Raw genomic sequence first — 72089 nt, forward strand, 5'->3', positions numbered from 1 at the left:
CCATGGTATTTTGAGCTGTGTCCATGGTATTTGGACACACCTTCAAACGGAAAGTTGAATTTAAGGTAAATGGCGTGAATTATTATATGGTTGAATTTGATGGGCAAATGATGTTCTTTAGACAGGTAATGAGATGTCGAAATAGATTTATTATAAGTTAGTTTTTGGTTTTAGAAATGAGAATAAGTTATATTTAACGTCAAATTTTAACTTCATTTATTTAAATTTAATATCAAATACTTTTTGAAAAATAAAATCGCACATATATATAACTACAAAATATATACTTTATTAAATTTAAATAACGTGTCCCGTGTCCTAAAGTTCATGGGATGCCGTGTCACGTGTCCGTGTCGTGTCCGTGTCCGTTTTGGTGCTACCTAGCTCACACTTCCATCTTATTTATGGTGGTGAAAAAAAGTTCAAATCAAAACAATAATCATAAAATATTTTGAGTTTTAAAGTAAAAAATCTAAACATAAAAATGACACTTATTCAGTAAATTGTACCCCCTCATATTCACTATATTCTTTCCCTTTCCTTTTTGCACAAGGATTAAGAAATCGATTTTGGATCACATAAAACACACTACCCCACATGTAATTTAATTTGAACCACACAAATCAATCCAAAAAAGAAAATAGGGGAAAAATCCGAATAATCCGAATAAGGAAACAAGGAAGAATATGATGAATAGAAGGGAGTATTTATTTAAAGTTGAAGGGGGCAACATTTCCCACTAAACTCATCCCTAGTTGTTGCTTACTTGTGTGATACTTCGTATTTGTGATGGAACGAGGATGACAAAAGAAAACGACCTTGATGAAAAAAATATCGTGTTGCGATTTTGTTTACATAACTTATAATTCGCTCAATTACTATTTTTTCAAATTGTATTAGGTTTTCCAAACTTCAAAAACTAGCTCAACCATTGTTTTTTTTTTTTTTTTTTTTTTTTTTTTTTTTTTTTTTTATATGAATATGAAAATAACGTTAGAGATTTTGAAGAACAAAGATAAAGTAACACTTCAAGAAAACTACAATTAAATAATTATATTCTAAGCTAACGAAATCAAAAGAAATCATCCTTGTTCAACATCACATGCGATAGTATGCTTAAAGAAAGAAAAAAAGAAATTTTGAAAGAAAAGAAAGAGAAAAAGAAAAAGAAGGAAAGTTGAAAATGAAAACCAGTACGCGTTGTTTAGAACATGCCTTCACGACAAGGAGGGATGGCCAAATATATCGACATAATGAATAGTAGATGGTGTCAATTCTACGCAAACTTTTCTCCCCCTTTAAACACATTCTCATTTAAGATAATCAGGGGCGGATCCAGGATTTTTGGACAAGGGGGCACAAAATTATTATTTAATAAATTGTCTTCCATTTTACTTCGTATAAGACACTTTATACATATTATAATTTATTTTTTGGACGCCTCCCTATAAGCTCAAGTCTTCTACCAACTGTGCTACCATAGTTATCTGATAATTATCTGCACATACAAATATATATTCTCGAACTTTCATGGTGGGCACGTGCCCACCCGGGCCCCTAGATCCGCCCCTGAAGATAATATGATAAATATTTTGTTATTTTCGATATTTTAGTTCTGTCTTATTCATATAAATGGAATACTATTTGACCCATTTTAACTTATGACAATATATCCGTTTTAAGAGTATTAGGCGAGATACTAGCCTTATATTAGGCTGATTCTTAGCAAATTATGGTTAGGTTGTTTCGGTAACAAATACCATTTGTGATATTATTCTCCTATATTTGTGCTAAGATATGTACTATATATTGCATTCTATTATTCAATGAATGACAGACACAAAATTCCAAACACAACTTCCTCTGTTATCATGGTATCAGAGCCACATTTTTTCTTAAAAAAAATAAAATAATAATACAAATCTCCGCTAAGCTAATAGCAGCCGTCTTCTTGCCATGGCCAATGGTGAACATGTATCACAGACAGCCTCTACAACACAAAAAAATGATCCTCTATCTCCATATTTTCTCGGATCTGGAGATATTCTGGGAATTAAAATTTCTCAAGTTACCCTCAACAGTCATAACTATGACTGTAACACCCCGCGCTTTCCCTATATTTTTAAATAAACTTTTAAGTAATTTTTATTAAATAATTATTATTTAAAGCTTATTTTCATAAAATATCGTCTTAGCCGTGTAACGGTAATGATAGTGTAGATTTTAATAATATTATTCTCCGTCTCGAGTTATAGTAGACTTGGGACGAAAATTCTAGTGGATACCGACTCATTTTGAGTTATTGGGCTTATCTTGACTCATGGGCCTTTTCCCCCTCTTTTCTCTACACAAAACCCTCAACTAAACCCTCACAACTTCATCTCCCTCATTCTAATTTCTGAAATTCCTCAACAAACACTCCACCATTGTTAAACCCTTTGCTCTCAACCCTAAAATCACCATAACTCACTCAACTCTTCACCAATCTCGTTCCTTTTCGCGCCATTCTCTTCCTTTTCTCATTTCCCTTCTTTCTAAGTAAGAAAGTCACCATCTTTTCCTCTATTTCCAAATTCTCATCTTACAAGGATGTGGATTCTTGACTTAATACCTTTATTTTTGTGTTTAGGGAGAACTTGGACAACCCGGAGGAGGATAGCTACATCATTGACGAGTCTTTAGAAGATTGAAGTGCAAAAAGGTAACGGTGATGGGTTACTCGACTTTTATGTTAAAATTGTGTGGTTTTATGTAGTTATAATCTCATATGAATGTTAAAAGTTGTATCTTTCATGATTGGTGCTAATTTGGATGTTGAATATCATGCTTGTTTGCAATTCTCACATGTTTGGATGAAAATCTCATGCTACATCTCTTGAATCCGAAATTACCCTTTCACATGCTCAAATATGTTGTTTTTCCGAGTTAGAATCATGCTAGGATACGTAAACAATTGATGGGAAATAATTTTTGTTGGTTTCAAATGGTTTGGAAGTGTTTTGCATTGAACCCGTGTGTTTGTAGTCTCGGTAGGGTGACGGCGGCACGTCATCTTGACCTACTGGGAGATTCTGTAAGTTTTGGACATATTTTAGTAAGCTGTATTCCCAGTAGGGTGGCCGGCGGTCTGGCCATCGACCTAGTGGGAGTATCAAGGTTTTAGGTGATTTTGAGTTTGGGCGTATTCCCGTAGGGTGTGTGGCACGGTCTCTTGACCTATTTGGGAGTGCATGAAGGTTTTATGAGTTTTTGAAATTTGTTGTAGTCCCAGTAGGGTGACGGCGGCCGGTCTCTTGACCCATTTGGGAGTGCTTTGTAAGTTTTATTTAAATTTTGACTTTGGCATGTTGTCCCGGTGGTGGCCGCGGCCCGGTACACCTCATTTGGGAGCCCCCGTATGCCTCTTTTCACTTGTAACCTCTAATAATCAATGGTTTATGCATGTATCTTCTTCCGTATCGGTAATTGGTTAGTATAAGACTTATTGACGTTATAATCATGCAACTATTGTTACTCGTATTTGTGACCGGAGTGTGACGGTTTACATTGTGTGACTACTCGACATTCCTCATTTATTTGCCCTCGGACATTGGGTCACGATTAGGTGCCATTGTTTCCGAGTTGGGCTATCTTCCTTCCGCCTCTTCGGACCTTGGGGTACGGCTAGGTACCATTGTTCCAATTTGGGGTTACTCGACCTTGGGGCACGGCTAGGTGTCATGGATCGAGTCTTGGATACGATTTGGGATTGTATGTCGAATCGGGTGTCGTCCATCCCGAGAGTCCGCGATTTAGACTAGGACCGTATTATGATCGTCGTCCTACCAGGAGGTTGGAGTCTAGGGGTTGTCTTGTTTTGAGTCAAAGCTTTGTAAATGTCTTGCTTGTTACGGTCATTGGCGTGTTCTTATATACGAGAGTGCACGTCTTCTATGATTGTTTGTGAGAGTCTTGGTCCTATCGGATACTAGTGGTGAGATGCAAGCCCCTAGTTGCGATATGATCGCCGGGATTGATGTTCCCATCCGTTCTTATGGTGAGATGCAAGCCATAAGTGTGAATGTGACATTAGTAGCCACGTCCCGTGCTATGGTTGTTAAGAGGTTTTCAAGTAATGGCTATTGGTTTCCATCCATGTATTTTCTATTCAATTAATCCGTTGTTTACCTTCTTCCTATGATTCGATGCCTAATCTCATATCCATGTTTGGGGTTACCTTGAATGCATGTTTAATATAATGTGCCATGCCTATCTCATTAAGGATGCAATGTGCCTATCTCATTATGATTATCGTTTATATTCCCTTGTTCATATTATTCAAGTATGATGCATGATCAATATGTTTAATTAAGTTCTTGCTTATGTGCATTTTGACATATTGTGGCTGGGAGAACCTTGAGTTACTCCCCACCGACCGTATGCGTTCATGTTTACATGAATGACAGGTTCGTGATGCAGATTATGGGGAAGACGTGTGAGCTAGCGAGAACGTTGAACCTTGGACCTTAGTTATAGTTTGCTTAGACTCACCTATCGTTAGACTTGTGTTTATTCGTGGGATATCTTTTCCCCAACGCACTTCGTTTTTAATTGTAAAACTTATTCATCTTACTTTTCATTTTCGTTTGATCACTTATGGTGGATTTCACACTTTAAACTTTAAAGGTTTTAAAAATCTCGTAATTTCCGCTTTAAATTTGATGCCCTATCGAGGGGTGTCACAGTTGGTATCAGAGCATATGTTGCTCCCGACGCACACACGTGCACCCCGAATTTAACATTGAACTTGACCTTGAATAATGAATGAGAGATGGGTAGAACTAAGGACCTAAGTTGGTAGTCTCTTTGTGTATGCTATTTGTTAGGTGCTAACATGATTGATTTTTTGGAGTCTTGAGAAGATGGTACGACCAACCAAGGTGGAGAACACTATCATGGAAGCTCTTACTCTAATTCTTCGGAATCAACGGAATGCTAATGCTCAAGTTAATCATCGCTCTAACCGCCGTGGCAAGAGGCCATTTGTGCCCTCATCTTCGTCATCTCCTAACAAGAAGAGGTTGGTGCCGAGAGTCCAAGGACAAAGAGTACAAGACCATGGAGGACAAGAGCCAATAGTGCAAGAGCCAAAAGGGCAAGTCCCTACATCTACTAATAGGCTTAAGAAGAACAACAAGTGCTTCAAGTGTGGGCAAGCTTATCACCCCGGGATTGGATGCTATGATATGCCCTTGAAATGTTACCATTGCAAGAAGTCCGGACATCTCTTCAAGAATTGCCCCGAGAAGAAGACTCCTCCTCCTCCTCTCCCTCATGCTCCGGAAGCCGAGCCAAGAAGAGTCATTCTTGTCGAGAATCAAGTCGGAACCACCGTTCCTCCCGACACCGTTATGGGTGTGTTTTCTATCCATGATCCACCTTACCTTACTTTTATCCTGTGATGCTCATCCTTCCTTTCTAAACTCTCTTTTGCTTTACCTTTGAAGCTAGTTTGGTACCCACCCGACCTATTCTTCGTTTTTGTTTCTCCTTACATAACATCTTGCATACGGATCTCTTACTCTTGAAGAATGTCTTTACCGTCTTGAAGATGCCTCCCTCTCTTCGAGCACCTGGTCATATTCCCTTATCTTTGTGCTTCTATGCCTTTCGCAACTCTTATTCCATATCTTGGGAGTTGTCTTTGTACCTTTTCTCCTTATAATTCCCCTCTTGTATACCTTCATCTTTGCCTTATGGAATGTTAGCTTTGGCCGGAAAATTTGACTTTTGTAGGGTTTGTTTGTGTTTGACCCTTGACCCTAGTTTTGAGAGGTTGTGACGTTAGAAAGGCTTAGGTAGTGTGATGAGACATGCTTAGTGATTCTTATACCTAGTTCCTTGATTAAGTGAATATATTTGATTGGTGGAATTCCTTGTGTAAGTATGAGTTATATATGTTACTTAAGTCTTAGAACTTGGCTTTGTTGTTTATGTTTGGGATTCGAAAGCTTAGTAGGTTGAGCGTTGTTACCTTAGGCGTAATCGTAGAGTGAGTCTATGATATGAGCTTGGAAGAAAACCCACTTTTAGATGTTAATGATCCCGTATAGATCGGTGATGCGATTTGATTTTAGTTGCCCCTTGAGAATTTTGTTGAGAAGTCTTTGTTAATGCACACTTTAGTTTTTAAAACATTGAGGTTGTATCAAGTACTTGAGATAAATGGGTACTTTTATACTTGAGTGGTAGATTTGCTTTTGGGAAATCCTAATATGTGATAGGATAGGTGAACAATGAATCTAACAAATGTATCAACCCTTAAGCGAGCGTTTATTTTTACCTTGATCAGTCATAGAGGTGTAATCCTTTAAGAGAGACTTGCATATAAGGAATGAGATGAATTGCCTTGACCCTTGTTTTGGAATTTGGTCGTTTTGTTATGATGGTACGATATCCTAATAGGTGTGACCTTGTTAGAGAGAACCTTAAGTCTTAGGAAGCGTATGGGTTAAGCCCCGAAATCCCCTTCGTGTCTTTAATCATCTTCCTTCCCTTCGTTCATACCTTGATTAGATTTAATTCTTAAGTATAAAAGTTACTTGTCGTTTCCTTGCCTTGAATACCTCTCTAATTCTAATATCTCTTGTTGGCGTTAACTAGTTATCTTTATTAGTTGACTCGTTTAATCTCACACCTCGCCATGTTCATGTATCCCCTTGAAATTTCCTATCATTTCCTGACCTGTTTATTACTCTTTGTTTCTTTAGTGAAGTGATGGCATTGTTGGCTACGTTGTAGAGTGAGTGAGATGCTCTTTGAGGATTCTTTATGAACCTTGATTTTGTCAAAATTGGATTAGCGGAACTTGAGTTGAGTTGGGTAGGAAAAATTGTATGACAAACCTATTTACTTTTTGGGTTGGTGGTCTTTATGATTTGGGGAATGTGATCATCTATGCTTGTGAATTCGGGCGTGAATAAGATTTTAGTTTGGAGTGTTAGAAAGTATAAAGACCTTGAGATTTTGACCTTGATTTAGGATTTTACCATAGTGAGAACTCCTAGTAGTCGATAGTTGGTTATGTGTATAACTCTTTTAGTAGTTTTGATCTTGTTCCGTGGAAATCGTTTGTAGATGATTTATATTTGAGAGTTATGGAATCGCAAATGTGGTGAAGTACCTTGTTTCATAGAATAGCTTAGATGTAGAGTGACGTAAGTTATCTTGAGTGATCCTTGGAGGTAATATGGTTGTGAGATTTACTTTATTAAGGAGTTTTTAGAAGCCGTCTAGGATCGTGTTGTCATTCGAGATTTGACTTTCTGGCGTTTCCTTGTTGTTTAAATTCCTTCCTTCCCTAAGCATAAGTATTTCCGTTCATACCTCTCTCCTTCGCTTCATCGCGCTCCTCCTTTAAATGTGATACTCGTAACTTGTGAAACTCTATCTTTGATATCCTTGTAGATTCGATTTCAACTCTTCTCCTAGGAAGTTCATCATAGCTCTTTTGTTGGTTAAGTTTGAACCCTCTTAGCGTATCTTGTTTTCATGATATCTAAGTTACTTTTCAATTCATAAAATTTCTAAACATTTCAAGCTACCACTTTTGATCCATTGTTAAAAGTTTATGTTACTTTTACTAAACCCTACCTATTTTAAGAGTTCAAAAATGAAAATTTGATTTAGCTCTCCTTTTGTTCTATAAGTATAACTCCTTTTATTGATTTTAATTGCTAAACCCGAGTTACTTTTAACTTTGCTCAATTTCTAACTAACCTTGATCTACTTATGATTTCTTTGTCAGAGTTTGATATTATATATTTTCGGAAATTTGACTTCCTTTTGAGTTTAAAAGTGAAACCTTTATCCCTAATTTGACTTTGGCAAAAGAAAATTTGAGTGAATTGCCTTTTTCTTTTGATTTTAACGTTGATCGGATGTTAGAACTCGTTATTTGAAACGTTTAATAACTTGTTCTACGCTTGTCGGCGAATGATTTTTGTTTTAAATTTGTCTTTGACTTGGAAAGTTAGCGTTCTTGTGTGCACGACAAGAGCAATTTCGTTCCATGAATGAGACTTATACTTTTGAAAACTCTTCATTAATGTTTTTGAAAATATTTTGATTTTCAATTTATACAAATGATTTGCTTTTGACCATATCTTCGATTTGGAATGTGATGTTCTTGAATGCGCAACGAGAGCATTTCCATTCCTTTGATGAGAATCTGGTTCTGTCGGAAAATTTTATTTGAAACTTTTGAAAGGATTTTGATTTTTACGATAAGTAACCTTTTAATGTTTTGGTTACCGATTTCACAACTCCGGTTTTATTTTTATATATGACTTTTCACTCCTATTTTCAAGTTTCGAGGACGAAACTTTTTAAAAGGTGGGATGATTGTAACACCCCGCGCTTTCCCTATATTTTTAAATAAACTTTTAAGTAATTTTTATTAAATAATTATTATTTAAAGCTTATTTTCATAAAATATCGTCTTAGCCGTGTAACGGTAATGATAGTGTAGATTTTAATAATATTATTCTCCGTCTCGAGTTATAGTAGACTTGGGACGAAAATTCTAGTGGATACCGACTCATTTTGAGTTATTGGGCTTATCTTGACTCATGGGCCTTTTCCCCCTCTTTTCTCTACACAAAACCCTCAACTAAACCCTCACAACTTCATCTCCCTCATTCTAATTTCTGAAATTCCTCAACAAACACTCCACCATTGTTAAACCCTTTGCTCTCAACCCTAAAATCACCATAACTCACTCAACTCTTCACCAATCTCGTTCCTTTTCGCGCCATTCTCTTCCTTTTCTCATTTCCCTTCTTTCTAAGTAAGAAAGTCACCATCTTTTCCTCTATTTCGAAATTCTCATCTTACAAGGATGTGGATTCTTGACTTAATACCTTTATTTTTGTGTTTAGGGGAGAACTTGGACAACCCGGAGGAGGATAGCTACATCATTGACGAGTCTTTAGAAGATTGAAGTGCAAAAAGGTAACGGTGATGGGTTACTCGACTTTTATGTTAAAATTGTGTGGTTTTATGTAGTTATAATCTCATATGAATGTTAAAAGTTGTATCTTTCATGATTGGTGCTAATTTGGATGTTGAATATCATGCTTGTTTGCAATTCTCACATGTTTGGATGAAAATCTCATTGCTACATCTCTTGAATCCGAAATTACCCTTTCACATGCTCAAATATGTTGTTTTTCAGAGTTAGAATCATGCTAGGATACGTAAACAATTGATGGGAAACAATTTTTGTTGGTTTCAAATGGTTTGGAAGTGTTTTGCATTGAACCCGTGTGTTTGTAGTCCCAGTAGGGTGGGCGGCACGGTCTCTTACCGACCTACGGGAGATTCTGTAAGTTTTGGACATATTTTAGTAAGCCCGTATTCCCAGTAGGGTGATCGCGGCCGGTCTCTTGACCGGGCTGGGAGTACATGAAGGTTTTAGGTGATTTTGAGTTTGGGCGTATTCCCAGTAGGGTGATCGGGCACGGTCTCTTCGACCTACTGGGAGTGCTGTGAAGGTTTTATGAGTTTTTGAAATTTGGTGTAGTCCCAGCCCGGTGTGACGGCGGCCGGTCTCGACCGGCTGGGAGTGCACTTTGTAAGTTTTATTTAAATTTTGACTTTGGCATGTTGTCCTGAGCCCGGTGGCCCGGCGGCCGGACACCACCCTACCGGGAGCCCCGTATGCCTCTTTTCACTTGTAACCTCTAATAATCAATGGTTTATGCATGTATCTTCTTCCGTATCGGTAATTGGTTAGTATAAGACTTATTGACGTTATAATCATGCAACTATTGTTACTCGTATTTGTGACCGGAGTGTGACGGTTTACATTGTGTGACTACTCGACATTCCTCATTTATTTGCCCTCGGACATTGGGTCACGATTAGGTGCCATTGTTTCCGAGTTAGGCTATCTTCCTTCCGCCTCTTCGGACCTTGGGGTACGGCTAGGTACCATTGTTCCGATTTGGGGTTACTCGACCTTGGGGCACAACTAGGTGTCATGGATCGAGTCTTGGATACGATTTGGGATTGTATGTCGAATCGGGTGTCGTCCATCCCGAGAGTCTGGCCAGATTTAGACTAGGACCGTATTATGATCGTCGTCCTACCAGGAGGTTGGAGTCTAGGGGTTGTCTTGTTTTGAGTCAAAGCTTTGTAAATGTCTTGCTTGTTACGGTCATTGGCGTGTTCTTATATACGAGAGTGCACGTCTTCTATGATTGTTTGTGAGAGTCTTGGTCCTATCGGATACTAGTGGTGAGATGCAAGCCCCTAGTTGCGATATGATCGCCGGGATTGATGTTCCCATCCGTTCTTATGGTGAGATGCAAGCCATAAGTGTGAATGTGACATTAGTAGCCACGTCCCGTGCTATGGTTGTTAAGAGGTTTTCAAGTAATGGCTATTGGTTTCCATCCATGTATTTTCTATTCAATTAATCCGTTGTTTACCTTCTTCCTATGATTCGATGCCTAATCTCATATCCATGTTTGGGGTTACCTTGAATGCATGTTTAATATAATGTGCCATGCCTATCTCATTAAGGATGCAATGTGCCTATCTCATTATGATTATCGTTTATATTCCCTTGTTCATATTATTCAAGTATGATGCATGATCAATATGTTTAATTAAGTTCTTGCTTATGTGCATTTTGACATATTGTATTCGGGAGAACCCGAGTTACTCCCCACCGACCGTGGCGTTCATGTTTACATGAATGACGGGTTCGTGATGCAGATTATGGGGAAGACGTGTGAGCTAGCGAGAACGTTGAACCTTGGACCTTAGTTATAGTTTGCTTAGACTCACCTATCGTTAGACTTGTGTTTATTCGTGGGATATCTTTTCCCCAACGCACTTCGTTTTTAATTGTAAAACTTATTCATCTTACTTTTCATTTTCGTTTGATCACTTATGGTGGATTTCACACTTTAAACTTTAAAGGTTTTAAAAATCTCGTAATTTCCGCTTTAAATTTGATGCCCTATTGAGGGGTGTCACAATGACGATTGAAGTCGCTCAATGCGTATGTCGCTTAAATCTCGTCGGAAATTTGGATTTTGCGATGGTTCTATTAAAAAGCCAACCGACGAATTCATGCTTGGACAATGGGAGGTTGTCAATTGCACCATTGTCCAATGGCTAAAGAATACAATTGACTCATCTGTGCTTGAAAGCGTTCCCTATATCGAAGATGCAGCCGCTGTTTGGGGCGATTTGAAGGAACGATTCGCTGTGGTTGACGGTACGACAATTAACTCCTTAAAGACTGAACTTGGTGAATGTAAGCAAAGGAAAGGTATGTCTGTTACTCAATACTATGGAAAATTGAAATTGCTATGGGACGCCCTTAATATACACGAACCCCCCTTTGCGGGTAAATGCGGACACTGTACTTGTGATATTGCTTCTCAAGCCCTTAAACGACTCGATAATGAACGACTACACCAATTCTTTATGGGACTTGACCGTAGCTTGTATGGTACCCTCCGCACCCAACAATTTCAACTTGACCCCTTACCCACTCTCAATCGCGGTTATTATGCTGCGTTACAGACTGAACGTCTACTTAGTGACGACGCCTCATCCTCTGATGTCACTGATGTAGTCGCTTTTGCTGTTAATGGGGCGCCACGCACACCTGCTGATTGGAAGGCGCTGCGTAAGAAAGAAAAATTGGAGAAACGGAAACTGTTCTGTACGTTTTGTACTTTTAATGGGCATGACATAAAATCCTGCTTCTTTAAGAATAATAAGTTTCCGGATTGGTGGGGTAGTCGTCCCCGTACCTTGGCTGAGTTCCGTCGCAGTAAGGGTGGGGCAGGTTCAAGCACGGGTGGGTCTGACGCTCATGGTGATACTTTGGTTCACGCTAATGTTGCTCATACTGCTCCTTTTGTTTTTTCGGATCGGTTATCTGGTACATCTACTTCTTGGATCGTAGATACTGGTGCTTCTAATCATGTTACAGGTGACTTATCTTTATTTACGGATAGCATGGTGATTCCTCCGAGGGCCGTAGGCCTGCCTAATGGGAAACGTATTATGGCATCTGAAATTGGGGCCGTTTATGTTAACAGTAACATTCATTCTTCGACGGGTTTTATTTGTTCCCCATTTGACTTGCAATTTAATTTCCGTATCTCAATTGACAGCCGATAACGACTATATTTTACAATTTACTAAAGATTGTTGTCTTATACAGGACCGTTCCTCGAGGACGATGATTGGAGTAGGTGAGCTTCGAGATGGACTGTTTCTGCTGCCTTCGGAAAATTCGACTCTTTTGGTGAACAAACTTGGACCGGCTTCTGGGAAATATGATTTGTGGCATCGACGACTCGGTCATCCGGGGGCTAATTTGGTTAAATTTATTCCGTATGTTCAACCTATTTCTTTTAATAAAAGCATGGTGTGTGATGTGTGACATCTTGCTAAACAAACTCGTGCTAGTTTTAATTTAAGCGACAATATTGCATCTGAAATTTTTAATTTGATACATTGTGATCTTTGGGAACCATATCATACCTCTTCTACTTGTGGTGCTAAATATTTCTTGACCATTGTGGATGATTGCTCCCGCTCAGTTTGGGTATATTTGCTTCTTGCTAAAACGGAAGTCACAAGTATGTTTACGCAGTTTTTATCAATGGTCCAAACACAGTTTTCTAAACAGGTGAAGGTGGTACGCAGTGACAATGGGAACGAGTTTAATTGTATGGCGGATTATTTTTTACACAATGGTATACAATTTCAAACTTCTTGTGTTGGCACGCCTCAACAAAATGGCCGGGTTGAACGTAAGCATCGTCACATTCTTAATGTGGGATGTGCCTTGCTTTTTCAAGGTAACCTTCCAAAGAAATTTTGGGGCGAGTGCATACTTACTGCTGCTTACTTAATTAATCGTACATCCTCTTCTATTCTTCACCATAAAACACCCTATGAAATTTTATTTGGGGTTCCCCCGTCTTACATGAATTTAAGGGTCTTTGGCTTCCTTTGTTTCGTTCATAATCAAAAAACTCGGGGTGATAAATTTGAGCCGCGAAGTCGTAAATGTATTTTTCTCGGCTATCCACACAATAAAAAAGGGTGGAAGGTTTATGATCTTGAAACGGAAGCCATTACTGTCTCCCATGATGTTGTCTTTTATGAGGAATAATTTCCTTTTATCAATTTGGGAAATTCAACCGACTTAGTGGAGCCTCAAATTCCTGTTAATAATGATGAGATCAGCTCCCACACTCCGTTGCCCGACGCTCCTGTCAATGATCGTGAAGGTGCTGTCGAAAATAGTAATACCGAGCCCATTGTTACCGATGCTGTTGTTGACAAAAACAGTACTACCGAGCCCTCCAATACCGTCGATGAACCTGCTCCTGTCACCGAACTTGGTCGAGGTCATCGACTAAAATTTCCTAATTCCAGACTGCAAGACTATGTTCCCGATTCCACTAATAGTCCATCTCCTTCCGGCTCACCGCGTTCTCCTTCATCGCCCTCAGGTACTCCTTATACCTTAGCTAATTATGTCAATTGTCATAAATTTTCTGGTCGCCATAGGCTATTTCTTGCAGCGATAACTTCCGGGTTTGAACCCCATTCTTTCAAATTTGCCATCCGTGATGATGCATGGTGTTGGGCTATGCAAGAAGAGATAGATGCTCTTGAACAAAATGGAATATGGGAACTCACTGACCTCCCTTCTGATAAAAAAAGCTCTTGGATATCGTTGGGTATATAAGATAAAATATAAATCTGATGGCTCCGTTGAAAGGTATAAAGCTCGACTCGTTGTTTTTGGCAATCATCAAGTCGAAGGCCTTGACTACGGGGAAACATTTGCTCCCGTTGTTAAAATGGTCACCATTCGTACTTTTCTTGCTGTTGCGGCCGTCAAGAAATGGGAATTACACCAAATGGACGTTCATAATGCCTTTTTACACGACGACTTGAATGAAGAAGTGTATACGAAACTTCCGCCAGGCTTTAGTCGAGGTCATGATGGCAAGGTTTGTCGCTTGAAGAAATCTTTATATGGACTTCGTCAAGCTCCTCGCTGCTGGTTCGCAAAATTAGCTGGGGCCTTACGACAATATGGGTTTCGTCAATCTTACTCCGACTACTCCCTCTTTACTTACTCGCTTGACACAGTTCGTTTACATGTCTTAATCTACGTGGATGATCTTGTTATAGCAGGTAATGATTCATCGGCCATATCTACATTTAAAGTCTACATAAATCGTTGTTTTAAAATGAAGGATTTGGGGCCGTTAAAATACTTTCTCGGTCTTGAGGTTGCTCGAAGTGCCGAAGGTATTTTCCTAAATCAATGGAAATATACCCTCGATATTATAACTGAAGTCGGTCTTTTGGGTGCTAAACCCAATTCTACTCCCATGGAAATTAATCACCAACTTGGTGTTACTCAAAGCCCTCTTTTGGGTGAACCAGACCGTTATAGGCGCTTAATTGGACGTCTGGTTTATTTAGCAGTCACACGCCCAGACTTGTCTTTCGCTGTCCATGTTCTCTCCTAGTTTTTACAACAACCCCGTGAAGCTCATATGGAGGCAGCTTTGAGGGTTGTCCGTTATCTCAAGGGCAGTCCCGGCCAAGGCGTGCTACTACGGTCTGATAGTAGCTTTACGGTGTCAGGATGGTGTGATTCCGATTGGGGTACTTGTCCTTTGTCTCGTCGCTCTGTTTCAGGTTGGTTGTCTTTCTTGGAGACTTTCCTGTATCTTGGAAAACGAAAAAACAGCATACCGTTTCACTTTCCTCGGCCGAAGCTGAATACCGCTCCATGGCCGCTATTGTGTGTGAGTTAAAATGGCTCAAAGGTTTGCTTGAAAGTTTATATGTCACCTTACAAGCTCCCATGCGACTGTATTGTGATAATCAATCTGCGTTGCACCTAGCTCCGAATCCCGTTTTTCATGAGCGAACCAAACACATCGAAATCGATTGTCATTTTGTTCGGGATGCTATCACAGAAGGTCTCGTTAAACCGTTTCATGTTACTACTAATGAACAGGTGGCCGACATCTTTACCAAGCCTTTGGGAGTCCGTCAGTTTCACTACCTACTTCGCAAACTGGGCGTTCTTGATCTCCATGCTCCAGTTTGAAAGGGGGGGGGGGGGGGGTATTAGGCAAGATACTAGCCTTATATTAGGCTGATTCTTAGCAAATTATGGTTAGGTTGTTTCGGTAACAAATACCATTTGTGATATTATTCTCCTATATTTGTGCTAAGATATGTACTATATATTGCATTCTATTATTCAATGAATGACACACACAAAATTCCAAACACAACTTCCTCTGTTATCAAAGAGACTTAAAAACAAAACAAAAATTAAAAATTTTTATACCAAAAAATATCCTCTCCCTTCTCTCTTCTTTTCTCCCTTCTTAAGTAATCTTTGATCTACTACTGCCCCTATCCTCTAACCTTCCCTTGACCCCTCCGCCGCCGCTGGGGGTGCGGCCTTCCTTTGGCTAATCTCCGGCGGTTTTCTAGTGCTCGACCATGAGCTGTTCCTTTGCCTCGATCTCTTGTCGTCTCTTCCGGAACCGGTTTCTGTTTCCGTTCTGGGGCTGACTTTATTGTCGTGCCATTTGCTGCCCAGTTTGTCGGTCTGTAGTTCTCCTTGTTATGTCGGTTTGTAGAGGTCGATATTTTCCTATGTCGGTTTTGCCTTTCTTTTATATGTCGGTTTGTGTCTTACGATATCAAGCTCAGGTTTTGATAAATCTTTTCTTTGTGCTTATCTACAATTTATTCTTCTGTCCTTAAGACCATGCTCTTAGGTTCCAGATCTTGTGCATGTATCAAACTTTTAATGGTAAGCCTCTTTTAGAAATGATTTGTGTCCAAATATAGGATTTCAAACTTTTAATGGTAAGCCTTTTTGAGCTATCCTTTGTATTGCTTTTAGCTGTGGACCTTGGTTGTCTTTCAGTCATGTTGTTGTCTAGTGACTTCTACACCGTCATATTTGTTTTAACAATGTTTCATGTTCACTTGAATTTCTATGGTGTTGGGCAATTTAGATTTAACCTATTTCCTCCGTTGGCTAAGGTTGGAGGTTATCAGTTCTGGTGCTTGGATCCCTTTCCATGGTCGAGTTCTCGGCAGCGGTGGTTCGTTTGGGTCGGTTTGAGGTGGATGGGTAGGTTGTAGTAGTCTTCCCTTTCTCCTCCTCCATTCCTTCTCTGTTAAGTTTTCTTTGTTTTCTCCTTTTTCTTCTTCTTTAAGCTTTCTCCTTTCTTTCTCTTTAAGTTTTCAAGTTTTTCACCTTTCCTCGTTTTGGGTATGGCATATCAATTAATTTTAGCTAGTCTTCGGGACATGTTTTGTGGGGATGATTGTTCCGAGATGGAAGAACTTATTGATCAAGCCGTCTTGGAATATGGGGTGCCTTCGTTTAAAAGTGTCGGAATTCTTAAGGATAAGGGGAACACGTTCTTTCAAATGAGTGTTCTGCCTTTAGCATTTTTCCATTATAAAATTGCTCTTAAATTTCTCTTGCTTATGGGTACCCCTGCCAGTTATGATGAACCTTCTGCAACTTCTCTTGCCCTCTCCCTCTTCTAGAATTTGGCAGCTTGTAATTTGAAGACTCCCGATTATGAACAAGTTTGCTGGTATTTTAATTTGATTCTGTATGTTGATCCTTCAAATGTTAAAGCTCTTTATAGAAGGGGGTTAGCTTTTAAACATTTGAATCTCCTTCTGAAAGCGATTGCTGATTTTGAATGTGCTCTCAAACTTAATCCTCATAACAAGGATATTTCTCGAGAGCTACAAGTGGTGGTTGACTGTTTCACTATCAACTCAAATGGGAAACGATACTGTTCTACATTCGACCCTCTTGGCAAAGAACGGAAGGGAAAGAAACCCTTGTTGTCCCAGGAGGAGCCTGATGACTGTGTTCCTTGTAGTTCACCCGATGTGCCTATGGATTATGAGAGTAGTAGTGCGACTGCGCGATGTGAGGCCTTGAATGATTCAGCTGTCTATAATTCATCCTCCTCAGATAGCTCACAACCATCTCAATTTCACTTCACTAACAAGAAGAGACCTCACAATAGATTACATCTATCATCTGAAGATTACGCAAACTTAGCACATGGCAAAAATTTGGGATTTTACCACCCAAGGTCCATGTCTTACTTGAGGGTCCGTATCCTCACCTCTAAAATTATCCAGACGGGAACTCCCCAGGAAGAAATTTCAGGGACAGCAGAAGTTCCCAGCACTTCTCCTTTGCAAGAGAACCTTTTTCAGCCAATTAATGTCAAGCACTCCGAAAGTGTTGAGTTGGTTCAAGAGGAGTTAATCATCCAGGTAGATATGGAGTTCCACGAAGATAAAGTGGATCACGAGGAAGCTGTTTTACAAATTGCTAAAAAGAAGCAGATATCATCGGACTTGGCTCAAGTCAACAAGGTTTCTGCGGTTCAGTTCCAATTTGTTGCGCTCAGGGATAACACGAACAATAAGAATAGGAGTTTTCGATGTAAGGTGGCTTATTCCTACCGTCGAAGACATGTGACCCAAGCTAGTATTCATACGAAGAAAAGATCTTCGGTCTCGGTCGGCTTTTCTCTTTGTCTTTACAGGTACACCAAGAAAATTGCAGCAGCTACGAGGGCTAAAAGGAAGGGGACAGATCTTTTCCACTTCGACGAATTTTATCATCCTTCCTGCAAGAAGCGTCGTCTTACCTTTTCTGTTTTATACTCGCGTAACGTTAGTTCGGTTTGTTGGTTTTCCAGTAGTCTACAGAACTCCGGTATCCCGGGGTTTGTACTGTAACAAACTTTGTTTTATTTTAATATCAGTTTACTATTGTCGAAAAAAAAAAAATTTACTCTATGTAATTATGTATGCAATTAGCCCAATGAGTATATCAAGTTTCATTATTTGGTCTATTGAGAAAAAAAAGCGTGCTTCTCTCTCTAGAGCTCCATAATAAAACCCCCAAATTTAACCTAATTTGTTCCACCACATTCAACCGCCACCTCCAATCACCTGCGCTTCTCTGCTGATCGGCCATACGCCGGAGATGAGGCGGGATCTATGCTCATCTACGGTGGACGATTCACCCGCCCTCTTTGTTTCCCCTCTCTGTCTAAGGCTCACCACTGTTCGGGAAGTGCGATTCCATTCTCGTCTCACCTTATGATCCGTTATTTCGATTGCTTCGGTTGATTGTTCCAGTTCACAGCTTGTGATTGCAAAGCCTCCCGTGTCGGATTCCCACCCCTCCGTTCCCTCGTCCTGTCACCGAAAATCGTGCATGCAGCCTAGGGATGATCCTCCCATTCCCCCACCCCTGGTATGGACTTTTCGTGTCTTGTTGGTTTGTGTCGATGATCTCTGCTTGTCCGTTGGTCTACGGATGTGGAGTCGTCTCTCCTTGAGGTGATGATTTGGGATTGATTTGGTGTTCCCCCCATCCCCCACCAATCAGCCACAATTCATGTCACTTTTGTTTCTCAGTGTCGTCCTCTTGGTTGGTCCTGTTGTATGTATAGCGGTGGTCCTGGGGGGTGTCGGTAGGAGAAATGGGTGTCCTTGGTAGTTTATTAAAAGTTCTGAATAGAGTGTATGCAATGCGTATGTCTGGGATCGGTATGCAGGTTTGATCGGTCCGTTTCGTGTTCACAATTGAATAGATGTTGTCGTTGGGTCACGTCCGAATCAAAACACAATTTATAACTTCACAAACAACTCTACAATTAGTAAAGAGGCAAGTAAAGGACGGATCCCAAGGGACGGGAATTGAGATGAGATTTCTATTGAAACTAGTGGTGTCTTAGGGGTGTCACAATTTGGGTTGATGTAGAAGGTCACTAACTAAATAGCAATGAAAGTAAATAAGCAAGATGAAATAAAAGAGTTGTAAACAATTGATAAAAAGCACTAGGGTATCATGGGGTCATAGATGAATCATGGGAATTGATCATACAAACATTTTCTCAAATTATAAGCAAGCAATTATTGTTGTGATGGATTGAGTTGGGTTATATCTTACAATCCTAGGAAAGTTTGGGTCCCGGAGCCGAATCGATTAGATTGTACAACACCTACAAGTCGACTTAGTCTTTCCTACTCAACAACATGCATGGTCTAATGAGACTCGAGTTGGTTTATGTCTTACAAGTCTCATTGAAAAGATAGGTGATGGGTAAAAAATGCAAGGATTCATAGGCTCACATTTCATCAAACATAACATGTGCATGAGTTGAGATCAAAACAAGCAAGCAAATAAACCATGAAAGCATATTAATTTAAGCATGAATCATTCCCCATGTTGGTTTCCCCTAATTACCCATTAACCCTAGCTAGGTCACTACTCATTATCATGTTGATCATGCTAGCAAGGTTGTCAATCATACCAACAATATGAAACATGATGAACAAATGAAAGTAATTAACAATAATTAAAAAGGGATTAGAGAATTATACCTACTAATGATTCCAATAATAAAGCAAAGAATAAAAGAAGTACTTGATGCTTGATTGAGAGGTTGTCAATCTCCCAATAATAACCCAAATAATCTTCAATTACCCAAAATAAAGGATGAACAAAAGAGAGATTAAGGAAATAAAACTTGTATTAAAACTTGATTAATTGTTGATTACAATACTAAAGAGAGATTTGATTGATATTAACTACTCTAATAATTGATAAGAAGAACATGCTCTTCTAATTAGACTAATGGGGTATTTATAGTGGAAATTAGGTGGATGCATTAGGGTTAACTAAGGGCTAAACTAGTAATTACACTTTTTAGATTGAGCAGGGAGAAGCCGGTATTTTTCGAAGGAAGGGCTTCTTTCTTTGAAGCTTGAAGAAACGGATTCGTGCTGGGCTGGAATCCGGGCGTATTGGTGTCGGGACGGGCGTATTGTAGCAGGGGAAGACGGGCGTCTTTGGGAGAACACAGCCGGATTCTGGTGGCTGCTGCCCGGGCGTCTTTGGCAGAAGACGCACGGATTGTGCTGTGGAGGACGGGCGGATTCAGGGCAATCCGCTCGGATTGTAGCTCAGCATTGTTTCTTCTTCTTTTCTTCCCTTTTCTTCATAAAATCCTTGGGGATTTCCTTGGGGATGCAAGGATCCTTCCTCAACATTGCTCATCTACTATCATATGTACAAAGGCCTTCTAATCTTGTCTCTCCTTGATGCTTGGTCATTGAATTCTATCAATTTAGTCTCGTTTTGCCATGAAAATGCAAGATTTGCACTCCTTTCCTACCAAGGGATCAAAAACTCAAAGAATATGCAAAACAAAGAACTAAAGACAATAAATGACCCAAATATGCACTAAAAAGCATGGGAACAAGGCTAATTCGGGGGCTAAATATGCGCTAATTATGGTCACATCAAATATCCCCAAACCGAACCTTTGCTCGTCCCGAGTAAAGAGGTGACAAAGACTAGGACCATTATTTAAACTAACCTAATAACATAGCCGATATGAGACAATTAGCGGGTCTCACTCCGCCCCTTCAACTCACAACAAGACAACCATGAGGTAGGATGTCTTCTTGCAAGGCAAGGTGGGTCTTGCCAAAATGGCGACACATCCAAACATTAAGCACACAAAATCAAGTAATGGATGCATCTACAAAAGGAATAGCCACTTCCTCATCAAGTGGCGGAGGCAACTAAGAGAGAACAAATTTAAGAGCATATAATCCTTCACAAATACTAGTTCAACAAATTACTAAGGCTAAGAGGATGGCACTAAATCACCTCCAAATGGTGTTAAACTATACTACTTTCGTCCTAAATTTCCAAATGCTTTCGTCAAGAGCGATTGGATGGTGGTGGAATGATGATCCCTATGATGCTAGTAGCATATGACATGACAAGTCTCGAATTCTCTACAAAATTAAAGGTCATGGATCGTCCCAAGCTCGACAAAGTGGCTTTACAAAAGGCTTTTTGGGAATGAAATGCTTAAATCGTTATAAACAAAGGGTGGATATGACTAGTATTCAAAATTGTCCTCATTTAACTTTCACATTTCAAAAATTTAAGATGGGGTTTGTCCCTTCCGGGCTAGTGTCCTTTGCTTTCGCCAATCGCTTATTAGGCAACCGGTTAACCTCTAGACAATAGCTTTTAGGGGTGATAGTCACTCTGTCTCTGCGCGGTTGAAAGCACAACCGTGTGGGGGCCCAATTCAATGGATCCCTCTCCAAAGCACATCGAAGTGGTACGCCTCCATCAAAACAACTAAAATTCTCAACATTTCAACATTTCATAACATTTGAGGTTTCCTTAGCAATAAATTACTTCCACATAACAAAATTTTCGAAATGAGCACTTCAAACTTATTGATAGAAAAGTATTTTTGGGTTGCCTTACCACAAGGTCAATCAAGGTCACCTAGACAAGTTAACCAAGTCCACATCGCATCACGGGGTTGGAATAGGTGACTCACATGCAAACCCTTGACTAGGCTTTGGGTCATGGGTCAAAAGACACTAGTATGACACAATCTAGGGTGTTTTACAACCATTCTAGTAGGCAAAGTCTTAAGTTGAAAAAGTATTTATAATGGCTTAGTTGCTCTTGTCAAAGTTCTCAATTAGGCACTTTTCAAAATATTTTATCTAAATGCAACTATATGCCATGATGCAACTATTATATAAATCCTAATGCAAGTGATTCTATCAACTAATATGACATATAAACTAAATGTAAGTCCTAAGTTCACATTGTTATACCGCATCAATCAAAATAAAGCCACATAGTCATTAACATAAAGAGGAAAAAAGAGATTGGAAAGATCATACCATGCGGTCTTCATGATCCTCATGTCTCGAATGTGGCGTAGCCAATCAATGTGAACAAGGATAGAACAAACAATATACAATATATACAGAACTACACTACCAAAGAAATAAACATGTTTTTGGGTTTTTCAATTTTCAAATTTTTATGGTTTTTCGAAATTTTTCAATTTTTTTGGATTTTTGAATAAAAGTTAAGTTAGAATTCTCTATCCCCACACTAATATGGGCATTGTCCTCAATGGCCAAAATGATGGGAAATTATGCAAACATGATGCATGATTTCTACACTAAATGCAAGCTACACTAATCTACACTACATGATGCATGGTTTTTGTTTATGACGGAGAGGATAATTTAGATTACCTCCCGTTGTGTATGCATTGACTTCCCCAAACCGATCTAGACATTATTGCTAATGTCTAAGGATGGGTGTAGTTCATGCACACACTATGCAATGCATGAAACTAATTTTGTCATTTTGGATTTTGAAAGGTGGGAACAATAAAATGAGAACACCTCAATGGGTCCGAGGTGTTAGTCCTAAATGGTGCTAGGACTACTCCAACAATGATCAAGATTAATAAATAGAACAAAGAGAGAAATAGACAAACCTCAAGAGGGTAGGAGCCTCTAAAGCTTGCTAATCTTCCATCATATCATCATTATAATCACCTTCCTCACTAGAAGTGGTCTTATCACCACTTTCTTCTTCACTTTCTTCTTCACCTTGCTCATCATCCTCTTCTCCTTCTTCACTAGCTTCTTCATCAATGTTATCATTAACCTCTTCATTACCGACAACCTCATTATCACTCGGAACAACCCTAGATGCACTCGGAAAGAAGACTTTCCTATCCGCCCAACTAGGCAAAGGACATGAAGGGTCAAGTAGTCCTTGCCTAGCTAAATGAAGGAGGGTTGGATATTGGGCTAAGTAAGCATTTTTCCGATCCTCGAAAGCTTGCTTGTGCGTCTCTTGCATGAGAAGAGTCAAATAATCATTTCTTGCTTCAACGCCTTCGGGCTTGAACTCTTGGTACTCGAAAGGGTAGGTTGGTGTGACAATGGAAGAGGAGGGCATTTCAATTTCACCCTTTTGTTGTCGGATAATATACTCGGCCTCTTTTGATAGGGGAAGTAGATAGTTGGTCCGGTGGACACTCAATCGACAAATCTTTGAAGGCAAAGTGAAAGATCTAGCCTCACTAGTGAGCCATCCATACTTGGTGTCAAGAGGGTTATGGGTAACCCACTTGTACTTGTATATCATAGTATTAATATCAATGAGATGACCACCCTCTTTCGCCTCATACTTGTTATCTTTGTTGAAGTTTGGATCAAAGTATTTAGCTAGGATAGTGACTAGGCCTCCATTCACAATAACGGTGGTGCCTTTCTTCCCACAATCAATATTTAACCATCTATCCACCAAGAGCCTTAGAGAGTTAAAAGGCTTGGTGAATTCCCTTCCAATGTTCAAAGCCGACTCAAGAAGAACAAAATCGAGTTTGGTGAAATGGTTGGTGTCTTTTCTTGCAATGACGGTGTTCCCTATGACCTTGTGCCACACTCTAATGCCCGGATGGTGGACTAATAGAGCACAACTAGCATGAAAGTCTTCAAATTTCCTTCCAGAAATCGCCTCCCAAATAGGGTCGGGGTCATACTTGCCAACATTCTTAAAATAACTCGGTGAATCACTAAGACCCAAAGCTTTACCCATTTCTTCAAAGGAGATGCGCCTACTAACATTAGCTAGACGAAACTCGATGGTCTCCATGGTCTCAACCTTGTTAACTTTCAAAGAACTCAAAAATTCTAAGGTAAGGGAGGGGTATGTCAATTCTTTTGATTCAAACAATTTCTCCAACCCCATGGCTTTGAAGAAGGCTCTAGTTTGCTCAAGGACACCCAACTTTTCTAAGGTATCTTCACAAATAAACTTGGTGGATAGGAATGATTTCCTAGCAAACTTAGCAAAAGTGTCCCTATGGGATTTGGAAATGAAAATTACCTTCGGATAATTCGAAAGTTGAGCAATTTCCGGAGTAGAGGATGTTGTTGCTTCCATGGGAGGTTGTTGTTGTTGCACTTTCAAGTTTGGGTTAGCTACCACCATAGCCAATGCTTTCTTTGCTTGAAGACTCTTTTGTCTTGATGAGAGTGCCTTTGCCTTTGGTGCCTTTGTTGCTCCCTTAGTCCTTGCCATTGATGAATAAACCAAGAAAAGAGTGAAAAATCTTCAATTTCTAGTGCACCCAAATCGATTTAAAGATGAAAGGCTTTGCCTTTATGAATTCAAAAATCGACTCAAAGGTTGAAGATTTTGTGCTTGGTTTTGATTTGTGTTGAAAGAGGAGTGATTGATTTGTTGTTAAAAGGATGTTTTGATTTGATTTTGGTGAATGTTGTTGAGGAATCTTGTTTTTGTGATGGAGAGGATGAGGGGTTTGGAGTTATGAGTAGTGTTATGAATGAAGGAATGAAGAAATGAATGTGGGAGGGGGTTTATAAAACAAAAAAAAATTGAAATGCAGGGGCAAGATGGGCGGTTTCTGCTCGGGACGCCCGGATTCGGCCTTTTCTGGGTTGGGAAAAACTCGCCTAAAGACGGGCGTCTTTCAGTGAAGACGCTCGGATTTGCAAACACGGGACGGACGTCTTCTACAGAAGACGGGCGGATTCCTTTACAGGGATTTTCTTGTTTTCTTCAGCCAAGAAGACGGGCGTCTTCCTTTCAGGACGGGCGGATTTTTGAAGACGGGCGGATTTGAATGCAGGACGCCCGGATTCGTTGACAGTCAAAAATATTTCAAAAGTTCAGCTCAGAGGGACGGGCGTCTTTTGCCCAATATGCCCGGATCGCCTGAAGACGGGCGGATTCTCCTGAATCCGCTCGGATTCGACCCCTTTGTACCCGGATTCAGTTCCATCCGTGTACTTTGCATATCCCTTGAATAGATGAGATGAATAACATCTCTACAATTAGTAATATCAATGAGATGTTGATATTACTAGATGTTGATATTACTAGTCGGTAAAAATGATCTAGACATTTTTGATCGGTCCGTTTCGTGTTCACAATTGAATAGATGTTGTCGTTGGGTCACGTCCGAATCAAAACATAATTTATAACTTCACAAACAACTCTACAATTAGTAAAGAGGCAAGTAAAGGTCGGATCCCAAGGGACGGGAATTGAGATGAGATTTCTATTGAAACTAGTGGTGTCTTAGGGGTGTCACAATTTGGGTTGATGTAGAAGGTCACTAACTAAATAGCAATGAAAGTAAATAAGCAAGATGAAATAAAAGGGTTGTAAACAATTGATAAAAAGCACTAGGGTATCATGAGGGCATAGGGGAATCATGGGAATTGATCATACAAACATGTTCTCAAATTATAAGCAAGCAATTATTGTTGTGATGGATTGAGTTGGGTTATATCTTACAATCCTAGGAAAGTTTGGGTCCTGGAGCCTAATCGATTAGATTGTACAACACCTACAAGTCGACTTAGTCTTTCCTACTCAACAACATGCATAGTCTAATGAGACTCGAGTTGGTTTATGTCTTAAAAGTCTCATTGAAAAGATAGGTGATGGGTAAAAATGCAAGGATTCATAGGCTCACATTTCATCAAACATAACATGTGCATGAGTTGAGATCAAAACAAGCAAGCAAATAAACCATGAAAGCATATTAATTTAAGCATGAATCATTCCCCATGTTAGTTTCCCCTAATTACCCATTAACCCTAGCTAGGTCACTACTCACTAATTATCATGTTGATCATGCTAGCAAGGTTGTCAATCATACCAACAAAATGAAACATGATGAACAAATAAAAGTAATTAACAATAATTAAAAAGGGATTAAGAGAATTATACCTACTAATGATTCCAATAATAAATCAAAGAATAAAAGAAGTACTTGATGCTTGATTGAGAGGTTGTCAATCTCCCAATAATAACCCAAATAATCATCAATTACCCAAAATAAAGGATGAACAAAAGAGAGATTAAGGAACTAAAACTTGTATTAAAACTTGATTAATTGTTGATTACAATACTAAAGAGAGATTTGATTGATTTTAACTACTCTAATAATTGATAAGAAGAACATGCTCTTCTAATTAAACTAATAGGGTATTTATAGTGGAAATTAGGTGGATGCATTAGGGTTAACTAAGGGCTAAACTAGTAATTACACTTTTTAGATTGAGCAGGGAGAAGCCGGTATTTTTCGAAGGAAGGGCTTCTTTCTTTGAAGCTTGAAGAAACGGATTTGTGCTGGGCTGGAATCCGGGCGTATTTGTGTCGGGACGGGCGGATTGTAGCAGGGGAAGACGGGCGTCTTTGGAAGAACACGACCGGATTCTGGTGGCTGCTGCCCGGGCGTTTTTGGCAGAAGACGCACGGATTGTGCTGTGGAGGACGGGCGGATTCAGGGCAATCTGCTCGGATTGTAGCTCAGCATTGTTTCTTCTTCTTTTCTTCCCTTTTCTTCATAAAATCCTTGGGGATTTCCTTGGGGATGCAAGGATCCTTCCTCAACATTGCTCATCTACTATCATATGTACAAAGGCCTTCTAATCTTGTCTCTCCTTAATGCTTGGTCATTGAATTCAATCAATTTAGTTTCGTTTTGCCATGAAAATGCAAGATTTGCAATCCTTTCCTACCAAGGGATCAAAATCTTAAAGAATATGCAAAACAAAGAACTAAAGACAAAAATGACCCAAATATGCACTAAAAAGCATGGGAACAAGGCTAATTCGGGGGCTAAATATGCGCTAATTATGGTAACATCAAACTTATCGATCACTTGTACTTTGCATATCCCTTGATTAATTGTTGATTACAATACTAAAGAGAGATTTGATTGATATTAACTACTCTAATAAATGATAAGAAGAAATGCTCTTCTAATTAGATTAATGGGGTATTTATAGTGGAAATTAGGTGGATGCATTAGGGTTACCTAAGGGCTAAACTAGTAATTACACTTTTTAGATTGAGCAAGGAGAAGCCGGTATTTTTCGAAGGAAGGGCTTCTTTCTTTGAAGCTTGAAGAAACGGATTCGTGCTGGGCTGGAATCCGGGCGTATTGGTGTTGGGACGGGCGGATTGTAGCAGGGGAAGACGGGCGTCTTTGGGAGAACACGGCCTGATTCTGGTGGCTGATGCCCGGGCGTCTTTGGCAGAAGACGCACGGATTGTACTGTGGAGGACGGGCGGATTCAGGGCAATCCGCTCGGATTGTAGCTCAGCATTGTTTCTTCTTCTTTTCTTCCCTTTTCTTCATAAAATCCTTGGGGATTTCCTTGGGGATGCAAGGATCCTTCCTCAACATTGCTCATCTACTATCATATGTACAAAGGCCTTCTAATCTTGTCTCTCCTTGATGCTTGGTCATTGAATTCAATCAATTTAGTCTCGTTTTGCCATGAAAATGCAAGATTTGCATTCCTTTCCTACCAAGGGATCAAAAACTCAAAGAATATGCAAAACAAAGAACTAAAGATAATAAATGACCCAAATATGCACTAAAAAGCATGAGAATAAGGCTAATTCGGGGGCTAAATATGCGCTAATTATGGTTACATCAAATATCCCCAAACCGAATCTTTGCTCGTCCCGAGTAAAGAGGTGACAAAGACTAGGACCATTATTTAAACTAACCTAATAACATAGCCGATAAGAGACAATTAGCGGGTCTCACTCCGCCCCTTCAACTCACAACAAGACAACCATGAGGTAGGATGCCTTCTTGCAAGGCAAGGTGGGTCTTGCCAAAATGGCGACACATCCAAACATTAAGCACACAAAATCAAGTAATGGATGCATCTACAAAAGGAATAGCCACTTCCTCATCAAGTGGCGGAGGCAACTAAGAGAGAACAAATTTAAGAGCATATAATCCTTCACAAATACTAGTTCAAAAAATTACTAAGGCTAAGAGGACGACACTAAATCACCTCCAAATGGTGTTAAACTAGACTACTTTCGTCCTCAATTTCCAAATGCTTTCGTCAAGAGCGATCGGATGGTGGTGGAATGATGATCCCTATGATGCTAGTAGCATATGACATGACAAGTCTCGAATTCTATACAAAAGTAAAGGTCATGGATCGTCCCAAGCTCGACAAAGTGGCTTGACAAAAGGCTTTTTGGGAATGAAATGCTCAAATCGTTATAAACAAAGGGTGGATATGACTAGTATTCAAAATTGTCCTCATTTAACTTTCACATTTCAAAAATTTAAGATGGGGTTTGTCCTTTCCGGGCTAGTGTCCTTTGCTTTCGCCAATCGCTTATTAGGCAACCGGTTAACCTCTAGACAATAGCTTTTCGGGGTGATAGTCACTCTGTCTCTGGGCGGTTGAATTCACAACCATGTGGGGGCCCAATTCAATGGATCCCTCTCCAAAGCACATCGAAGTGGTATGCCTCCATCAAAACAACTAAAATTCTCAACATTTCAACATTACATAACATTTGAGGTTTCCTTAGCAATAAATTACTTCCACATAACAAAATTTTCGAAATGAGCACTTCAAACTTATTGATAGAAAAGTATTTTTGGGTTGCCTTATCACAAGGTCAATCAAGGTCACCTAGACAAGTTAACCAAGTCCACATCGCATTACGGGGTTGGATAGGTGACTCACATGCAAACCCTTGACTAGGCTTTGGGTCATGGGTCAAAAGACACTAGTATGACACAATCTAGGGTGTTTTACAACCATTCTAGTAGGCAATGTCTTAAGTTGAAAAAGTATTTATAATGGCTTAGTTGCTCTTGTCAAAGTTCTCAATTAGGCACTTTTCAAAATATTTTATCTAAATGCAACTACATGCCATGATGCAACTATTATATACATCCTAATGCAAGTGATTCTATCAACTAATATGACATATAAACTAAATGCAAGTCCTAAGTTCACATTGTTATACCGCATCAATCAAAATAAAGCCACATAGTCATTAACATAAAGAGGAAAAAGGAGATTGGAAAGATCATACCATGCGATCTTCATGATCTTCATGATCCTCATGTCTTGGATGTGGCGTAGTCAATCAATGTGAACAAGGATAGAACAAACAATATATAATATATACATAACTACACTACCAAAGAAATAAACATGTTTTTGGGTTTTTCAATTTTCAAATTTTTATGGTTTTTCGAAATTTTTCAATTTTTTTGGATTTTTGAATAAAAGTTAAGTTAGAATTCCCCATCCCCACACTTATATGGGCATTGTCCTCAATGGCCAAAATGATGGGAAATTATGCAAACATGATGCATGATTTCTACACTAAATGCAAGCTACACTAATCTACACTACATGATGCATGGTTTTTGTTTATGATGGAGAGGATAATTTAGATTACCTCCTGTTGTGTATGCATTGACTTCCCCAAACCGATCTAGACATTAGTGCTAATGTCTAAGGATGGGTGTAGTTGGGCGGCAACGGCGAAGGGATAATATCAATTGATAAAAAGGGATATGCAAGGGATATGCAAAGTACACGGATGGAATAGATGTTGATCGATAAAAATGATAGTATATCATTTTTGATCGGTCCGTTTCGTGTTCACAATTGAATAGATGTTGTCGTTGGGTCACGTCCGAATCAAAACATAATTTATAACTTCACAAACAACTCTACAATTAGTAAAGAGGCAAGTAAAGGTCGGATCCCAAGGGACGGGAATTGAGATGAGATTTCTATTGAAACTAGTGGTGTCTTAGGGATGTCACAATTTGGGTTGATGTAGAAGGTCACTAACTAGATAGCAATAAAAGTAAATAAGCAAGATGAAATAAAAGGGTTGTAAACAATTGATAAAAAGCACTAGGGTATTATGGGGTCATAGGGGAATCATGAGAATTGATCATACAAACATGTTCTCAAATTATAAGCAAGCAATTATTGTTGTGATGGATTGAGTTGGGTTATGTCTTACAATCCTAGGAAAGTTTGGGTCCCGGAGCCTAATCGATTAGATTGTACAACACCTACAAGTCGACTTAGTCTTTCCTACTCAACAACATGCATGGTCTAATGAGACTCGAGTTGGTTTATGTCTTACAAGTCTCATTGAAAAGATAGGTGATGGGTAAAAAATGCAAGGATTCATAGGCTCACATTTCATCAAACATAACATGTGCATGAGTTGAGATCAAAACAAGCAAGCAAATAAACCATGAAAGCATATTAATTTAAGCATGGATAATTCCCCATGTTGGTTTCCCCTAATTACCCATTAACCCTAGCTAGGTCACTACTCACTCATTATCATGTTGATCATGCTAGCAAGGTTGTCAATGATACCAACAAAATGAAACATGATGAACAAATGAAAGTAATTAACAATAATTAAAAAGGGATTAGAGAATTATACCTACTAATGATTCCAATAATAAAGCAAAGAATAAAAGAAGTACTTGATGCTTGATTGAGAGGTTGTCAATCTCCCAATAATAACCCAAATAATCTTCAATTACCCAAAATAAAGGATGAACAAAAGAGAGATTAAGGAAATAAAACTTGTATTAAAACTTGATTAATTGTTGATTACAATACTAAAGAGAGATTTGATTGATATTAACTACTCTAATAATTGATAAGAAGAACATGCTCTTCTAATTAGACTAATGGGGTATTTATAGTGGAAATTAGGTGGATGCATTAGGGTTAACTAAGGGCTAAACTAGTAATTACACTTTTTAGATTGAGCAGGCAGAAGCCAGTATTTTTCGAAGGAAGGACTTCTTTCTTTGAAGCTTGAAGAAACGGATTCGTGCTGGGCTGGAATCCGGGCGTATTGGTGTCGGGATGGGCGGATTGTAGCAGGGGAAGACGGGCGTTTTTGGGAGAAGACGGCCGGATTCTGGTGGCTGCTGCCTGGGCGTCTTTGGCAGAAGACGCACGGATTGTGCGGTGGAGGACGGGCGGATTCAGGGCAATCCGCTCGGATTGTAGCTCAGCATTGTTTCTTCTTCTTTTCTTCCCTTTTCTTCATAAAATCCTTGGGGATTTCCTTGGGTATGCAAGGATCCTTCCTCAACATTGCTCATCTACTATCATATGTACAAAGGCCTTCTAATCTTGTCTCTCCTTGATGCTTGGTCATTGAATTCAATCAATTTAGTCTCGTTTTGCCATGAAAATGCAAGATTTGCACTCCTTTCCTACCAAGGGATCAAAATCAAAAAGAATATGCAAAACAAAGAACTAAAGACAATAAATGACCCAAATATGCACTAAAAAGCATGGGAACAAGGCTAATTCGGGGGCTAAATATGCGCTAATTATGGTCACATCAAACTTATCGATCACTTGTACTTTGCATATCCCTTGATTAATTGTTGATTACAATACTAAAGAGAGATTTGATTGATATTAACTACTCTAATAATTGATAAGAAGAACATGCTCTTTTAATTAGACTAATGGGGTATTTATAGTGGAAATTAGGTGGATGCATTAGGGTTAACTAAGGGCTAAACTAGTAATTACACTTTTTAGATTGAGTAGGGAGAAGTCGGTATTTTTTGAAGGAAGGGCTTCTTTCTTTGAAGCTTGAAGAAACGGATTCGTGCTGGGGTGGAATCCGGGCGTATTGGTGTCGGGACGGGCGGATTGTAGCAGGGGAAGACGGGTGTCTTTGGGTGAAGACGGCCGGATTCTGGTGGCTGCTGCCCGGGCGTCTTTGGCAGAAGACGCACGGATTGTGCTGTGGAGGACGGGCGGATTCAGGGCAATCCGCTCGGATTGTAGCTCAGCATTGGTCCTTCTTCTTTTCTTCCCTTTTCTTCATAAAATCCTTGGGGATTTCCTCGGGGATACAAGGATCCTTTCTCAACATTGCTCATCTACTATCATATATACAAAGGCCTTCTAATCTTGTCTCTCCTTGATGCTTGGTCATTGAATTTAATCAATTTAGTCTCGTTTTGCCATGAAAATGCAAGATTTGCACTCCTTTCCTACCAAGGGATCAAAATCTCAAAGAATATGCAAAACAAAGAACTAAAGACAATAAATGACCCAAATATGCACTAAAAAGCATGGGAACAAGGCTAATTCGGGGGCTAAATATGCGCTAATTATGGTCACATGAAACTTATCGATCACTTGTACTTTGCATATCCCTTGATTAATTGTTGATTACAATACTAAAAAGAGATTTGATTGATATTAACTACTCTAATAATTGATAAGAAGAACATGCTCTTTTAATTAGACTAATGGGGTATTTATAGTGGAAATTAGGTGGATGCATTAGGGTTAACTAAGGGCTAAACTAGTAATTACACTTTTTAGATTGAGTAGGGAGAAGTCGGTATTTTTTGAAGGAAGGGCTTCTTTCTTTGAAGCTTGAAGAAACGGATTCGTGCTGGGGTGGAATCCGGGCGTATTGGTGTCGGGACGGGCGGATTGTAGCAGGGGAAGACGGGTGTCTTTGGGTGAAGACGGCCGGATTCTCGGTGGTCTTGCCCGGCGTCTTTGCGTAAGACGCACGGATTGTCTTTGTGGAGGACGGGCGGATTCAGAGCAATCCGCTCGGATTGTAGCTCAGCATTGTTCCTTCTTCTTTTCTTCCCTTTTCTTCATAAAATCCTTGGGGATTTCCTCGGGGATGCAAGGATCCTTTCTCAACATTGCTCATCTACTATCATATGTACAAAGGCCTTCTAATCTTGTCTCTCCTTGATGCTTGGTCATTGAATTTAATCAATTTAGTCTCGTTTTGCCATAAAATGCAAGATTTGCACACCTTTCCTACCAAGGGATCAAAATCTCAAAGAATATGCAAAACAAAGAACTAAAGACAATAAATGACCCAAATATGCACTAAAAAGCATGAGAACAAGGCTAATTCGGGGGCTAAATATGCGCTAATTATGGTCACATCAAGGTTTATCAAGTGATCAGGTTTTAAAACGGAAAAAGTCATATGGAACAGTATGAAGGGTGATTTGATGAATCTTTCTAGGTGTGATGTGTTGCACTTTTGTCCCTTTGTTGCTTCAATTTGGTAAGGGACTTCGTTGGTTCTAGTTAATTTGATGTGGATGTCAAATTTTGTATGATTTGATATTAATGTGGTGTTGAAGTCAGACTTGTTGTTTTCAAGGTCTTTGTTGTTTACAGTCTAGTTATAGGCTCCTCGGTCAGGTGTTTGTGCTCAGCTGTGTGGGACTGATATGGTGTTTTCCACTTTTCCCCCCACTTATCGGCCCTTTATCCTTTGTCACTTTTGTGTGTCAGTTTTTTGTGACACTTAAGTGTGGCTATTGTATTCTTTATTTTGGCTGTGGTGAGTCTTTGACGGCTTGGGTTCCTGCTTGGGTTGAATCGTTGGGCTGTATCGATAGGAGCCTGGTGTGGAGGTTGGTTTGTCTTGCTATGGTGGTTTTCCTATTTATGGAAGGACTTTGATGGAATGTAAGGGGGTTAAATAACCCTCTTGCTTCGACCATTGCGAAGACTAGAGCGATTCTTTCCTGTTCTTATTTTGATTTTTTATTCCTAGCTGAAACAAAATGTAATGTAGCCTTAGTTGATCCTATTTTTCGTTCTTTTGGGTTTATTCGGAGTTTTGGTGTTGATGCTCATAAAACCAAAGGAGGCCTATGGTTTGGTTTTAGGTCTGATGCCCAGTTTTAATGTATTACTGCGTGTCAAAACTTCATTATCATCAAAGTTTGGCAATGCAAAGATAGTTTTTGGTACTTGTGTCTTATCTACGGCGAACCGGTCACTCATAAGCGGGAAGCTGTTTGGAATGAACTCAGTCAATGGATTCACTCTTTTAAACACCCTTTCCTACTTATAGGGGACTTTAACCAAGTTGATTACCAAGAAGATAAATGGGGTGGCAGAAAAGGTAGGATTCTGAGAGCCTCATTCTTTAATAAATGGAAGGCTGAGCATCTTTTGATGGATATTCCGTTTCAGGGGCCAAGATTTACTTGGTGCAATAAGAGGGAAGATCATAGTATATTGTTGGAACGACTCGATAAGGATTATGGGTCATGGGACTGGAATGATATTTTTCCGAATTCTGGCATTATTCACCAACCCATTCAAGTTTCGGATCAGGCGCCTATTATTTTTGAAACGAACTTACTTACTTGTAATGGTAGAAGACCTTATAGGATGGAGGCTTGGAATCTAGACTATGAGAAATGTATTTGCCTGGTTCATAACGGATGGCCTGAACCCGTCCCAGGCTCCATAACCGTTAGAATGATACGGAAATTATCCAGAGCTAGAAATTGTATGCGTCTATGGTCTATTTCTAAGAGAAAAGAATGAAATAAGAAATGGAGTGATTTTGATGACACTTTGATTAATGGTTTGCATGAAATTGAGACAAAGGGAATGACTTAGTCGTTCACTACAGCGTATACTAGTCAACTGGAGTATGCTAAGATCTCGGCTAAATATTGGAAACAACGGGCCAAACTTAAATGGAACACAGAGGGAGATACATGCTCCAAGTATTTCTTTAATTGGGTTAAGGGCAGAGCGGGTAGGAATTATATTGTCGGGATTAAAATGGAAAATGGGGAGTGGAATTTTGACAGTGAGAACATTATGGGTTTACTTGTCCAATTCTACTCTGGTCTTTTTAAGGAAGGAGTGAATAAGATCTCGTTTGATGAGTATTTTACTACTATTAAAAATTTGTTCATGGTCAATAAGGGGTTCCTTTCCCTGGACGACGGAGATGCTTTGGACATCCGTTTCACTCCCAAAGAGGTTCGCACGGCAGTGTTTCAGCTCGGTCCGTTAAAATCTCCGGGACCTGATGGTATCCCTGCTATTTTCTTCCATAAATGTTGGCACTTTATTAAGCATGATGTCATTGGGACTCTGTTGGCCATCCTCAATGGTAATAGTTCACCGAAATTCCTGAATAAGACTTTTTTGGTTCTTATCCCTAAATCTAGTGCCCCTGAAACGGTTGATAACTTTCACCCTATCAGTTTGTGCAATGTTATAATGAAATTATTACAAGGTGTATCACTAATCGATTGAAAAAGTTCATGGGGAAACTAGTGGGAGATTTCCAAAATGCGTTTGTTCCCGGGAGGAATATTGGTGATAATATTTTATTTACAAATGAAATATTACAAAAAATTTGTTCCTCTAGAAATGGTAGGATGGGTAGGATGGCGTTTAAAGCGGACATGAGCAAAGCCTATGACCGTGTGGGCTGGAACTTTATCAGAGGTACGCTGGTTTTGATGAGATTTCCCCGTAACTTCATTCAGTTGATTATGAAGTGTATTACGACAGTGTCCTATGAAATATTGGTTAATGGAGTTCCCTGTAGGCGCATTCAACCAAGTTGCGGGCTTCGTCAGGGTGGTCCTCTTTCTCCTTATATTTTTGTAGTGTGTACTGGAATTCTATCTTTAAACATTCTACGTATGGAAAAGGATGGTCTTTTACGAGGAATTAAGGTCAGCAGAAACAATATCCTTATCTCTCATATGCTCTTCGCGGATGATTCCATGTTCTTTATTGAAGGTAACTCTAAGAGTTGTGATAACTTGAATAAAGTTTTAAAGGATTATTGTCATGCCTTGGGTCAGGTTATTAATGATAATAAATCTTCTATGACTTTAAGCCCGTGCTCTAGTCTATCCTTTGCTCGAAAATGTTTTAAAACCTTTAATATTCCGTGTGACACTAATATGGGTACCTACTTGGGTATTCCTACTGATGCGGGACTCTCGCGGTGTAATAAAAGTAAAAGAGAAATTTTTGAGTTTATCATTGACAAGGTTAGAAAGCGTTTATCTTCATGGAATTGTGTTCTTCTATCGTCGGCTGGTAGATTGGCCTTGATTTCTTCTGTCCTGTCTTCCCTTTCTGTTTAATTTCTATCGGTATTTAAAATATCGGTAAGTGTCACAAAAAGACTGGATGCCATCTTGTAACATTTTTGGTGGGCATGTCACAAGAAATGTTCTTCTATTAGCTGGTGTAGTAGACTTTTCCTAAGCCAACCTAATGGAATTGGTGGTCTGGGTATTAGACGTACGCTGGAGTTCAACCAAGCACTTTTAGATAAGATTGGATGGAGAATGATTACTCACCCGTATTCTATTCTTAGTAAGTTTATTGGTGCTGAATATGGCTTAAAGGTGCAAGATGGTAACCTGCTTTTTAATGATGGTAGAAGTAACTCCTCGTGGGGATGGAAAGGTATTGTTTGGGGCCTCCAACTCATTAAACCTCTTTTATCTTGGAACATCTCTCCTTCTTCGGACCTCAATGTTTGGAATACTAGATGGGTCAATGGTACTATGCCGAAACTCTTTGCTTGGAGCTTCTTACTGACTCCCCTAATTTGAGTAATTTAAAAATCAGAAATCTTATCTGCAACGGTGACTGTTGGGACCATAGATTAGTATCTATGTCCTTTGATGAATCTTCTGCGAAAGATATTCTTGCTATCCCGATTCAATGCTCTGAAGGTAGCGACAACCTCTTTTGGTCGGCTTCGTCATCCGGGAATTACTCAGTTAAGATTGGCTATCAGATTGCATTAAAAAATTCCTCGAATACTTCAGCGACAAGAGTTCCAGCTTCTGATAATGTGTGTCTTTAAAAAAATTCAATGGAACTTACCTGGGCCAAAAAGTTGGGTCATTCTCATTTGGAAACTTCTTACTGATTCGTTGCCCACTCGGGAAGGCTTCTTAAAGTGGGGTTTTGATGGCCCTTTTACTTGCTTACTTTGTGATTCACATGAAACAGAAACGCCAAATCGCCTGTTTTGTGATTGTTCCTTTGCTAATAGAGTTTGGGCAGGAAGCCTACTAGGGATTCAGGCACATTCAAGGGATAATTTGAGCCTCCAGTCTTGGGTTTGCAACTGGCTTTCTGTTCTTTCTAAGGCTAGTAATAAACATGAGGCTTGCCTCTTTTTTTGTGTACTATTTGGACTATTAGGGTGGTAAGGTGTAGAAAGGTATTTTATAATTTAGAGTGCTCCCCTATTGGTGCTATCTTATTATACCAAGATACTCTTAACTTGGCTCTTTCTGCCGAAGATAGGAAGCCTGGGTCCATAGTTGTCCAAACGCCTTTGGAAGAAGACTTGACTAACCTTAAGAATGGAGTATCTGTTCCTTTGATTCAGGGCTCTCTAAGCTGCTCACGGTCTCATATTTATGTGGATGCTGCGTGGTCTACGAATCTTGATGCTGGCTTTGGTGGGTGTATCATGTTAGATAATGAACTTGGGGCTTTATTCCGTATCAAGGGAAGAGCTCAGAATGCTGAACAAGCAGAAGCTTTGGCTATTAGGGAGGGCTTGAAGTGGGAACTCTCTCGCAACATCCTTCATATTAATATATTCTCTGATTGTCTGCAAGTTCTTGCTCAAATCCTGAAGTACTCTCAGCTCAAACATTGGACTAGTAATACCGTTGACGACATCATTGAACTAGCATCAAACTTTCATTGTATTTTCTTTGCTTATGTTCCTAGAATTTGTAATAAAGCCACTCATAGGTTAGCTAAGCGTGCTATTAAACTGTAGAACTTGATAACCCGATTGTCAAAAAAAAAGTTACATTATTTAATTAAGGTGCATTTGAAAATTTAGATCAAAACTATATAAAACGGATATAATTTTTTTGTATAAGACTGTCTCGCTGTCATATTACGAAATCCATTTGTTCGATCATGTTTATACACAGTTGTTCTTCTTGTATGACCAACTTATTAGTTCGTACTTGTAACAGCCCGGTTCAAACCCTGAGTCAGGAGCGGTCACTCACTGTAACACTTCCATAAGCCAGGACTCTTCATCAAGGCATTCCCAACACATGGAGGCATCACAAGACATGGTTTCTCAAACTTGTAGCGCAAACAAGTCAAGAAGAATTTACGACAATAAACTTAAATAGATACGTATGAGTTAGATAAATAGTTACAAGTTTAGGGGATGCAAGTGTCATCCCATTTAGTACAACCCAATTGAAATAAAGTGGAGTTTAAAATGTCAAAAACTAGATAAGCATAAGTGGTGACAACTAAATGAAGACCGTTCCCAAGCCCTCACATCACATCAAGCTAACCTGTCAAATAGTGCTCCCCATATGGGCGGAAATCACCATATGGTTCACCACATACATTTAAAACTCAAGTGTTAGCTTAATAATACAAATGCTCAATAAATGCAAATGATAACGATTACATGATACCGTCGTCAGGTACCAAAAATAAATACCTATTACAACTAACAGAAGTCAGTGGCAAGTAGGGTCGATCTCCACAGGGAGATGAGAAAATTTCAGCTTTAACTAAGTCCGTTAAGGTAAACAATTCTTGGGGGTTTGATTGTTTGTTCTAAACTAACAAGGTCAAGGAAGAGAAAGAGAGTAAAAGAGTTAAAAGTAAAGAAATAGAGAGAAAGCAGCTAAGACAGTCGGTTCACCATGATTCTCAAGTAATGCAAACTTGGTCTATGTTGTTAATCGCTACATATAACTGTTCTTGTCTAATTGAGTCGACGCAATTAGTTAATAAATTGCGGTACACCTTGACCTAGATCGGAAGATTGGAAAGGGTAAGACCTGTAGCGAACATTAGGGCACTTTAGTGAGGGCGGAAGCCAAGCTATTATTGTTTTAGGGCGAATTGAGACCGGAAGGAGATATTCATTGCTCCGTAGATTAAACTTGCATTGACCCGAGACCTTAGATTGCATTACTTGAGAATCATGGTGAACCGACTGTCTTAGCTACTTTCTCTCTATTTATTTACTTTCAACTCTTTTACTCTCTTTCTCTTCCTTGACCTTGTTAGTTTAGAACAAACAATCAAACCCCCAAGAATTGGTTACCTTGACGGACTTAGTTAAAGCTTACATTTTCCCATCTCCCTGTGTAGATCGACCCTACTTACCACTGACTTCTGTTAGTTCTAATAGGTATTTATTTTTGGTACCTGACAACGGTATCAAATTTTGGCGCCGTTGCCGGGAAGGTGGCATAATTTTATTGCTTTTATTAAGTTTGTCTCTCATCTAAAGAAATTTATTCCTTGAGATTGATCTCATATTTTCCTAAGTTCTTAATTAGTTTGGTAGGAAATCTGTTCTAGAAGAGAACGTTGTCGTACCTGCTTTGCTATAAACTCTGTTTGGTAAGATGCCGAACATTGCCAGTCATTCGGAACCTACGGTGGATTCCCTTCCTAAAGGTTTCTTGTTACCCACTACTGATTCGGGGACCTTCGGGATCCACCCATCTTATATACAGCTGGTTGAGAGAAATATATTCAGAGGGGTACCTGGCGAGGATCCTTGCAAGCACATAAAGATCTTTACAAAATACTGCTCCACCATTCCTTTAGCTGCTGGGGTGACACAGGATAGAGTTAAGGGAGTCCTTTTCCCTTTCTCCTTGACTGATGATGCCCGGGAATGGTTGAGAGATTTGGATAGGGAAGCTGCCGGTGTAACTGACTGGAATTCCCTTGCTCTAGCCTTTTACAGACGATATTTCCCACCACAGCACACTAATGCGTTGAGAGCTCAAATTACTGCATTTGAGCAATTTCCTACTGAATATTTGAACGGGGCTTGGACTAGGTTCAAGAGGCTCGTTTGATCTGTACCTCATTATGGTTTTAAGCGTTGGTTCTTATGTACCCAATTCTACAATGGGTTATATCCAGACCAGAGAGCTATTCTTGATAATGCAGCCAAGGGGAGGTTCCAGAAAAATGTTGAGGATGATCAAGGGTGGCACCTTATTGAAGAAATGGCCATCCACGTTGCCGAATATGGAAATCCTCGAGGAAGTAGGTATGTAAATGAGTTAGTGGTAGCTGAGGTGGAAAGTCCTAGTGGAAGGTCAAGCAGTCCAGAGATTTTACAAACTAACGGGTGTGCATGAACATGTGTATGCTATAACTGAGCAAGAGGTAGTTTGTGGTAGATGCGGTACCGAGGGGCATGACCCTATTACATGTATGGCAGATGTAGAGCGCGTTCGTGCTTATCAAAAATTCAAGCAAGGGGTGCCGTTCTCTAAGTTATATGAGGTTTTGACATCAACAAGTACTTCTAGCCCTTCTACACCAATGCCACAACTAGTTAATTCGCCCTCTACAAATGGGGAGTTCGCAGAACTGAAGTCCTTGGTGTTGAACTTAACACATCAGTTCGGAAAGAAATCCGATAAGGATGACACCGCCATGGTAGAGCTAAGAGAGCTAGTTGCGCGTCTTTCACTCGCGCAAAATCAAGTGAATCAATCACCTCCATGTGACCCGATCAATGCCATGTTGGAGCTTGTGTCCTCCACAGTTAGTGTGATAACATATATAAATCTCTTATAGGTTCACAAGGGTATACTCAGTATTTTATCAGTTGATTAACGTTTACTTAATAACGGTTGGCTTGCTAGAAGTTTGACGTTATTATCATACTGATGGCGGTGATCAACTGATCCCTAAAAGTCACACCTAAAGGATGTGTGTGAGAGATGTGATTGTATGAAAATATAATCACATTGATGCCTTATATGACTAAAAGGTTAGTCCATGTATTTGACTAAAAGGTTAGTCAATGTGATGATGAGACGATTATTTAATACAATTAAATAATTTTAGCTGAGACGAATTAACTGTTAATTCGTAAATTGAATATAAACTGTTATATTTAATTAATGTATATAATGTTAGCTTAAACGAATTAAGATGTTAATTCGTAATTAAATGTAACCAGTTATATTTAATTAGCGAATTATGAATATGTAATATTTATAGTTAATGTATATATTATGCGGAATTGTCATAATAAAATGTTGACAGACCAGTATTAATAAATCGACTACAATCTGTTGTGTGCAGACTTATTAATACATGTTGACATAAATATGTGTGGACAAGGCCCTCGGGAACTGCGTCCGAGGGATCCACACCCGGCATAATCGACTCGAGGTTCTTTCGAATCGAATTAAGACATATTAGAGTCGCCACCAAGTTTTTTGGGAACTTGGAACCGTTCAAGTCAACTTTACACCTTTCATCGAAAAGCATAAAGCCAATCGACTACGAGTGATTAAAGATAAAGACTTGTACCCTATATCACTCGATTTGAATGACTCTCGTAATCCAATGGTATTTAGACGGATCCACAAACCATAGATCTTGAGTAAGGGGTGAGGGTACGTGTTGGGAAGCCCATAAGGACACCCAACCCCGCCCGTCGATAACGGCCTCTACTAAGTCAAGTGTCGGATTTCAAACAAGGTCATAGCTACTGCGATGTATGATATGCAAACGTTGTTTTAACCCTATCATGTGACAACAATTTCTATGTCGTTTTAGATGCAACTAAACTAACTTTGTCAAAGTTGTAATTTAGCATGTGGGTTGATTGATCTAACAACATACAAATAAAGCAAACAAGGCTTAAGGGGGAATGGGGGAGCCGTTGGGATCTACCTATTACAACCCAGGCATTTCATGCCGACACAACAACAAATTAAAGATACAACTCGATCTAAATACAATTGCTACATACAACTCAAAACACGACACAAAACACACGGCCATTGGGCCTTGAAAACCTGCACATGGGGGAGGTGACTCACGGCCTACATGACACACGGCCGTGGGTCCCTCTTCGTATTGCGTGCTCTCACTTAATCCCATCGAATTAGACATTGGGCTACGCACCAAAGCATGCATTAGCATAAACCGGGCCATGTTGCTTTAAACAAACATGCGGTTTACTACGCTCCTACAAGCATTGGGAACAACCGTCTAACCAAATAAAACTAAGGTTTTTAGAAAAGGTTTTGACTCAAAAAGGAGAACTAATTACAAATAGATTACAAAACGTGACTCAAAGAAACATAAATTAATTACAAGTGACAAAACAAAATAAAGAACGAACGATGCGAAAACAAACGAAATAAGAGAGGCCAAACACACGGCCAACCACGGCTCAACCACGGCCCAACCAACGGCTAAGACAAAGCCAACCTAGTTCCTAAGTTAGATTCATTGGTTAGATCGAATGATTGCGAAAAGGGATCGAAAACAAGTTAGAAAACGAGTTAAAAACGATGTTGATTGATTGTCGCATGAGGGTGCATTCTACACGGCCCAAAGGGTCTAATTAGATCAAATTCGCTAATTAATTTAACTCATCGAGTGTCAATAAGAAGGTGCTAATCACGCACTCTTATACTAGCGAGAAATTAGGTGAAAGAGAGAGATGCATTCAATTATTTCTGAGAATCGTCGATTGATTTTATAACTTACGTCGAAGCCACCTAAAGTGTCTAATTAGATTATTAAATCGATTTAAAGTCATCTAATTACGTCATAGGTTAACAATCAGAAGTTAAACTAACATGCAACGGGTCCTAAGGTCCATCGATTTGGCGAAAAAAGAAGAGGGTCGAAAGCGAAGATCGAAGTTAGATAACTTGTTTTATTTATGCCCTACCTTGAACACGAGGATATGTAAATGAGACGGGGGGTGTACGACCGACAGAAGGAGCGGTTTCTTTTCCCATCTCAAGTCAACGCGGGTGTTCATGGTGGTACTTTAACTCATACTCGGACTAACTAGTTTCGTAGTTAATTTAAAACAAACGATAATTAAAACGAAAAACAAACAAAAAAAAGACAATAAAAAAGGCATAAAAACGAAATAAAAAGAGAGAAGAGAAGGGGATTTGATGCACCCTCAACCTACATGTATCGTTGACACCGTCTTGGGTCGTAATCGATGGTAGATTTTATCTCGAGAGGCCGTCGTCGACGAAGTAACAAAGCAACACGCGTTTTGGAAAGTTTCTGGACAGCAGTTTTAAAACAGTGATATCTCCCTCGTTTCACGACGAAAATTCGATCCGAAAGATGTTTTGGAAACTAGAAAGAGAGGAGAACAAGGATCTTAAAGCGACCCCTGCTCGATTTGGGTTATTGGGCACGAAAAACGAGCACAAACAGAACTGGACAGACAAGAGTAAACCGCGAAAACAGAGTGTTATTTCACTCTGTTTTTCGAGGGATCTCGTGTGCTCTCAAGGTCAATTCGGCTTGTAAATCTTTGTCTAATGTGTAGATGGATGTTATGTGGTTAATTAGGAACAAGAAACTCGAATTTTTATGGAGTTTTGATGGAGGAACGAAAGGGTTTTCGAAGGAGACACACAAACAGTTTCAGTTTGTGTGTCAGTTTTGTTTAGGGTTTTTGAAGGATGTTTAGGGTTTGTTTCTGAGGTTTAAAGCTTGTATGTGATGCTTGAATGTATGGAGAACTTAGAGGCATGATTGTATGGTGAAGGGGTGGTATTTATAAGGGTTTAAAATAGGTTAAAAGGGAGGAGAGGCAAATCGGGCTCAATGAACATAGCTGCTGTCCATCGGTTTTGGGAGGGGTTTCTAGGGTTCGTTTTGGGGGATTTCTTGGTGATCAAGCTAGGATAATATGGGTAGGATACCAGGGTATGGGTTAGGGTTAATGGGTACGGGTCTTGGTAGTGTTTGAAGCGGGTTTGGGCTCGGGAATTGGCTCGCAAAACAGGGGGCTGTTTGCGGTTTTATGCGGGCTGCTTGGGGTTGGTTTTGAACGAGAATTTGGGCCATGGTATGGGGGTTCGAACATGGGTTGATGGACATTGGTATAGGTGGGTTAGTGTACTCGAGATTCGCGCCAATTCGCAAAGGAAACGGGCTTAAAAACCGAGCTAAAATCGAGCTCAAAACACACGATGCAAAACGAGTTCTTCGCTTTTAAAAAACGATTTTTCAAACCAATTAACAAATTGAAATAAATGACTTTTCAAATCAAATATACTTATAAAATTATTTTTCAAATCAAATATTTATTTTATTTTCAATAAAATAACTTAAGAAAATAAATTCAAAATAAAGCTTTAATTTAAATATCATTTAAACTAAATAAAAAATGAATTCACCCAAAAAACACATTAATTTTAAATATCATTTAAAATAACAAAATGAACCCACTAAAAACATTAATTTAAATATCATTTAAATTAACAGAATGAATTCACTAAAAACGTTAATTTAAATATCATTTAAATTAACAAAATACTTCATCGACGACGCCCATTCTACCTCGTAAAACGAGCTCCAAATAATGACAATGACAACTAAAGAATACATGTGTCCTATCATCATCGGGTGTTTGTCGGGTTCTCTATAAATTCCAATATCGACGGATACGGGTATCTCTGAGCCCCCACTTTGACCGAGGCTTGGACAAGGCGAAAGTCAAAGTATACCCCAGGTCCCTTTCGACCTGAGGATTCTTCGGGTCGTTTATAGTCCATTAGACTTGCGTATATAAGCTCGCCAGCCATAAGAAGAGATCATACCTGAAACTTCGTTGGGGATTGACTCTTGCTTCTGTTGTGTCGAAAAATCATCGTTGGTCATCGACCCATCAATCGCATAAATGGTGGGTTGAGCCTTATCCTTAGGCGCCTACGTATCCGTTTCTGACGGAATCAAACCCGCGTCGTAGTTCGGCAACTGCTGACACATGCCCAAAGTTTATCATCTGTTTGGCGTATGTCCAAAATTCATCATCTACCGACATTGGCCCAAAATTTATCATCTCTTTGGCACTTGTCTAAATGGGACGGGACTTTCCGAGGAGGTTGCCGTCGCTTTCATCATTTGCTTTCAGCTAAGGAATTCTTCCATTTCATACTCTTGTAATTGAATTGAATTCTGAGTGGATGTCATCCATTTCATCTTGATAATGGTCTCGAAGCCAACGGCCAGAGCCCTGATTCTATAATGGCTCTAAAGTCGAAGACTTTAGAGCCCCGATTGAAGCATATCCTGCTACATTTGAAACATAGAAAATGTACTAGCAATAATCATCACATAAGCACATTGGGATCATCGATCTTGGAATTGGATCGTTTTGAAGTACTGGGTCATCGACCCGGAAATTGAATTTGAAAATTTTGAATGATTGGGCCATCGACCGAAAATTGAATTTGAAAATTTTGAATGATTGGGTCATCGACCTGAAAATTGAATTTGAAAGACTGGGTCATCGACCCGAAATTTGAACATGTTGACAATTTTGAATTTGAAATGAATCACTTGGATGTTGGGTCGTCGACCCAAAAAGTTTTTGAAATTTTGAAATTTTGAAATTTTGAATGTTGAAACTTAGTTTTTGAAATTTTGAAATTTTGAAATTTTGAAATTTTGAATGTTGAAGCCTTTGATTGATGGGTGAGCATGAAATGCGACTCAGACATACTATATGATTCGGTAAACAACGTGGGCGTAGCCCGCTACCGCAAAACAAAAAAAGAAAATAAAACCGCAAGTGTGCACGGGCTTTAATTCAAATATGGACTTGTCGAGGGTAGAAATGTAAATCGGCCGTTCCGGCGCCAAAAGATGGCAAATGGGAATCACAAGGTCGTCGAACTTGGGATGGAGATATCGTATGGCATGGGCGTGCTCCCGAGGGCACATGGGAATCAAGATCACTTGGCATTGACAAGGTGGATTAAACTCACAGAGCAACAACGTTGGCTTCGCCCAGACACTAAACACAGACTGATTTTATGAGAACACTTAGACATCACACATGACTTTTGTTGGGAACATTCTGTCACTCTTCTCCTCGCCTCCTTTCTTTTCAGCGAGTATTCATCATTTCTTGCCACCGCCTTCTTTATTTTCAGCGGGCTTTTACTATTTTTCTTCCACGCCTTCTTTCTTTTCAGCGGGTTTTTACTATTTTTCTTCCACGCCTTCTTTCTTTTCAGCGGGTTTTTCATATTTTATGTTCCCAACACAAACCTACATCTATATGACTCGGCATCTTTGCCTAAACCGTTAGATAAAGCTCATTCTGAGACTTGATACTATTCATCCGAACCTATATCCTTATCCTAGCCTACATCGAGTGCTAAGACCGACTCAAACAAAGGTGGCTTCATTTGGACTTGGTTAAGACCCGTAATAAACCGACAAGATGACAACTTGGTTGATGAGTGGATTGAATCCCTTATTCTGAAGGACTGCCTACGTATTCGCGTGGAGCGAAATCAAATCCGACGTAGTTCGATCTTGGTGCATAAACTTGGCATTTTGATTGTGTGTACACACTCGAAGGTTTCACCTAAGGTATCATGTGTATCCCATTCTAGCCTGTAAGGTACCGTTGTATCCCGTGTCTAGGGTTGGTACAAAAGGTTGTGGTTCTTTGGGATGTGGAGCTTGGTAATAACAAGTTGGAATGGTTAACCATCATTCTGAAGGTTTGTTTTCTGGTGCTAAGGCCAAGGGCTATGGCTGCTGATGTGGTTGGAATGGGTGTCTCGGGTTTGATGAACCACGAGTGCAAATGGGTTGAAAAATGATGTGAGTTCAAATTTCCATGTCTGGACCCTAAAGGCTAGGTATAACGACACAAGCGGAATGATTCTCAAAATTCCCGACTATCCCCTTGTAACTGTCTCAGGGAGGACTTAGGGGTAGAGAGGTTACTACTTAAGCTTTTGGGCTTCGCCCATTGAACTTCAACTATGGGTACTTGACTTGACTTCTGGCCTCTGTAACTTCGACATCCAACCAAAAGCATTCTGCAACGACTTCAACATCTTTTTTCATTTTTTTTCTTTTGCTTTTTTTTTTTCGTCCTTTTTTTCCTCATCTTTTCATTCTTTTTCATCTTTTTTTCTTCTCTTCTTGAAAACGGTCTTCTATTCATTCCCTTAGTCACAAACGGATACACCTTAAAAACTGGGCTTCGCCAACTAAATTGGGTAAGAACTAACAATTCCTTGTTAGAATGGGTTGATATCTTCTCTCTTCGAGATGGGATGATTTTGTTGGGGAAAAGGCTTGGCTTCCATCATCGATAGGGGAAACAAGGAGCTAGTCCGGGTTTGTCATAGAATCATCTAAAAGCTTGTCACAAATATTGGTTCAGATGGAGGTTTTCTACCACCAGACATGGAATAGGTAAAGGAATCAAACACTGGATCCTATTGTACCTTACATTTTGAAACAGAACATATTTCTACCCCAGGGATTCCTTTGAGTGTGTTGTGCGTTTTATCATATTTCGGAATGATTGAGGATGGGAAACAAGACATATTTGGAAACGAAACTGCAACTTTTATTGAATGGCAAATGCTTAACATACTAGAAGGAACGACTCCTAGGATACACCCTAGGTCATCGCGGAACAAACGACTCAACTTCAAGAAAAGAAAGTCCTAGACTCGACTCGACTAAAATAAGAAAACAGATCCCGACTCATAATTTCAAATCTGGTCATGAGCTTTCTCTCGTTCAGCTGTCAACTTAGATGCTCGGCTCTTGTCCTTGATCCCTGTGATGGTTTGCCTCCATCCCGAGGTAGTCCTCTGAGGATCTACGCCAGTGATGTAGGTTGGTGAATCGAATTGTCCTTTATTAACTTCGTTGACGAGAGGAGTACATTCTAGAGCAAGACTCCCGACTTGAATTTCATTCTTCGGGTTTGGCAAGAATTCAAAGTAATCCACAAATATCTTCCCGATGAACACCCCTTTCAAGTGACATGGGCGGATAAGATGGGAATAATCGACATTGTCTTCGACAGAAACAAAGTTGGCGTGATCGCCAAATGGATTGGTGATGTTATTAGGTTTAATTTGGGATCGGAGCGCGTTCCGTTCTCAATCATGTCTTGAATTTCGTGCTTCAGTCGATAGCACCTTTCAGTATCATGGCCTTTCCCTTGATGAAAGGCACAGTAGGCATTTGGTTTATACCATTTACCTTGTTGATCAGAGGGAGGGTCCGGAGTTGGACCAATAGGCTTCAGCTTTCCTTGGGCTATGAGCCTTTGGAGAGCATATGTATAAGTGCATCCGATATCGGTGAATGCCCTAGGTGTTTGGCGCTGCGACTTCTTCGATTGCCCTTCTAAGAGATTGATGGCTTCATCAATATGGGTCGTTGCTGGGGCCTTGGCCTTAGACGATGAGGCCCCTTGGTACCCTTTCGGCCTTTCAGCCTCTGCCCTTATGACATCATCTTCTACCTTTATCCCGATTCTTATCAATTCTTTGAAAGAGCCAAAATTCTGGTATTTCAGAGCATTGCGGTAAATAGGTCGTAGATTCTTCACGAACTTATCTACCATTTCAACTTCATCAGGCTTCTTGGCTAATTTCACGCTTTCAGCGCGCCATCTTGCAAGGAATTCAGTAAAGCCTTCTTTGTCTTTCTGTGTCATCACCTCCAATGTTCTTATGTTGGTTTGAATCTCAACATTATCAGCATAGTGCTTACAAAACTCCACCGTGATGTCTTCGAAAGTGGGGAAGTTCTTGAGGTCAAGATTGTAGAACCACGCCTTCGGGTGTTCTCCTAGAGATTGGGCAAAAATTTCGGAGAGCATATCAGCAGGTACTCCCTTCAGTGCCAAGTACCCTTTATAGGCCTTAACATGGTGAACTGGATCTTCAGTGCCCTTGAACTTGGGGATGTCAGTGAGTACCATGTTCGTGGGCAATTTATCCTGAACTGGGGCGTAGGTCCTAGCATTCTCATAGTGGATGTTCTTCCCCTGGGAGAGCTTCAAACGGTCCTCGATGAACTTGAACCGTTTCTCCAAATCAGTCAGAGGTGGGGTAGATGAAGAGGAATCTTCAACTAGCTTAGACTCGATCACATCCATTCGGGTCATCATGAGGTTCACGGCCTCCGTGAGCTTGTTGATAGCATCTTCCATTGCTTGACGTCGGGTTTTTGGCGGCCTTTCTACAAGAAAACCCCGTACTGAGTCAATATTTAAAGTAAGAGCCCCTGCACACTTAAGGACACGACCCTAACTTGACTTGAACAAAGACTCGACTTGAGATTGACTAACCAAAGGTTCGACTCACGGTTTGATTTAGACGTTGGTTCATTTTAGACTCGACAAAACGACATGACTCAAACTGTCATAACTCGATTCTAAACTGGACTTGGTGTGACTAAACCCGTGATTGGGGCTAACATAGCCCATGGGTTCGAGTGAAACGTCCATAAGGGCCTAGCCTGGACGTTTTTTGTGGACTATTCTAGACCAAAAAAGGTCGACCAACACGACTCAAAGCCCAAGAGGTGAGTTTGGGTGACCCAACAAGGTCGTGTTCTAGACCCTTAAAATGAAACATACCCGGCCTAACATGGCCATGACCCGGACACGGCTTGACGCATTTCATGCTTGGTTGAGGTTCGAGAAACATTTTGGATTGATTTTGAAAAACGAATGATCGATTTGAAAATGAGATTTGAAATGGGCAGACATCCGCTATAAAAGCTCAATTTGGGCCGAAATTCTAGTCCTATTTGGGCAGCATTCCGCGTTTTGAAAATCATGCTAGGTTTGAAAGTAAGTTGTTCGAAAGTTCGGTTTTGAAAAGGACTTGGAATTTTCGAAAAAAAAGACTCGGGAAAACATATTGCACATTGTCATTCTCATGCTATAAGGATGTATGCTCCTAGACATCTCTAAGTCTCGGCAAGTCTTCTACAAGAAGGTCTATGCCCTCCATCCTTTTGCGGTCTTATAAAGCGAGGTGTCTTAAGGTAAAGTACCTAGAAGATCGTCCCCATTCCCAAGAACCACGCGAGGCGAAGTGGAAGCGAGCAATGTGCACTTTCCTGGCATAGTGGGACGCCGCCCCCACGCATCACGAAGAAACGCGGGACGGCCGGGCAAGTCCTTAAGGGTTTATGCATGAATCGTAGCACTATGAGTAATGTTTTACTTTCCAACACTTTCTTTTCAAGTTTCACCTCGGAGGAAAAGACCCTAGAAACACAATGTAACTAGTCCTCTTTTCCCAGTGAGTCGCCAAATCGTGGACAAGGCCCTCGGAAGGCTGCGTCCGCGGGATCCACACTGACATAATCGACTCGAGGTTCTTTCGAATCGAATTAAGACATATTAGAGTCGCCACCAAGTTTTTGGGAACTTGGAACCGTTCAAGTCAACTTTACACCTTTCATCGAAAAGCATAAAGCCAATCGACTACGAGTGATTAAAGATAAAGACTTGTACCCTATATCACTCGATTTGAATGACTCTCGTAATCCAATGGTATTTAGACGGATCCACAAACCATAGATCTTGAGTAAGGGGTGAGGGTACGTGTTGGGAAGCCCATAAGGACACCCAACCCCGCCCGTCGATAACGGCCTCTACTAAGTCAAGTGTCGGATTTCAAACAAGGTCATAGCTACTGCGATGTATGATATGCAAACGTTGTTTTAACCCTATCATGTGACAACAATTTCTATGTCGTTTTAGATGCAACTAAACTAACTTTGTCAAAGTTGTAATTTAGCATGTGGGTTGATTGATCTAACAACATACAAATAAAGCAAACAAGGCTTAAGGGGGAATGGGGGAGCCGTTGGGATCTACCTATTACAACCCAGGCATTTCATGCCGACACAACAACAAATTAAAGATACAACTCGATCTAAATACAATTGCTACATACAACTCAAAACACGACACAAAACACACGGCCATTGGGCCTTGAAAACCGTGCACATGGGGAAGTGACTCACGGCCTACATGACACACGGCCGTGGGTCCCTCTTCGTATTGCGTGCTCTCACTTAATCCCATCGAATTAGACATTGGGCTACGCACCAAAGCATGCATTAGCATAAACCGGGCCATGTTGCTTTAAACAAACATGCGGTTTACTACGCTCCTACAAGCATTGGGAACAACCGTCTAACCAAATAAAACTAAGGTTTTTAGAAAAGGTTTTGACTCAAAAAGGAGAACTAATTACAAATAGATTACAAAACGTGACTCAAAGAAACATAAATTAATTACAAGTGACAAAACAAAATAAAGAACGAACGATGCGAAAACAAACGAAATAAGAGAGGCCAAACACACGGCCAACCACGGCTCAACCACGGCCCAACCAACGGCTAAGACAAAGCCAACCTAGTTCCTAAGTTAGATTCATTGGTTAGATCGAATGATTGCGAAAAGGGATCGAAAACAAGTTAGAAAACGAGTTAAAAACGATGTTGATTGATTGTCGCATGAGGGTGCATTCTACACGGCCCAAAGGGTCTAATTAGATCAAATTCGCTAATTAATTTAACTCATCGAGTGTCAATAAGAAGGTGCTAATCACGCACTCTTATACTAGCGAGAAATTAGGTGAAAGAGAGAGATGCATTCAATTATTTACAGAATCGTCGATTGATTTTATAACTTACGTCGAAGCCACCTAAAGTGTCTAATTAGATTATTAAATCGATTTAAAGTCATCTAATTACGTCATAGGTTAACAATCAGAAGTTAAACTAACATGCAACGGGTCCTAAGGTCCATCGATTTGGCCGAAACAGTAAGAGGGTCCAAAGCGAAGATCGAAGTTAGATAACTTGTTTTATTTATGCCCTACCTTGAACACGAGGATATGTAAATGAGACGGGGGGTGTACGACCGACAGAAGGAGCGGTTTCTTTTCCCATCTCAAGTCAACGCGGGTGTTCATGGTGGTACTTTAACTCATACTCGGACTAACTAGTTTCGTAGTTAATTTAAAACAAACGATAATTAAAACGAAAAACAAACAAAAAAAAGACAATAAAAAAAGGCAAAAAAAACGAAATAAAAGAGAGAAGAGAAGGGGATTTGATGCACCCTCAACCTACATGTATCGTTGACACCGTCTTGGGTCGTAATCGATGGTAGATTTTATCTCGAGAGGCCGTCGTCGACGAAGTAACAAAGCAACACGCGTTTTGGAAAGTTTCTGGACAGCAGTTTTAAAACAGTGATATCTCCCTCGTTTCACGACGAAAATTCGATCCGAAAGATGTTTTGGAAACTAGAAAGAGAGGAGAACAAGGATCTTAAAGCGACCCCTGCTCGATTTGGGTTATTGGGCACGAAAAACGAGCACAAACAGAACTGGACAGACAAGAGTAAACCGCGAAAACAGAGTGTTATTTCACTCTGTTTTTCGAGGGATCTCGTGTGCTCTCAAGGTCAATTCGGCTCGTAAATCTTTGTCTAATGTGTAGATGGATGTTATGTGGTTAATTAGGAACAAGAAACTCGAATTTTTATGGAGTTTTGATGGAGGAACGAAAGGGTTTTCGAAGGAGACACACAAACAGTTTCAGTTTGTGTGTCAGTTTTGTTTAGGGTTTTTGAAGGATGTTTAGGGTTTGTTTCTGAGATTTAAAGCTTGTATGTGATTCTTGAATGTATGGAGAACTTAGAGGCATGATTGTATGGTGAAGGGGTGGTATTTATAAGGGTTTAAAATAGGTTAAAAGGGAGGAGAGGCAAATCGGGCTCAATGAACATAGCTGCTGTCCATCGGTTTTGGGAGGGGTTTCTAGGGTTCGTTTTGGGGGATTTCTTGGTGATCAAGCTAGGATAATATGGGTAGGATACCAGGGTATGGGTTAGGGTTAATGGGTACGGGTCTTGGTAGTGTTTGAAGCGGGTTTGGGCTCGGGAATTGGCTCGCAAAACAGGGGGCTGTTTGCGGTTTTATGCGGGCTGCTTGGGGTTGGTTTTGAACGAGAATTTGGGCCATGGTATGGGGGTTCGAACATGGGTTGATGGACATTGGTATAGGTGGGTTAGTGTACTCGAGATTCGCGCCAATTCGCAAAGGAAACGGGCTTAAAAACCGAGCTAAAATCGAGCTCAAAACACACGATGCAAAACGAGTTCTTCGCTTTTAAAAAACGATTTTTCAAACCAATTAACAAATTGAAATAAATGACTTTTCAAATCAAATATACTTATAAAATTATTTTTCAAATCAAATATTTATTTTATTTTCAATAAAATAACTTAAGAAAATAAATTCAAAATAAAGCTTTAATTTAAATATCATTTAAACTAAATAAAAAATGAATTCACCCAAAAAACACATTAATTTTAAATATCATTTAAAATAACAAAATGAACCCACTAAAAACATTAATTTAAATATCATTTAAATTAACAGAATGAATTCACTAAAAACGTTAATTTAAATATCATTTAAATTAACAAAATACTTCATCGACGACGCCCATTCTACCTCGTAAAACGAGCTCCAAATAATGACAATGACAACTAAAGAATACATGTGTCCTATCATCATCGGGTGTTTGTCGGGTTCTCTATAAATTCCAATATCGACGGATACGGGTATCTACAATATGACAATTGAAATAAAATACACATTTTATACATTTTGAGAATAACCAAAAATAAGAAGATTTTTCTCCTTATTTTTGGGTTGGTGAATACCGAATAAGTGGAAAAAGAGGAAGAAAAATATCTTCCTCTAATTCACTCTTCATTTGGACGGTTTTTAATAAGGAGAAAAAGATTATTTTTCTTCTTATTCTTTTTGACCTTGTTCTGGGTGTGATTACGGAGCAGATTTGTTACCACGTAAGCTTGTAGAATGATGACTTTGCTTGACTCTTCCTTTCGGCCTCTCCTGAAACAATGAACAAACTGAGGGCTCGGCTTGGTACCGAGCGAACTCACTCCGACGCTCAAGTCAGTAAACTCAAAGGGATTAAGTTGTGTGTTACTTGGCACAAAGTATATTGTAGAGAGATAAGGGAGTTTATACCAGATTAGTATGTTTAATTGATTATTTGCGGATCCTTTTCTCGTTGAGAGAAGTGGAGTATTTATAGACTTTCACCTTTTGTCACGTAGTGGCCAAGTGGCAGAGCAGGTGGAAAGACTGTTCTACCCTCGGCCGAGGGACTCATGGCAGGCCGGCGGGCCCTGTTGACTCCATGCCGAGGGGTCTTGGATGTGAGTACGCGGATATGTCTCCCGGCTGGCTAGTTGCGGCCGAGACCAAGTGACAGCCGACAGCTGCGTCGGTTAGGGTTGTCCAAGATGTTGACTTCTTTGTGGATATCTTTGACCTTGCTCAATATGTTGACTCGGTCGGGTGCGAGAATATGCCCCATCAATTTGCCCCCCGTAGTCTATGCCGTGGTATGGACCTTCGATGAGTGTTGAGCGTATTCTGCGCAAGTAAAAATTTCTCGCCCGGCTTCTTCTTCCTCGGCTTGGTTCTCGCTTAGGCCGCATCAGTATCCCCCCTCCACATGGATGTGTAAAGGGCATCAAATGTGGGAAAGAAAATGGCGCTGGCCGAGACCGAGGTTGTGAGTGCCGTGTGCTTTTGATTGCCCCCAGCCGGTGCTGCCAAGCTTGGTTGAGTCAGCGGGCCGTTTGGCAAGTAGATACCAAGGAGCGTGTTTGAAGAAGATACGTCGATTGACATTCTGTCAAGGAGCGTGTTGAAGAAGTTTTGTAACTGTTTGTCGATTGACATTTCATGGCTGCATGCTTGACACGTGGCTCGGCGCTGATTGGTTGACGGTTCATGGGCTTTGCCCTGATTGGTCCGTTTCATGGGCTTTGCTCTATAAATAGAGCAGTTAGCCTGGGATTTTGGCCACCAAAATCTCATTTTCTCAAAAAATTTCTTCTTTCTAGCCTTCTTTGACGAAACTTCTCTCTAGTCTTCAAAGCGTTACTCGGCGTAACACTTTTCCAAGGTAAACACACAAATTTTTCAACTCTTATTTGTTAAGTATTTGTTGTCATGTCTTCTGCTGATGTTGGACCTAGTAACCCTGCGCCGGGGGGCTCCCCGTCGCGTCTTGATGAAGAGAAGGCGCTGGCCGCCATCCCGATAAGGTCCGAGGGCCCTAGGTCTCCTTCTCCTGAGGTTGACGATCAATATTTGGAGGATTTCTCGGATGATGATGATGATGATGTTGATGATGACGGTGGTGATGTTGAAAGGACTCATTCCAATGAGGAGAGGCCGCATGTCTTGGATCACGGCGATGCCTGTAAGATTAGTCAAGATCGTGCTTGGACAAACAAGTTCGCCAGTTGCTCCGGCTCTGAGTTTTTTGAACACCATTACTCCTTTGGCAGGGAGTATAGAATGGTTATTCTTGAGGAAGGTCAGGCGGTCTGTTGCCCTCCCAAGGGCTGTATTGGCGTATACATCAGACACCTGGAGTATGGGCTCCGGTTTCCTCTGAATGAATACGTTATGGCCATAATTAAAGCTATGAACGTCGCCGTAGCCCAACTGCATCCGTTGGCCATTAGGACTATAGTTGGCTTTGTGTGGCTCTGTCTTTTCAAGGGGGAGGCCCCAACGGTTAACTTGTTCCGCCGGCTTCATCATCTTCGGCCATCAACCTCCGGTGGCACGGGGTGGTACAGCGTGCAGACGGAGCCGGGCTACGTTACCGTGTCCAAAATTACATCTTGTAAAGACTGAAAGGGGCGGTGGGTATACGTCGAGGTTCCGAAGGATTATCCCCGCCCGGTCCTTCCAAAGACCGCGTCAATTTGTGGTGTGAGAGTCGGGGGGAGCGTGAGAAATATGTCTCCCGGAGTAAGCTCAAGATGGATGCCTTTAGGGTCCATCTCAATGAGGACGAAAGGCGGGCAATGAAGCTTTTTGAGGCTGAGAAGGATGGGACGCCGAAGGGATGGATGCCCCCGACGCAGATCATTCTTCAGGATGAGCTGCTCTGCCACGTCGGCCTCATACCGGCCCTCGAACAGGGTGAGTGGGGTCGGTGTGATGCCCATCTCTGCTTTTAATGTTTCTGTTTTTGAACTTTGATTTATTTCTTTTACTTAACTCTTGCTTCATTTCCTTTCCAGACCGTTTTGGCCCGGATCTGTCTGAGGAAATCCTTAAGAGGATGGGACTTGATAAGGACAAGAAAGTTGTTGATTTGCATCCTAAGGCCCAGACACGTGATCGCAGACCGGCGCCAAACGACCTCATGGATCAGCAGTTGAAGGCCCTAGATGTAACGGCGGCCCAGGCGAAGGTTGCCAGTAAGGTGTCGCGCCGTAAACCAAAGGCAATATCTATGGCGGCGACGGCGTCAACTCCGGCTCAACCTTCAATCCCTGCAGTCCAAAAGGAGACGGTGGTGGTCGTCGATATTACCGATGAGGAGGTCACCGTTGCAGAGGAATCTCCTCTTTTGCGTAAGAGGAAAGAGACAGCGTCCGCTGCTGCCGCCGCTACTGCTACCGAGGCTGGCAAAGGGAAGGGGCCAGCCGGCCCTCTGTCTAAGAAGCCTAGGACGGGTACGGATCTAACCCGTGGCTCGATTTATTTGGTTCATTAGGCGTTCTCGATGACAGCTCTCCGCATGTCAATGAATGTTGACATGGATGCTTTGTCCGCATTTTTGGTAGATCAACCGCCGCCGTCACCGGTCCCTCGAATGGCGATTAGAGTGCGGCTACCTGTGCAGATCGATGATAAGAATGCCGCCGTCGTCTCCTCCTCCCCGAAGCCTTCCCCGCCCGATTAGGAAGATCTTTGGCGAAGTGGGCCGACATGGCCGGTGCTCATATTATGGAGCAAGAAAAGGTCATGGCCGAAGTCGCCCACGCCTTGAGCGGCTCAGCTTGAGCTCGCTGCGCGAAGAAGGAAGCCAAGAGGGCCAAGGTCGAGGTGAAAAGGCGGTCCTTGCCGAGCGAAAACTTAGGGAGGACGCCGAAAAGGCGGTCCTTGCCGAGAGAGCCAAGGTTGAGGTGCGGAGGCCGATGCCGCTAAGCCGCCTGGAGGAGCGTGCCAATCTTCAGCCGCCATCGACTTCACCGCCAAGAAAAGGGAGGAATGGAAGTCCCCGTATACGGCCCAGCGAAGTCACACAGAACACAAAGGCAATCCTCACCTGAGGGAGGAGGACATTGAGATGCTTCAAAGCGTCGTCCTCCCTAACATGTGCGCCCAATACCGGGACCTGGCCGAAGAAGCTGCCAGGGAAGTGATCGGAGAGCTCTTTCCTGAAGGTTCCTTCCCGTGGCAAAGATTTGACGAGCTGTTTGATGATAAGCTTGATGCTAAGGCGAAGGCCGCGGAGGCAAAATCTGCGGAGGAGGCAGAGGTGAAGAAGGAGAAAGAGGAGGCTGCGGAGAAAGCGGCCCATGCTGAAAAGGCGAAGGCGGCCAGGGAGGAAGCCGAGAAGGCAAAGGCAAAGGCCGAAGCCGCCAAGTCGCTCGGGTCGCCCACCAAAGATGATGTTCTTGATGTTCTTGGGTGGTGAGCAAAGAATGGCATAGGGAGACGGGCGGTCGTCACCGGGTTCACCCGGCATCTCGGATAGCTTCAGCTATTCGGGGGCCAATTATTAAGCCTTTCCTCCCTGCCATCTTTTGGCACTTCATGTCTTATGTCTGTACCCTTTTGCTGTTCCTTCTTTTTTTTGTAAACTTTGGTAGGTAGTGTTTAGGCTATCCCTATGGGGACGGCCGTCGAATTCTTCCTTGTATTACCTGTAAACATTTTCAGTAAGAGTTTGTTTATTTTGCCTCTGGCTTGGCCGAGGTCTTTTTCTCATTTTTGTCTGAGTTGTCTTCCTTCGTTATTAATTGAGCGCTTTTCTTTCGTTTCTACCTTCGGCTTGGCCGAGGCAGTTAGAATGCGTATCTCAACTGTACTTAACGTTTTTAAACATGTTGGCGTGTCAGTCGCTTCCTCCACCGCCCGAGGCAGTCAGATTTGCGTTTCCCAACCGCCATTGTGAACATGTTAGCGTATCGGTCGTTGTGTCCCCGTCACTCTCGGTCCGGCCGAGGCAATCAGGGTTACGGCGCTACAGCGTTCGTATCTGTAGAAGTGTTGATCGCTTCCTCTTTCACTCTCGGCCTTGCCGAGGCGTCTGATTTGCGTTTCTCAACCGTACTTATACATTCCTAAGCATGTTGAATCAATCTTTGTGGGGCAAGTCGCGTTTCCCTCGTCACCCCCGGCTTTGGCCGAGGTGATCGAGTTTACGTTTTGACTGCTGTTGTAAATATCTTGGTATGACTATGGGAGGGACATTTCACTTTGATAGAAAACTTGGAACATTCTTCATTAGATATAATCAAGCGTTGAGGTGCCTACAACGGTCTCGGACACATCCGCCGCTATACAAAGTATTTTCTAAGATTGTTGGTGTTCCAGTGGCTCATTAGAGGCACTCCCCCCATGTCTGTCAGCCGGTATCCCGGCCTCATTTCTTCAACCACTTTGTAGGGTCCTTCCCAGTTGGCCGTCATTTTGCCATGGATGTTTCCTTTGTTGGTGGCGGCTGACTTTCTTAGGACTAGATCTCCTACTGTTAAGTCTCTTTTGTGGACCCTTCGGTTGTATGCTCTTCTCATTCGATTTTGATATACTGCCGAGTTAAGCCGTGCCGTGTCTCGGCTTTCTTCGACCAGGTCTAGGGAGACTCTTAGACCTTCCTCATTCTCGACTGGATCAAAGGTTTGCCTTCTGAATGTTGGCACCGATGCTTCAATTGGCAGGACGGCTTCAGACCCATAGACTAGGTGGAACGGACTGTACCCCGTTGCTTCTTTCTCCGTGGTTCTAAGGGACCATAGGACGCCGGGTAGTTCATCAGCCCACCTTCCCTTCAGATCTTCAACTTTTCTTTTCAGCCCGTTTAGGATTGTTTTATTAGCTGCCTCTGCCTGCCCGTTGCTCTGAGGGTGGCAGACGGAGGAGTATGCAAACTTGATACCGAGCTCTTCTAGCCAGTTCATCACCATGTCACTCCAAAACTCTCGGCCGTGTTCAAACACCATGACTTGGGGTAACCCAAATCGAGTTATGACGTTCTCCCAGATTACCTTTCTTACGGCCGCCGTCGTCTTGGCAGGTACCGCGACAGCTTCGACCCATTTGGTGAAGTAGTCGACGGCGACAATCAGGTACTTTCTTCCTCCGGAGGCCGTTGGAAATGGCCCCAATAAATCCATCCCCCACTGTGCAAAAGGAAGGGGACTAAGTACTGGTTGTAAGTCTCGGGAAGGTGCGTGTATCACCGGAGCATGCATCTGACAATTTTTACACTTTTTGGTCTTAGCTCTGGAATCCTCAAGCATGGTAGGCCAGAAGTAGCCGGCTCGGAGAGCTTTGTGGGCTAGTGTTCTTGCCCCCATGTGATGTCCACAGATGCCTTCATGAATCTCTGTCAGTATGAGCTATGCGTCCGTACCGGGCCGACACATTTCGAAGTGGCCTTATTACGGACCTTCTATACAACTCTCCTTCAAACACTAAGTACCTTGCGGCGATCCTTCTTATCTTCTGGGAGAGACTGCGTGCCTCCGGTAAATCATTTGTCAGTTTGTACTTCAATATCGGAGTCATCCACGTCGTCTCGGCTTCTATGTCGCCCACCATGCCGACGGTCTCAGTGATGCTTTTAGCATTCCTGATATCCACCAAAGACGGTCCGGTGACATTCTTGATGGTAGAACGGCAAGTTTTGAGAGAGCGTCGGCTCGGTTGTTCTCGACACTGGGAATGCATTGGATTTGGAAAGATTTCAATTTCTTTGTGTTAGCTTTTACCCTTTCCGGGTATCTTACCATCCCGTCGTCCCGAGCCTCAAACTCTCCTCCTCGATTTGGTTAGTAACCAATAGTGAGTCTGTCTTCAACACAATGTGCTCTGCTCCGGCAGCTCTAGCTAGCTCGACTCCAGTTATCACCGCCTCGTATTCGGATTCGTTGTTTGAGGCCGAGAAGGTAAATTTCAAGGCGTACTCAAACTCGTCCCCGTTTGGGCTGATGATAAGGATGCCGGCTCCTGAGCTGTTCGCCGTGGAGGACCCGTCGGTGTATACTTCCCAAACTTCGGGGTTTGGTTCCTCTTGATATGTGCACTCGGCCAGGAAGTGTGCTAGTGCCTGCCCCTTTATCGAGGGCCTCGGCTTGTATTGAATGCCGAAACCGGATAGATCTACTGCCCATTTGATGAGCCTGCCGGATTGTTCAAATTTTTCCAATGCTTTCTCCAATGGTTGGTCGGTTAAGACCGTCACGGGATGTGCGTCGAAGTAAGGTTTTAGTTTCCTTGCGGCAACGACGACAAAGAAAGGCCGCTTTTTCAATCGTGGGTAATTTCTTTCGGCGGGAACAAATGATGTATGATCGACAAAGTAGATTGGGTGTTCTTTGCTTGTCTTCTTTCTCGATGATTACTAAGATCGACCGTGGCCGAGGTAATGCTATGTATAGATATAGCGTCTCCCCAAAGATCGGCCTGGACGGGGTCGGGAGAGTTTGAAGATAAGCTTTCGAGTTGCCTCGAAAGCCGTGCTCTGTTCCTCCCCCACCTGAAGTCTTTATTCCCCTTCAACACTTTGAAGAATGGGGTGCTTCGGTGACCGAGAGATGAAACGGGCGAGAGCCGCCATTGTCCCGGTCAACATCATAACCTCTTTTCGATTCCTCGGCTCGGAAGGTCCAAAGATTGCTTGGACTTTCTCTCGGATTGGCATCAATTTCTCCGCACCGACAAGCACGCTGAGGAACTTACCTGCCCGGACACCGAAGTTGCATTTCATTGGGTTAAGTTTCATCTTGTTTTTCCTTAGTGAACAAAACGTTTCGCTCAAGTCGGCCAAGTGCTCGCCGTCAGACTTGTTTTTTACAATAGCATCGTCGACGTAAGCCTCGATGTTTCGCCCTTTTTGATCTTGAAACACTTTGTCCACCAGCCTAGTGTAAGTTGCGCCAGCGTTTTTCAAACCGAACGGCATCATTTTATACATGTATGTGCCGTGTATGGTGATGAATGCGCACTTAGGCATGTCTTCTTCGGCCATGAATACCTGATGGTACCCTGAGAAGGCGTCGAGCAGGCTCAGCATAGTGTAGCCTGCCGTTGCGTCTATTAAACTATCTATTCGAGGCAAGGGATGACAATCTTTGGGACATGCTTTATTAAGATTTGTAAAATCCACACACATCCTCCACCCCCCTGATGACTTCCTCACCATTACAACATTTGCTAGCCACTCGGGGTAAGTACAAGGCATGATAAAGCCTGCCTCTAATAGTTTGTCTACCTCGGCCTTGATGGCCTCATCTTTCTCGGCCGAGGAGTTCCTCATCTTCTGCTTGACAGGGCGAGCGTTGGAGAGCACGTTCAGCTTGTGAACGATCACCTCTCAAGTCACGCCTGGCATCTCGGCGGCTGAGTACGCGAAGACGTCTTTGTTCTTCCTCAGCAGGTCCAGGAGGTCGGCTCTGAACTTTGGCTCCAGGCCGACACCGACAGTTATGGTGCGTCCTGGGTCAATTTCTATTTGTTCGGTCTCGGCCCCCTGGACCATGCTGACGTTGTTGGTGCTCATCGGATCTCCCTCCTGTCGTAAGGATGGGCTCTTCCCCTTCTCTGATTTCTTCGCCACTTTGAGGGACTGCATGTTACACCCTCTGGCAGATACTTGGACATTGACAATTTCGTCTTTCTCGTCCTTTGAGACGAGCTTTTGGCCTCCCCGGTCCGAGACATACATCAATGTCGGGCCGGATGGACATTACAAAGACATCGGCCTCGCTCAAAGTGACTCGGCCTATAAGAACATTGTAGGCAGACGAACCATCAATGACCACAAACTCGGACCAAACATTTTTGGCCGTATCCTCCTGGCCAAACATCACCTAAGAACTTGATTGATCCCGGGGTACCAGTAGGCCCCGAGAAGTCAGTATAGTGGGTTGGTACAGGGGCTCAGGTCCTCAATCTTCAGACCGAGATTGAGGAAGCATTCCCTGAACATGATGTTTGTGTAGGCGCCTGTATCAATTAGGCACCTCTTAACCAAGTGGTTGGCTATGTCAAGGTGGACCACCAGCGGGTCGCTGTGTGGGGCTACGACTCCTTCGTAGTCTTTCTTTCCGATGGTTATATCGGGGACGGTGGAAGCGGGGATCGCTGTGGTGGGCACAAAGTTGATGGCTTGGTAAAGCTCATTTAGGTGCCGTTTGTGCCCATTAGCTGACCCTCCGTTCTCATTACCTCCGATAACCACCTGGATCACTCCTATCCTCTGGAACACCAATTTCCTATTCGCCCCGTCGGAGCTGGATTCTGGGTTCCCAGCTACGTACTTGTTGAGGGCCCCCTTCCGGATCAGCTCCTCGATGGCGTTCTTCAGATGCCGACAGTCGTCGGTCTTATGGCCGGGCTGGCCGTGGTAATCGCAGAATTGGCTTGCGTCGCCCTCCGCCCTCGTCTTGGGGGGTCTTGGCCATTTCTGCCCTTCACTCTTGCTCAGGGCAAAGACCTCGGCCGGTGATTTGACCAGGGGGTGAGACCGTGGTACCGCTTCTGGGTGTATGGTCCCGAACTCCCCCCGGCACCCGCCGAGCTCTGTTTCCTGTTAGGTCTTTCAGGCCGTGACCGATTACTGTCACGGCGACCTTCATCAGTATTCTCCCGGCGGCTCCTCCTTTCTTGGTGCCCAGCTTCACTATGGCCTACCCAGGTCTTGTGGTAATCCTCCACCTTTACGGCTTGGTCCGCCATCCTTCTGGCGGAGTCCTGGTTGAGGACCTCGCACTTGATCAGCTCATTTTTGAGGTCGCCTTTCGGGAGTCCTTTCATCAGTGCGAAGGCCGCCAATTCACTGTTTAGCTCACGGATCTGCTGAGCTTTTGCGTCGAATCTCTTTACGTAGCTCCGGAGGGACTCGTCTTCCCCCTGTCGGATAGTGAGGAGATCGGATGTCTCCACGGCCCTCCTCTTGTTGCAAGAATACTGGGCTACGAAGTTGTCTCTTAGGTCGGCATAGCAGTATACCGAATCATTAGGCAGCCCCTTGTACCAACTCTGGGCCATTCCATGAAGGGTTGTTGGGAAGACTCGGCACCAGACCTCATCAGGCTGCTCCCATACCGACATGTAAGACTCGAAAGCCTCGGCGTGGTCGGTTGGGTCACTATCCCCTTTGTACGATAGGGGCGGCAGCTTCAGTTTGGTCGGTACGGAGACTCCGAGGACGTAGGCACTGAGGGGCTGTCTGACCACGTGCCGAATGACACGTGGCGATCGGCTCCTCGCATTCCTAGTCCGGCTTCTCTCCCCGTGGCGGGAGGGGCTTCTTGTTATCCGACTCTGGTGAGTCGGGCTCCTTTCTTCGTTTCTTCGGGGGTGGCCTCGTTGTTGCCGCGGCGACGCTGTCCTCCCGCGAGGTGGGGAAGGACTTTGGTCTGCCACTGACACCACGGGCACCGCCGGCGTCCTTGCATGCTAAGCTCCTTGTATTGCTTCGGTCAAGTTGATCGGAGTCACTTTATGGGCCTGGTCACCTGCGGGTGTGCTGCCGTCACCGTCGTTGCGGCGGGGGTGATCGGCGTATTACCCATCAGGTCCAGGAGCGTTTTTCTGGTTTGTTGCATCGACCACATGTCCCATGACAAGGATGACATGGCGTGCGGGCAGCGGTGTTTCTGGTATTATTGGCATCCCGTACGCCGGTTGAATTACTCGGTAGGTGGGGATCGCCCAATCTCAGAATTGTGGACTGTGTCATCCTGATAGAATGCAGTTTCGTCGGTCACAATTGCTTCTTGTTGTTTCGACATCTTCTTAGCTTGTTGGGTGGGTTTTGTTTTGTGTTTTTTTTGTAAGGGATTTAACTAGCTTTTAGTATGGTTTCCCCACAGACGGCGCCAATTGTTCCGGGTGTGATTACGGAGCAGATTTTTTACCACGTAAGCTTGTAGAATGATGACTTTGCTTGAATCTTCCTTTCGGCCTCTCCTGAAACAATGAACAAACTGAGGGCTCGGCTTGGTATCGAGCGAACTCACTCCGACGCTCAAGTCAGTAAACTCAAAGGGATTAAGTTGTGTGTTACTTGGCACAAAGTATATTATAGAGAGATAAGGTTGTTTATACCAGATTAGTATGTTTAATTGATTATTTGCGGATCCTTTTCTCGTTGAGAGAAGTGGAGTATTTATAGACTTTCACCTTTTGTCACGTAGTGGCCAAGTGGCCAAGTGGCAGAGCAGGTGGAAAGACTGTTCTACCCTCGGCCGAGGGACCCATTGCAGGCCGACGGACCCTGTTGACTCCATGCCGAGGGGTCTTGGATGTGAGTACGCGGATATGTCTCCCGGCTGGCTAGTTGCCAGGCCGAGACCCAAGTGACAGGCCGACAGGCTGCGTCGGTTAGGCTGTCCAAGGTGTTGACTTGCTGTGGATATCTTTGACCTTGCTCAATATGTTGACTCGGTCAGCGGGTGCAGAATATGCCCCATCAGACCTAATTCTACCATCACTCACACAAAAACCCTAAAAATTTCATAACAATTTTGGGGATCTCTCTCTAGCAAGAACAAGGGCATTTCTCATAGCATTTTGGGCGCAACGATTAGGAGAATATCGATTTCGATATTGTTCTTAGGCCATATTGCTAGGACCGAAGGTTGATTCTTAATCTCTACTCTTTTTGTTTATGTAATTTCGTTTATGACTAGTTTTATTCATAATTATAATTTCGTTATAATCCGAATTTTAGAGGAAGTATACCGATATTTCCCACAAGTGGTATCAGAGCATAGGCCACGAAATTATTTTATATGATTTTCATAAATGAATTTAAACAAAAAAAATTTGAAGAAAAAAAAAATCTATTCGGCCGAATCAAATTTTTTTTTGCCGAATGAAATTGTTTTTTTCGGCCGAGAGTTTTTTGTTTTTTTGATGTTTTGTTTCCATTTGATTTATTCATATTGTTGTTTTAATTTGTTAAGATGATAATATGATACATTTGTAGATGTTTTGATTTAATAAGAATTAAATTAAAATGTAAATGGAAATCGTTTTGATTGTTGATGTTCATTTATTTTGCTATATAGTTTTTGGCATACATGGTTTTAAATTGATATTTATAATCATGATTCATTAAATTTAATGATGTTCAAATCAATTGTGATGAATCAAATATCTAGATAATCGATTTAATCATGATTTAGATATTCATTTTAAGAGGTTAAATTGAATCATCTAGTTTGAATATATGTTTAAATTAATAAGATGATGATTATGCCAATCTTGTTCTACTAGCAACTTTAAACAAATTGTTCATATAAAAGTGGTTGTTTTCGATTAAGAAAATTTTTTTTGTTTTTTTTTTTTTCGTTTTTGTGGAATTGCCGAAAGAAAAAAAAAATATTTGTTTTTTTCGTTTTTGGGGAAATGCCGAGAGAAAAAGAAAAAAAAAATTTCTGTTTTTTCCGGTTTTGTGTGAATGCCGAGAGCATTGGAAAATATTTTTATTTTTATTTTGGCCAATTATAATTATACATTACTTTTATAATGTATGATTGTTTGTTGTGAAAAAGTTCACAAATTTTAGATACCCAATTATTTTAAAGAGGTTTAAAATAATGTTGGATTAATTCATATCACTAGTTAATGTGAATTAAAATTGGAATTATTGTGAGTAATTAAGGAATTGTCACATAATTTTGATAATTATAAAATAGGTGGTTTGGATAAATTACTCTACATAATTAATGAATTATGTCTTGAATGATTAATTTATAGTTGATGCATTTTTATTTAGTTGAATGTTTTGTTGAATGGTTTTATTTACGTATTTTGCAATCGGTTGTAATTTGTAATACCTAGTGTGGCCTTAGTTAATTATGTTTTCGTAATGATGGAAACATAATTTTAATGTAATTTTGAGATCTCGAATCTTCTTTTGGTTTTTCTTTAGTATTATGGTTTTGAAATTAGAATGTAAATAGGTTTATTTTGTAATTTTATTAATTGTAATTTTAAGAAGACTAAAGATGGAGATTGGATTGCTCACTCCCGCTACATGGACGAAGATGGAACATCAAGACAAGCTTCTCGGGTCCTAGGAAGGATTCCAAAGTTGTATTTATGTTCATTTTGGTAGATAGGCCACACTAGGACTTTGTTTTTGTTTTACGTTTTTCCATTCGTATTGCTTTTCTTCGCATGATAATTAGTGCATCATTTTCCGCCTAAACCAAACCACCTACTACTAATATGCATGAAAATTGACTCATATAGATTGGATGTTAGTTATCATGGACCTAAGGATGTCACACAATTTAAGCCATCATCTTAGTTTATTCTTTCTCGCATGCTAGATATTAGTTCACTTAAAATGAATTAAAATAAAGTTGATGGGATCTTCCTCTAAAACTGAAATTGAGACTAGTCTTTATAGGCCAAACATCTATGAACCCCTTCTTCGTCGGTAGGCATATATGACCTTACTCTGCATATGACCCCTTCTACGTTGGGTAAGTAGTTTGTGTTGACTTAGTTTACCTCAACATTATAATCCGAAGAGTTTCTCGTGATTATGATGGACTAAAGATAGAATTTACAGAAATTTATCGACCAAGAATTCTAAAAGTAGAATTAGCCAAAAGGTTGGCTTATCAATTTACAGTTAATTGAGTCTTGGAATCATTTATATAATTCTTGAGGGAGGTCAATTGTATAAATGATTGAGTCTTCGCGTTATAACAGTATTGCATTAGACTTAAATCATAACGATGAGTATGCTTATTATATTTTTCTTCTTTTCGCAGTGTAGAATTCGTTTATATTGATGTAGATACCTCATTTCTGCATCTCTCGCAAACCACCCGGTGATGATTGGGCCGCATGTTTGCTACGCGGAACGATTTGTGACAGTTCGTAAGTTTATCGTCAAGTGATTGCTCAAATATTAATGTCTACCTCTTAGTTGTCATCTACGTGCCGATACGGTCGTTTTGACAGTAATTAGAATACATTTGGAGTCCGGGCCTAAAACCGTCTTCATTTTCTGATAACTGTTAAATCCCGAGTCAGAATGTTCCGGATATTTCTATTCCATATTTTACAAATATTTCATAATTTTTATCCTTTGGTAAACAATTTCCCGTAAATATTCACATAAAATATTAAGGAAAACCAAATTATTCCGTCCTACCATAACTTAAACACGGAAATCTTTCTTCCGCAGGAGGAAATCACTTGGGAACAGAGATACGGCCGGCAGTCTGCGCCTCTTCCAAGAGACGCAGTGTCGCGCGCCTCTTCCCAGTCCTTTCTGCGTAATTTTCGTATCTTTTTCATATCTTTCCGAGATTCACTTCCAAAGACTCTCCGAAACCCTAATTCCTTCACGTGATTAGTATAAATAGGAGCCTTCGCTCCTCATATTTCTCACGCGAGTGTTCGCCCTTCTCTTCTCCCTTTGCATTCTAGACCTTTGTTCTTACTTTTTGGCGTCTACGTGCTTGAACATTCGACCACGTAAGCTCGGATCCTTCTGAGTACCAGCCTCGTTTGCATGACCGACCAATTTGACCAACTCCACAATCAATCAACTTAATTAATCTAATCGTTTTCCTCTTACGAGGGCACTTTCTTTACATTCGCGTCGAGCATCACTAATCGATATCTTAGTTCATCTCGTTTCGTCAACATGTAAGTCTGAGAGTGTAAATCTCTCTTTTATTTATTGTTCTTTACTTTTTGTATCATCATTATTGTAAGGTTTATGTCGAAAATACCAATTAAAACCGATTTCTAAAACCGTGCTTTAAAACCCTTTTTACGGATTTCCAAAAGACAAACCGTCAAGAAAGGACGCAGCAACTGCTGCGCCTCTTCGTGAGGCTGCCGCAGTTCCTGCTTCCTTTCTTCTTCCTTCGTCCTCTGTGATTCGTTAACTTTGATTAGTTTCCGTTTGATTCTTTGGTACAATCATAATAACCTCACATGTATATTATTTATCATTCATTAGCACATAATTCATCATTAAATCCGACTTAAATCCCTTATAATCTCATATTTGCGGGTTTTCGTCATTAAATTCAACCCGGATTGTAGGAATTCGATTTGTAGATATCGGGTTTCTGGAATTCGATCTTTTATATATTTTCATCCGTCTTTTGTCGCATTCATCATTAGTTTGTCATTAATTTATCGTATTATCGCCTGCTGACTTGTTCGTTAATTCTTTTGATTTATTCTTTTATTCGTTTTCTCAAATTATCCGTTTTAAAGGTATTTTCGACATAAATCGCCTAATCCAATGTAATTATTGTAATTTTTCATTATTGCAATTTTCTTTATTGTATTTATCATTATTTCTTGTATCATTTGTATGTTTTCACATGTAATTGAACATTAAATCCTACTTCGACCCAATTGTTTGCTAATTACGTGTCAACCGACTTAGTTAATTTTCACATGTTAGGATTAAAACTTGGATGTTGCATTGCATGCATATAGCCGACGATATATCGAGTATAAATGATGTCCCTAATCATTAGTAGAGGCCGCTATCGAGGCGGGCGGAATTAGGTGTTCGATCAATAGAGCTTCCTAATACGTACCCTCACCCCTTACTCCAGATCTCTGTGAACACCCATGTTCATTGGCATCCACGAGAGTCATTCTAGACATAGAATGCTAAAGGTAACGATTGCTTAGTATTTATGTCTTTACTTTGTGTCTTGACATGACACGAGGTATTCGAACGGTTCCAATTTCCCATAAAAATTGGTGGCGACTCCAACAAAAATGCAAACGCTTATTCTCTTCCTCGCAAGCGCCCCCGTGGGCCCCCCCTGTCCACAATTGATAATACTGTTACAACAAATGGCTGGAAATAACGAAATCCCTATGCCAAGTGCCACACTTGGACGCGAGTCCTGGCTAAAAGCTTTCATGGACCACATGAATCAGTTCACACGACTGAAGAATGATGGGTCCAACTTTGCGGACTGGGAGGCATCATTGTGGAATGCTGCCATTGCTGACGGTAAGCTCAAGTACTTAACTGAGCCAATACCGCCAAACCCAGGCCCAAGCAAGAGCTAACGAGTCAATTGCTTACAGTGACTTCGTTATGGAAGCGGGTGCGATAAAGAACGTACTCATTTTTGCAATGGAAACCAATTTGCAAAGACGCTTCATTGCCCAAGGAGCAAACAAGATTTTCACCACGCTCACTAATGAATTCTCAAAAGCACCGAGAATCGTAACTTATGAGCATACTTGTCGCTTCTTTGATGCGAAACTCCAGAAGGGCCAACCGGTTAACCCACACATTCTTAACATGATTGAGAATGTCGAGAAGCTGGAGGCACTTGATTGCAAAATCAGTGAGAGCATAGTCATTGACCGTATTCTTCATTCACTTCATGATGGTTTTGCCCTTTTCAGGGCAAATTACTACATGAATGACATGAAGAAAAGTCCTCATAAGCTACACTCACTTCTCGTACAGACCAAGAAGGATATGAAATTGAGTGGGAGCATGAAGCAAGATGTTCTCTTGATTTCCAACAAGAATAAGGGTAAGGGCAAGGCTCACGGCGACCTAACTGTAGGAAAGCCAAAGTTTAAAAAGTCAAGAAACGGTAAGAGTGGGCTTGGTGAGACTAGTGGCTCACAAGGCAAAGCAAAGAGCAAGGGCGGTGACATTGAGTGCCACCATTGCCACAAGACTGGGCATTGGAGGAGGAACTGTCCCGTGTAACGTGAGGACATAAAAGCAGGCCGCGTCACTCCTGTTGGTATGTCATCTTATATTCATATGATTGAGATTAACCATGCAAGTTTCGGAACTTGGGTACTTGATACTGGTTGTGGTTCTCATCTGTGTAATCATTTGCAGGGTCTAAAAAACATCAAACCCCTCGCAAAGGGTGATGTGGACCTGCGAGTCGGGAATGGAGCACTAGTTGCTGCAGTCTCAATGGGAACATACGTAATCCAGCTCCCTAGTGGTTTTGAGTTATATTTTTATAACTGTTACTATGTACCCAGTTTATCTAAGAACATTATTTCTGTTTCCGTACTTGATAAAAACGGTTTTTCATTTTCAATAGAGGATAATAGCTGTATTTTCTATTTCAATGAAATGGTTTATGGCAAAGCAGTTTCCATGAACGGAATTTACATCTTAGATCAAACCACAGTAAATCGATTACAATTAATTGTAGCATTTAAGCAACAAAGACGGTACCAACATTAACCTAGTAAATCGATTACTCTCCCTTCATATTACGGATCCCCTATAGTCTCAGCATGAGAAAATTAGCTACTCATAATCGTTGAATTAACAATGACAACAAATAGGTAATTGGGATTAAACATTATAACAACTGACAAAGATTGAATCAAGCAACTATTATGATAACGATAAATAGAGAGGAACTCAAGCAAATAATAGGATGTAGAATAAAAGTAGAAAGATAGTACCAATTGCGAAATCCAATCCGAGTAACAAAAGATAAAAAGAGTGCAAAAATCCAAGAACAGTAGTAAGGAATACAGTGAAAATCAACGTGAGAGAGAAGAAAAAAAGAGATCCCCTAACGTAGTCCTGCTGCTCTATCTTATACGAAAATTCATCCTTAAACCTAATCTATGGACTAATTACAAAAGCCCATAATATGATTAGGCGGAAATTAGCTAAAACATAAGAGACCGCTCGATCGAGTAGAAATAATCTACTCGATCGAACAAAGCATCACCAAACCACTCGATCGAGTGGAAACAAACCACTCGATCGAGTACTTCCTGCAAAACTCCTCGATGTACTCCTTAAACTGCTCGATCGAGCAGTCTTGAGCAAATAAAGCATTCGATCGAGTAAGAAACTACTCGATCGAGAGGCCTAAGCACGTTAAACCTTGAAATGCTTCCCGAATCCAGCTCACGCGTCTTCCAAGTGTTAGATTTCCAAGCTCCGGCTCCTTATTTTCCATGAATGCATACAATTGGGACAATTAAGGCTCGATTTAGCTCCTCTTCGGTCAATTCCTGCAAAATACAATAAACGGACCAAAGTAGAATATTCGGAGGTATTTGCAGCCAGATGCTACATAAAAAGCATAGAAATGCGTGTAAAAATGAGGTGAAAACCTTATTTAAAAGACACGCATCACTTATGCATCTGCAATAGGATCAATCATGTATGCCATGATATGCACACGTCCAGACGTGGCATATGCATTGAGTATGACGAGTCGGTACCAAGGCAATCCAGGTGAAACACACTGGATAGCTGTCAAAAACATCCTCAAGTACCTACGGAGGACTAAGGATTGGGTATTGACTTATAGAGGAGATACTAAGCTATGTGCAATCGGTTACGCAGATGCTAGCTTCCCAACAGATTGAGATGATTCGAAATCTCAGTCTGGATTCGTCTTTACTCTTAATGGTGCTGCGATCAGCAGGAAGAGTTCCAAACAGAATGTTATAGCAGATTCTACTACTGAATTCGAGTACTATGCCGCTTCAGAAGCAACAAAGGAAGCTATATGGATGCGTCAATTCTTACAAGGACTATCCATAGTTCCTAGTTCGAATGACCCAATCACCATCTATTGTGACAATAGAGGTGCCATCTTCCAGGCTAATGAGCCTTAGTCTAGCAATAAGTCTAGACATGTACAACAGAAGGCTAACCTGATCCGTGATTACGTGGAGCAAGAGGAGATAGTGATTGACAAGATAGCTTCGGAAGACAACATCGCGGATCCTCTCACTAAACCATTGTCATATGATAAGCATGAAGGACACGTTATTTCCATGGGAATTAAACGTGTTCCTGAGTTGTACTAGTTGATTATGGATTCGATACATTATCTTTTTCATATGCTATTTATAACTTCATCGTTTTATTTCATATTTTGTTTTTCATGTGGATTGTACGACAACTTTGAACGCCACAAAGTGAACTGAATTAAATTATATTTGTTTTGGTCCGTAATCGCCTACATGAGCTGATAACTCTGGCTATTATATTGTGAAGTTGATTGATGGTGGGTTCAACGAGCCATAAGTCAAACGGTTGGCTGATCGATCACAGATGCGAGTTATAACGATACCTCGTACGACAAATTGTGACAACATAATGTAGTCCTAAATGTTTAAAAACATTCGGTGCCAGGTCGTGGATTGGACGTCCATTGTGTTCCTAGAGTCGATTCTTTTGACTATCGACTGTCTCTTGAGATTAAGGCAATTTTTGGGTGACTTTGGTTTCTTTCTTATGGTCGACCGTAACAGGAGGCTAAGTAGATTTTTTCTGGGTCATTTCATACTGTGCTTATATCTGCAGGATTCAAGTTGAAGAAAATATCCAACCTTTATCAGGTTTAGTTATTTCTCAGGGCCACTCGAGGAGTTGTAACCGAAATGCATGGCCATGCCCGAATGATGATTCGTTTATCAGTTAAGTTACTCTCTAGTCAGGAAAACCACTCTTGATATTGATCACTTGTAAAATAAGACCTTTGTGAATGCGGATTT

At 41.1% G+C, this 72089-nt stretch overlaps 2 protein-coding genes across 2 annotated transcripts; both read left to right on the forward strand.

Annotated features, from left to right (window-relative positions):
* Positions 1-11029: 11029 nt before the first annotated feature.
* On the forward strand, positions 11030-12549 carry LOC141630808 (uncharacterized). Its single transcript, XM_074443560.1, has 2 exons — positions 11030-11944; positions 12230-12549. The coding sequence occupies exons 1-2, from the start codon at positions 11047-11049 to the stop codon at positions 12262-12264; spliced, it is 933 nt and encodes a 310-aa protein (XP_074299661.1). The 5' UTR covers positions 11030-11046; the 3' UTR covers positions 12265-12549.
* A 22502-nt stretch (positions 12550-35051) lies between these two features.
* Positions 35052-37435, forward strand: LOC141641494 (uncharacterized). Its single transcript, XM_074450153.1, has 4 exons — positions 35052-35746; positions 35867-36093; positions 36366-36489; positions 36844-37435. Exons 1-4 carry the CDS (start codon positions 35052-35054, stop codon positions 37433-37435), a joined length of 1638 nt encoding a protein of 545 aa, XP_074306254.1.
* The last annotated feature ends 34654 nt before the right edge of the window (positions 37436-72089 follow it).

Source organism: Silene latifolia, chromosome 2 (assembly GCF_048544455.1).
Source record: "Silene latifolia isolate original U9 population chromosome 2, ASM4854445v1, whole genome shotgun sequence".
Taxonomy (NCBI): Eukaryota; Viridiplantae; Streptophyta; class Magnoliopsida; order Caryophyllales; family Caryophyllaceae; genus Silene; species Silene latifolia.

Excerpts from the sequence above, each read along its gene's own strand:
- LOC141641494 (XM_074450153.1), top strand. The coding sequence starts at position 35,052 with ATGGCGTTTAAAGCGGACATGAGCAAAGCCTATGACCGTGTGGGCTGG. Across the intron at positions 35,747-35,866 it reads GCCTTGATTTCTTCTGTCCT|CTGGTGTAGTAGACTTTTCC; the intron begins GTCTTCCCTTTC and ends TTCTTCTATTAG. Across the intron at positions 36,094-36,365 it reads CTCCTCGTGGGGATGGAAAG|GTAGCGACAACCTCTTTTGG; the intron begins GTATTGTTTGGG and ends AATGCTCTGAAG.
- LOC141630808 (XM_074443560.1), top strand. The coding sequence starts at position 11,047 with ATGCGTATGTCGCTTAAATCTCGTCGGAAATTTGGATTTTGCGATGGT. Across the intron at positions 11,945-12,229 it reads TTTTTCGGATCGGTTATCTG|GACCGTTCCTCGAGGACGAT; the intron begins GTACATCTACTT and ends TGTCTTATACAG.